The 50,862-nt window shown below is 36.3% G+C and overlaps 3 protein-coding genes and 2 long non-coding RNA genes across 5 annotated transcripts; all 5 read left to right on the forward strand.

The window, feature by feature from the left end:
• Nucleotides 1-11,067: 11,067 nt before the first annotated feature.
• LOC125597604 lies at nucleotides 11,068-11,737 on the forward strand. The gene is made up of 2 exons (XR_007331838.1): nucleotides 11,068-11,383; nucleotides 11,451-11,737. It is a non-coding gene; the product is annotated as an uncharacterized LOC125597604 (long non-coding RNA).
• Nucleotides 11,738-25,124: 13,387 nt separating this feature from the next.
• BNAC03G41230D lies at nucleotides 25,125-28,406 on the forward strand. Its single transcript, XM_013829458.3, has 4 exons — nucleotides 25,125-25,367; nucleotides 25,490-25,673; nucleotides 26,300-26,867; nucleotides 27,976-28,406. The coding sequence occupies exons 1-4, from the start codon at nucleotides 25,180-25,182 to the stop codon at nucleotides 28,284-28,286; spliced, it is 1,251 nt and encodes a 416-aa protein (XP_013684912.1). The 5' UTR covers nucleotides 25,125-25,179; the 3' UTR covers nucleotides 28,287-28,406.
• A 2,729-nt stretch (nucleotides 28,407-31,135) lies between these two features.
• Nucleotides 31,136-34,179, forward strand: LOC106389255. Its single transcript, XR_007331839.1, has 4 exons — nucleotides 31,136-32,724; nucleotides 32,919-33,002; nucleotides 33,175-33,454; nucleotides 33,719-34,179. It is a non-coding gene; the product is annotated as an uncharacterized LOC106389255 (long non-coding RNA).
• Nucleotides 34,180-45,076: 10,897 nt separating this feature from the next.
• Nucleotides 45,077-45,546, forward strand: LOC125597603 (delta(24)-sterol reductase-like). The gene is made up of 2 exons (XM_048772204.1): nucleotides 45,077-45,140; nucleotides 45,185-45,546. Exons 1-2 carry the CDS (start codon nucleotides 45,077-45,079, stop codon nucleotides 45,544-45,546), a joined length of 426 nt encoding a protein of 141 aa, XP_048628161.1.
• A 1,117-nt stretch (nucleotides 45,547-46,663) lies between these two features.
• LOC125597605 (uncharacterized protein At4g02000-like) lies at nucleotides 46,664-47,518 on the forward strand. Its single transcript, XM_048772205.1, has one exon. The coding sequence runs from the start codon at nucleotides 46,664-46,666 to the stop codon at nucleotides 47,516-47,518; it is 855 nt and encodes a 284-aa protein (XP_048628162.1).
• Nucleotides 47,519-50,862: the final 3,344 nt, after the last annotated feature.

Genomic DNA, 50,862 nt, shown 5'->3' on the forward strand with positions numbered 1-50,862 from the left:
AAATATATATTTTTTAATTATAGGTCTAATGATGATCAGACCCGGCGTGGACAGCGTCGTGGTCGTGGTGGTACGGTGAGCCAGTCTCGGGATTCCAGCCATTTTCAGGATTCCTCTTCGTCCCACAGCTCCTACCATACATCTCCCTCTGCTGCCCCGCTCCTGCTCCTCTCGCTCCCGCTGCTGCATCCGCTCCTGCTCCTTCGTGTCCTCCGGGAGTGGAGTGTTGCGGAGTTGGTTCAACAGCCCGGTCGTGACCATCTTCCCTATCTCACTCCGTATCAACAGGACGGGGTCAAACATGGTAATTAAACATTTTTTTTCTTTAATTTGGATTCATTATTAACCGTTGTTCTTTTTATTAGGTTAACCGATCCGGGAACGGGATCAGCGCATGGATCAACCGTATGATGTACTCAGCCCTCGACAGGGGACATCCGACTTTCACTCACTTCCCTACCGACAAGTAGCATCTGTGGTTTCGTCAGTTTGCGGTAAAGTATTCTAATTTTTTACTTATATTTTTAATCTTTAATATAAATTTTCTACTAATTGTGGTTTTTTTTCAGCAAGAGTTTAACTGGAATTCCGATGAGACGCTCTTTATCTATCACCACTTCGTCCATAAAGTTATGGACAACTATGGGAAGCAGATCCACGAGTGGAAGAAGAAGTGGGAAATCAATAAGGTTCGATTTAATTTTTTAAACAATTTTTTAATTTATTAAACTATTTTTTTATTTATTAAACTATTTTCTTTTTTTTATTAAAAGGTCTCAAAGTCGATGAACGACACGGTTTGGAAGGAGTTGTGTGCGCATTGGGATAAGGAAGAGACGAAAGAAACTTCTTCCACAACTCCACCACCGCAGGAGCGACCGTAAAGGGAAGGGCATCTACAAGCATAACTTGGGTGCTCAATCTATTGCCACTCTAGGAGATCGCATGGTAAGTTCAACCGCTTTTCTTCAATATTTGAGTTTCAGAATTTTAATTTATTGTGCATTTCTTCTAATTTCTAATGTTTCTTTAATTTATGTTTTTCTTCAAGGCGGAAGAAAATGATGGCGAGCCGGTTGATGATCTCGCCCTAATGAGGAGGGCGTATACCAACAAGAAGACCGGCCAGATTGATGACGGTCTTGTGAAGGACGTGGTCGACCTGGTCAAAACTCAGGTGGTAGACGAAGTGTCTCAGCTTCAAACCGAGGATGACGCTTCGACGGCTTTGACCAACTTGTCCCGGTTTCGAATCAACGAAATCGTTGAATCGGTAAGTTCTTTTTTTTAAAGTTCAATTTATTTATTTCTTGATTTTTATTTTATCATCAATTTATATTATTTAAATTTGGCTATTATATTTCAGTCGGTTCCAAAGAAGAAGGGACGTTTGGTCGGTTTGGGTCGTCGCTCCCGGTCGGCTGCTCCTTCTTCTGCACCACAGCCATATGTTGATCCAGAAGTTCTTACGGCTCAGCTGAAGGACAAGGATGATCGGATATCTGCGTTGGAGACCCAGATGGCAGCTCAACAGGCGGGCTATGAGACACAGAAGAGGCTGAACGAGCAGATGATGGAGATGATGAAGAGGATGTACCCGAACGAGGTGTTCCCGAACATTCAAGACCCGTAGTTTTTTTTTTTTTTACCAAAAACTCGGAATGTTTTATTTTTATTGTAGAACTTTGAATTATCTAATTGTTTTCAATTTTAATTTTAATTTTATATTTCGAATTTAAATTTCACAAATTTTAATTTAAAAAAAAATTAATTTTTTCGAAATTCCGAGGAAAAGCACCTCGGAAATTTCCGACGACCTTTTCCTCGGAATAAGTCGTCGGAATTTTAAAAAAAAATCCGAGGGAATGTTCCTCGGAATTTTCCGAGGGACTACGTTCCTTGGAAATTTCCGAGGGCCACGTTCCTCGGAAATTCCCGATGCAAATTCCGAGGAAGATTCGTCGGAACTTCTGAGGATTGGACCATCGGAAATTTCCTCGGAATATACCGAGGAAGTCCTCCCTCGGTATATTCCGAGGAACTTCCGACGATCTAGTGGTCCTCGGAGTTTCCTCGGAAATTCAGTTCCTCGGAATTCCGTCGGAAATTTCCGAGGGATTTCCGAGGAAAAATGAATTTCCGAGGATTTTTTTCGTCGGTATGTCGTCGGAATAGCCTTATTTCGACGACATACCGACAATTTTTTCCCTCAGTATGCCACTGTTTCTTGTAGTGTTGATATAATCCGGAATCAAACTTGGTGATAACCAAGTTGGAGGGAAAATATAGTCATTGTAATACACTCATTTGGAGTTTTTTATTTACTAATACATGAGATACATTATATATAAAAAGGAGGAACAAATGAAAATGTCATGAGCTGAAGTTTATATGCTCTTAATGAGTATCAAATGCTGAATAAAGATATCTACGTGAGCCCTTGAATAGCTTCGGCCAACCTCTGCGAACTTCAAAAGATCCCATGAATCTAGCAACTCTACATAGCACTTATTAAAAAAATTCTCCCTGCTTCTAAACTCAGTGTTTTTAAAATCACTAACCCAAATGTTTTGCATGTCCCAGATAATCTCGAATAACCCAGCCAGCTGTTACTGTATTTGTTTGTAGATTAAAAGCAGCATCTTAGTTGCACTTCACCAATCCATAACCTGGACGGGTCCATTTCTTGTTTCCATTTTTGTGTATATGCAATTTCCCAATTAATCAAAGTAGCCGGTTTCGCTTTTATAAGCGTACAGATTAAATTGTTTTTGGCCTTTCATATGTTCCAAAGAATCAAAAAGGTTTAAGAGTGCAACTGAGATGCATTTTTTACGGAATAAATTTTTCATGAAAGCTTAATTCGTGTACATTTTAAACGGTTAAATAAACAAATGAAAACATATTACATTTGTTTTCATATCATTTCATATTATTCCAGGAAAAGAAAACATTCATTAAAAACATTATTCCACGTCAAAAAAGTTCTAAAATAAATAGAAGGCTAACTTCATTTCATTAAATTGATAGATAAATATTCTTATCATTTCATCTATTCTTTTATTAGTTACCAGTTATCGTATTTTTTTGTAGGATGTTAAATTCATGCTTTATATTTGTCTCCAAATCTCAGTCTGAATAAGGTACAAACATAAATGATAAATTTGTTGTACGCCATATATAGTAATAGAATCTGGATTTTCAGATCACATGTTGTTTCAGAAAGCAGCCCACACCGATGAAAAGTGGGGTATAATTGCATTCATCTTGCCCCAAATAAGCAGACTTGCATGACTGATTTAGAGGGAAATACCAATGATACCTTATTTTAAGGAAAAACATCAAATATGAGGAAACAAAATTTACAATGATGCATCATTTTGAGGAAAAAAATGATGCACCATTGGAAATGATTTCCCCTCATATATTGATGTCCCCCCTCATTTTATGTCAAGTTTTTTATAAATTAGTTTTTAAATTTTATACAATTTTTTATATCTTTAAAAAATCAATATTTTTTATACTTTTTAAAAAATTATTAATACTTTCACAATATAGTGATAAGGGTATATAAACCCTTGTATTCTTTTAGAAACTAAACTTATGTACATACTGAAGGTTTAATTAAAATAAAATCATATTTGGATAAAATTTGTAAGTTATAAAAATTGATAACCATCATTTTAGAATTAATGATAAATAGTAATAACATATATATATTTGGAAAAAAAATATAGGGGAAACATGAAGGTAATTATTGGAGAAAAAATGTAAACTCATTTTGAGTTTACCTTATTTTGAGGTGAAAAATGAGGGGACATATTTTTATTTAATTTTCATATTAAGAATTTCGTTGATAATTTATATGTTAGTAAAATGTACAATTTCTTTGATAATAATAATATTTGAAAAATATTTTAGCATTAGGAAAACTTTTACAATTAATTATATTGAGTATATGTATTTCTAAATACTGACATATTTAGTATATGCATTTCTAAATAATGACATATTTATGATAGTATTGACTAATATTGCTCCCTGTTCGGAAACTCGCTAGGCGCTACGCGTGCGGCACACCCGGGTCTAGCGATTTATTATAAAGCGGGAAAAACTCGGGGAGTACGCGGGGAAGAATTTTTTGTACGTTTATACGTATAATACCTTATTTCTACGTATAATACAAAATAGTTATGTATAATACATGTTTATGTATAAAATATCTTTGGTATTAAAATTATAAATTTCTAAATACATACCAAATTAGATCACAAGTTTAATTATATGTACTACAATTCAAATCTAGTAATATAGAATATAAAAATAACTCTGACTTCTCGTAAAAGAAATGTTTGTAATGGCAAAATTCTAAGCAATCATTTTTTTTAAGAAAAAAAAAACATTTGTCATTTCCTTTTTAAACAGAAAAATATGTACAACTTGCTACTTAAATATATAACCCATCGAAAGCCCAACAGGCAAACACCCATTCACAAAACTGTTTAAAAGAGCACCAGATATTAAATGAAAGACTCAAGTAACTTCTAAACATCCCACATCGGTACATGGAGTAAGTAATAAACGTTCACAGACACTATAAATAAGCATTATCTCCCTCACAGTTAAAATCATTCAATCTTAAGTTAAGAGTGTGCGCACTTTGGTTGGGCCTAACTTCTTAAAATATTTAAGCTAATCGGTATTTAATCCGATTAATAGTGCCTAACGTGATTAAGCGGCCTATTGTTAATTTGCCAGATTTTTCATAGCGAATTGGCCTAAATCGAAATGCTTGACCTTCTAGTAGTGTTTTGATGGCCGTGTTTGCGGCTACTCGGCCGCGTTTTGAACAGAGATATTGCTATACAATTAACTTCATAAAATTATATTTACCAATCATTAATAGAATTGAATAAATTCATAAGATATTAATATAACATATATTATAGATATATAGATATAAGATATATTTTCATTCAAAAAATATATTATAGATATATGATATAAAATAACTCATGAAACCTAAATAAATATATTGTTTAAAATTTGTTTAAAGCATTCAAAAATGACATTTGGATGTATACCGACGGTTGACAAAAAAAAAAGATGTATACTGACGAAATGATGTGGCAGTAGAAACTATATGAAAAAGAAAATGTTTCAGTTTAGATACAATAGGAAGCTTCCAACGGTTTAAAACCGAATTACCGGAATGTTTAGTCGGGCGTATGTCACAAATTTATTCATATTCCATATAAACTAATAACTTGAAACTGCATATTGACCACTTAAAATTCTGCAGCAAGTCATTTCAAACTTTAGATTGAATACATACCGTTATATTTTGTGAAATTGAAGAAGTATTGATAATCAAATGATTCTTCGTCATAAGGTTCTTGTAATACTTCTAAAAAATGTGATATTTAATTAAAATAGATAAGTAAAACGGGGTATTTGTCAAATATAACTCAAAATTTGATTTTAAATGCAAAACTATACCCAAATTTTAATCAAATGCAAAACTAACCCAAAATCTTTGTGAAGTTATAACCAATCTCTTATGATCAAACAAAAAACTAGAATTCATTTTTACGAATATAACTCTGAAATTTTTTATGAGGTTTGTAAGTCTTGCAGTTTTGTAAGTCTTCTGCAAGACTTACAAAAGAAGACTTACATGAAGTCTTCTCGTATGGTATATCTTAAAAATAATTTATAATTATATAAAAATATATTGGGGGGAAATGAAATCATGTAATTATAAACATTTGTAAATGATATAAATTAAAATATAGTAATATTGAATTGTTTTTAACATAGATGAGTGAATGTGAATCATGATGTTGTTTGGTTTAGGGTTTGGTACATATATTGTAGTATTGTATGTACTCTTAAGGTTAGAATTTGGATGCTTAACATTTTGTTTTGAAAAAATAAATTTTGACCTATATGCGTTTAGTTTTGTGTTTTTATATTGAATTTAATTTAATGAACTGGTTGTTTCCATTTAGTTAGTTATTTGAGTTTGGAGTTTATATTTAGAGTCTGGACAACTTATAGGAAGTCTTCTTGTGTTTTTTTTTTTACCTTAGAAGACTTCTAAGTCTTATGAGTTAAAATATTAAATATTTTAGTTTCCCGCTTAAACATTAAAATTAATTTATTTTTGTCAAAAGCCATTAAACTAAAAATATAAAACTAAAAATCTAAAACTAAAAATCTAAAACTAAAAACCCTAGTTTCTTTTTGACCAAAAAAACCTTTGTCTCATAGAATTTTTTTGTTACTCTCTCTCTCTCTCTCTCTCTCTCTCTCTATCTCTCTCTCTCTCTCTCTCTCTCTCTCTCTCTCTATCTATCTCTCTCTCTCTCTCTCTTCTCTCTCTCTCTCTCTCTCTCTCTCTCTCTCTCTCTCTCTCTCTCTCTCTCTCTCTCCTCTCTCAAGACTGTTCTTCTTCTTCCCTCGTCGTCTTCTCTTCTCCTCCTCTCTCGCTGAGACACAAGACATAGATACAGAAGAGAGACGAAGAGAAGAGAGACGAAGAGAAGAGAGAGAGGAGACAAAGTTCGGACATGAGAAAGGAATAAGAAGAGACGACAAAGGCGATAGCTTGGGTCGGATAGTCTGAGATTGAGGCTTCTTCTGTAAGATTAGAGCATCATTATTGCAAGTCCTTGTGCTTAGGTCCTTAATATATATATATATGTATATGTATATATTATATATGCGTATATAATTGCGGGTTAAGGACTTTACGGAAACCCAAACCGAAAGTTCCTTAATATATGTGTATTAAGGACCCAAACACAAGGACTTGCAATAATGATGCCCTTAGACTCAACAGGTATGTCTCACTTTCAGATTTAGTTTTGTTTTTTCTTTTAATATACTGATTTGGAAGCTGTTGACGATTTGTCTACAGATCTAACTTGTGACCATACTATGCAAAAATCTTTGGTTTTCCCATACTCTGGAAAAAATATATGTTTGCAAAAATGACTCAAACATTATATTAGTTCAAACATATAACACTTTCAATAAAAGTCTTCTTGGAAGTCTTCCGGAATATTTCTGAAAAGACTTCTTGGAAGACTTAAATTTCAACAAGGAAAATAAAATATAAACAGAAAATTTAAACGGAAAACTCAAATTTTAAGTGAAAATTGAAATTTTAAATTTTATGAAAGTTAAAAAATATATTTTATAATCTAAGAAAACATATTAAACCATATGACTTGATATTCTTCAAGTAACTTAACACTTTTGAAAGTTAAAAAATATATCTTAAAGTTGTAAATACAAGTTTTACGACTCTATGTTAGTTTTCGTAAAACTTGTATTTTCAACTTTAATAAGCATGAATGTTGTTAACCTCGTCATTATCATCAATTAAGTTATGAGTTTCATTCATAACCCCCAATATTGACTAATATACATGAATTAACAAGAAAATGTTAAAAAGTTTTTATAATTTTAGAGAAGATGAAAGTTTATTAAACATTGACATAGAAAGCTTCCACAGAATAGTCCACCAAACGACTTCTAGGAAGTCTTCCATTTATGTCATTTTTGCAATTGAAAATTTATAAAGGAAGACTTCCAGAAAAGTCTACTCTACAACAGACTTTTTTATAAGTCATCCTTTGTAAATTGGGCTTACTTTTAGTTTTGAAAAAATCTCGAAAACACCAAAAAAGACTTTCCGGTAAGTCATCTAGGATAAACATGTTAGTTTTGCAATTGATCGGACTGTGTCAGAAATTTGACTTTCTCTAGACGGGTTACAAGGAAGTCTTCTGCCAGAAAAATAAAACTTAAATATTTAATTTTAACTAGACATCTTCCGTGTAAGTAATTTTAGGTTAATTTGCAATTAAAAAATAATATTTAAATATTTGGTATTGTTGTTGTAACGATCATCAGCTTGTGTCCCCCCAGTGATGATCATGATCGGAGCTCTGATCCTTCCTGACACTCCAAACTTCCTCATCGAACGTGGCTTCGCTGAATAGGCCAAGCAAATGCTTCGATCTATCCGAGGAACCGATGAAGTCGACATACATGGAAGAACATGATCTTGCTTCCACGTTTGGATCAAATATAGAATCTATAATTAAATTAGAGAGTAAAAAGTGAAAACTAAAAATCTCATAAAAAACTAAAAATGAAGAAGGGAAAATTTCATGTTTACCACTTTCAAGGTACCACTTTTCATCTTTACCACCACAAAAGGGATATTATCAAAGTATTTTCTTTATTAAGTGGCAAAATACTCTTATACCCTTGTTCTCTATATATATAATAAATCATTATTTTAAAAAATAATAAATAAATAATAAATAACTTTTTAAAAATAAATTTTTTGATGTTTTCGAATTATACTTTTTCAAATTCGAACTTTTTTATAAACTTTTTACAAATTTTTTTTAAAATTTTTTAAGTATTTATTTATATATTTATTAGAATTCAAAATTTCATATTCTGACAACCTTACCCACCCCTCAACTCTAAACTCTAAGGCTAGATTAGTTAACCCTAGGGATATAAGTGTCGTTTACCCTTCATTAAAAGTGAGGGTAAAAAGATTAGTGTAAACATGAAAAATGGTAATATAAATGTTGTATTTGTGGCAATTTCTCATTAAAAAAACTAATAAATGTTAATTACTGAGATTCACAAGATTTAAAAAATTTCTAAACCAGTTTTTGTGTTCATTCTACTCTTAATTCACAGTGAACTAAAATTTTCTTGAAAACAAAAAAAAATGAAAGGCGGAGAGGAAAATTAACACAACTGAATCAGCCAAGGAGTGAGTTTGAGAAAGAACGGGCTGCCATGAAAACAGGCACAAGCTCATATATAGTGTAGGACCGCGAAAATCCTAATTAAAAATTATGAAATGGAAATCATATAAAACGAAAATATAAAGACCAAAAATGTTAAAAAATCATAAGGAAATAGATGAAATTCACAAGTCGAGATTTGATCTATTTCCTTAGCTCAATAAATTGCGCTTAATGTGTGACGGTTTTATGTGATTTTGAATCCCAAAATACAAACGTGATAAGACTGTTTCGCCAACACCCGAAATAGAATCTACGAACTAACTACTACGATATACTCTCGAAACACTTGTTTTAAAGAAGAAAATCTAAGAGCATTTTTTTCTAGTGAGAGAAAGCTTGTTTATGTGTGTGAAGTGAGAAAGTTGTATATTTAGATTATGAAAAGATCATGTAGTATTTATAAGATAATTTAACTTGGTCACCAAGCAAGTTAAACTTGGCCACCAAGTTGGCTTGACTTGGTCACCAGGTGGCTTAGCTTGGCTGCCAAGTTTTTCTTTTAAGACTTGAGCGTTTTTTAAGATGGGTCCAAAACCAACAAATGAATCAATTTGCTTAGTTCATTTATCTTGCAAAGTGAGTCCAAAATCTGCATATCTCTTCATATAAAATCATAATTTTATTCGGCTATTGGGCTTATAAATTTTTTCTATTCACACATGTAATTCTTACTCAACCTATACACTACAAGAAAACAGGTCTGTTGCAAGGGAAAGAAGCATCGCAATTCCGTTGCAAATCGCCATTTGCGAGATTATTGCGAGGAAACGTATTCCGTTGCAAATAGCTCGTCGCAAATAAAAAACGCTCGCAGTATCCTTGCAAATTTGCGAGAGAATCATTTCCGTCGCAAATTTGCAACAGAATACTTTGCCTTGCAAATTTGCGAGAAACTAAATACCCTCGCAATATTGCAATAGATTTGCAAAAAAAAAACTTCCCTTGCAAAATTTTTAAAAATATTTAAAAAAAACTAAAAATACGAAATAGAAAATACAAATAAATATATATATTGAATCTGGTACACTACAGGAAAATGTGTCATTTCCAACGGTTAAACAAAAAAAACATTTGATATAATTAATAAAAACAAATATGTTTTTTTGTTTAAAAAAAATATGTAAATATATAAACATAAATACAAACAAAATACAAGAAAAGCCTAAATCTAAGCCGCCGCCGTCGTCCTCCTCCAGTCATCTTTCTCACCGTACTCTCAACGCTTCAGCCACCTCGATGCTTCACCTTCGACGCTTTGCCACCATCGATGCTTCTACTTCCAGCCGTCGCATATACCTTCCAAAATCCGCTTCTCTCAAATCCCACCACCGTCGAGTTCTGAAAAACGAACAAAATTCTCTGAAAATGAAAAAAAAAATCGTTTAGAAATACGAGAAAAAATTACAGAGAGTGAGAAGCTAGAGTGGTACGAATCTTCATCTCCGGTGAGTCTTGGACAGAGAGCAAAACGTGACGGCGAGGAAGATGGACTAAATCTTAAGAAGAAGGTCGGTTGCCTCCACTGCTACGAGCCGATGCTTTCCTCAAGCACAGAGGCGTTTTTTCTTAATGACGGAGACAGCAGCGGTTCTTCCTTCACGACAAGCGACAGAAGTGGTAACCATGAAGAAAGTGGTGAGCGGAAGATGATGAAGAACAGAGGAGAAACATGAGGAAGGAGATGATATCTTAAAACTGAAGAGAAAAGAACAGAAGATTAAAGAGAGGAGAGAAGCTGTAGAAGATGAAGAAACATAATTAAGAGATCATTCGTAGATCGAAGAGAGAAGGAAAAAATAAGAAAAATAGAAAGAAAATTCAATCTAACGGCTGGATGGTGATCTATTTGAAAGGTGTATGGCCATAGGATTTTTTCTTTATGTTTACCTTTGTCGCTATAATTTAGGTTAATGTGTTATATACTAGGTATGTCCGTCGCAACCCCTCGCAAATTTGCAATGGAATTGCAAGGATCCTTGCAAATCCATTGCAAATTTGCGAGGGGTTTGCGACGGACATACCTAGTATATAAACACATTAAACTAATGATATAGCGACAAAAGGTAAAATAAAAAGAAAAAATATGGCAATACACCTTTCACATAGATCACCATCCAGCCGTTAGATTGAATTTTTTTTCTATTTTCTATTTTTCCTTCTCTCTCAGATCTACGAATGATCTCTTAATTATGTTCTTCATCTTTACACTCTCTCTCTTCTTAATCTTCTGTTATTTCTCTTCATGTTTTAAAGATATCATCTCCTTCCTCTATGTTCTCCTCTGTTCTTCATAATCTTCGCTCTCACCACTTTCTTCATGGTTACCACTTCTGTCGCTGTCGTGAAGGAAGAACCGCTGCTGTCTCCGTCATTTAAGAAAAAACGCCTCTGTGCTTGAGGAAGCATCGGCTCGTAGCAGTGGAGGCAACCGACCTTCTTCTTAAGATTTAGTCCATCTTCCTCGCCGTCACGTTTTGCTCTCTGTCCAAGACTCACCGGAGATGAAGATTCGTACCACTCTAGCTTCTCACCTCTCTGTAATTTCTTCTCGTATTTCTAAACGATTTTTTTTTTCATTTTCAGAGAATTTTGTTCGTTTTTCAGAACTCGACGGTGGTGGGATTTGAGAGAAGCGGATTTGGAAGTATATGCGACGGCTGGAAGTAGAAGCATCGATGGTGGCTAAAGCGTCGAAGGTGAAGCATCGATGGTGGCTGAAGCGTTGAGAGTACGGTGGAGAAAGATGACTGGAGGAGGACGACGGCGGCGGCTTAGATTTAGGCTTTTCTTGTATTTTGTTTGTATTTATGTTTATATATTTACATATTTGTTTTAAACAAAAAAAACATATTTGTTTTTATTAATTATATCAAATTGTTTTTTTGTTTAAACCGTTGGAAATGACACATTTTCCTGTAGTGTACCAGATTCAATATATATATTTATTTGTATTTTCTATTTCGTATTTTTAGTTTTTTTTAAATATTTTTAAAAATTTTGCAAGGGAAGTTTTTTTTTTGCAAATCTATTGCAATATTGCGAGGGTATTTAGTTTCTCGCAAATTTGCAAGGCAAAGTATTCTGTTGCAAATTTGCGACGGAAATGATTCTCTCGCAAATTTGCAAGGATACTGCGAGCGTTTTTTATTTGCGACGAGCTATTTGCAACGGAATACGTTTCCTCGCAATAATCTCGCAAATGGCGATTTGCAACGGAATTGCGATGCTTCTTTCCCTTGCAACAGACCTGTTTTCTTGTAGTGTATAGGTTGAGTAAGAATTACATGTGTGAATAGAAAAAATTTATAAGCCCAATAGCCGAATAAAATTATGATTTTATATGAAGAGATATGCAGATTTTGGACTCACTTTGCAAGATAAATGAACTAAGCAAATTGATTCATTTGTTGGTTTTGGACCCATCTTAAAAAAACGCTCAAGTCTTAAAAGAAAAACTTGGCAGCCAAGCTAAGCCACCTTGGTGACCAAGTCAAGCCAACTTGGTGGCCAAGTTTAACTTGCTTGGTGACCAAGTTAAATTATCTTATAAATACTACATGATCTTTTCATAATCTAAATATACAACTTTCTCACTTCACACACATAAACAAGCTTTCTCTCACTAGAAAAAAATGCTCTTTAGATTTTCTTCTTTAAAACAAGTGTTTCGAGAGTATATCGTAGTAGTTAGTTCGTAGATTCTATTTCGGGTGTTGGCGAAACAGTCTTATCACGTTTGTATTTTGGGATTCAAAAATCACATAAAACCGTCACACATTAAGCGCAATTTATTGAGCTAAGGAAATAGATCAAATCTCGACTTTGTGAATTTCATCTATTTCCTTATGATTTTTTAAACATTTTTGGTCTTTATATTTTCGTTTTATATGATTTCCATTTCATAATTTTTAATTAGGATTTTCGCGGTCCTACACTATATATGAGCTTGTGCCTGTTTTCATGGCAGCCCGTTCTTTCTCAAACTCACTCCTTGGCTGATTCAGTTGTGTTAATTTTCCTCTCCGCCTTTCATTTTTTTTTGTTTTCAAGAAAATTTTAGTTCACTGTGAATTAAGAGTAGAATGAACACAAAAACTGGTTTAGAAATTTTTTAAATCTTGTGAATCTCAGTAATTAACATTTATTAGTTTTTTTAATGAGAAATTGCCACAAATACAACATTTATATTACCATTTTTCATGTTTACACTAATCTTTTTACCCTCACTTTTAATGAAGGGTAAACGACACTTATATCCCTAGGGTTAACTAATCTAGCCTTAGAGTTTAGAGTTGAGGGGTGGGTAAGGTTGTCAGAATATGAAATTTTGAATTCTAATAAATATATAAATAAATACTTAAAAAATTTTAAAAAAAAATTTGTAAAAAAGTTTATAAAAAAGTTCGAATTTGAAAAAGTATAATTCGAAAACATCAAAAAATTTATTTTTAAAAAGTTATTTATTATTTATTTATTATTTTTTAAAATAATGATTTATTATATATATAGAGAACAAGGGTATAAGAGTATTTTGCCACTTAATAAAGAAAATACTTTTGATAATATCCCTTTTGTGGTGGTAAAGATGAAAAGTGGTACCTTGAAAGTGGTAAACATGAAATTTTCCTTCTTCATTTTTAGTTTTTTATGAGATTTTTAGTTTTCACTTTTTACTCTCTAATTTAATTATAGATTCTATATTTGATCCAAACGTGGAAGCAAGATCATGTTCTTCCATGTATGTCGACTTCATCGGTTCCTCGGATAGATCGAAGCATTTGCTTGGCCTATTCAGCGAAGCCACGTTCGATGAGGAAGTTTGGAGTGTCAGGAAGGATCAGAGCTCCGATCATGATCATCACTGGGGGGACACAAGCTGATGATCGTTACAACAACAATACCAAATATTTAAATATTATTTTTTAATTGCAAAATTAACCTAAAATTACTTACACGGAAGATGTCTAGTTAAAATTAAATATTTAAGTTTTATTTTTCTGGCAGAAGACTTCCTTGTAACCCGTCTAGAGAAAGTCAAATTTCTGACACAGTCCGATCAATTGCAAAACTAACATGTTTATCCTAGATGACTTACCGGAAAGTCTTTTTTGGTGTTTTCGAGATTTTTTCAAAACTAAAAGTAAGCCCAATTTACAAAGGATGACTTATAAAAAAGTCTGTTGTAGAGTAGACTTTTCTGGAAGTCTTCCTTTATAAATTTTCAATTGCAAAAATGACATAAATGGAAGACTTCCTAGAAGTCGTTTGGTGGACTATTCTGTGGAAGCTTTCTATGTCAATGTTTAATAAACTTTCATCTTCTCTAAAATTATAAAAACTTTTTAACATTTTCTTGTTAATTCATGTATATTAGTCAATATTGGGGGTTATGAATGAAACTCATAACTTAATTGATGATAATGACGAGGTTAACAACATTCATGCTTATTAAAGTTGAAAATACAAGTTTTACGAAAACTAACATAGAGTCGTAAAACTTGTATTTACAACTTTAAGATATATTTTTTAACTTTCAAAAGTGTTAAGTTACTTGAAGAATATCAAGTCATATGGTTTAATATGTTTTCTTAGATTATAAAATATATTTTTTAACTTTCATAAAATTTAAAATTTCAATTTTCACTTAAAATTTGAGTTTTCCGTTTAAATTTTCTGTTTATATTTTATTTTCCTTGTTGAAATTTAAGTCTTCCAAGAAGTCTTTTCAGAAATATTCCGGAAGACTTCCAAGAAGACTTTTATTGAAAGTGTTATATGTTTGAACTAATATAATGTTTGAGTCATTTTTGCAAACATATATTTTTTCCAGAGTATGGGAAAACCAAAGATTTTTGCATAGTATGGTCACAAGTTAGATCTGTAGACAAATCGTCAACAGCTTCCAAATCAGTATATTAAAAGAAAAAACAAAACTAAATCTGAAAGTGAGACATACCTGTTGAGTCTAAGGGCATCATTATTGCAAGTCCTTGTGTTTGGGTCCTTAATACACATATATTAAGGAACTTTCGGTTTGGGTTTCCGTAAAGTCCTTAACCCGCAATTATATACGCATATATAATATATACATATACATATATATATATATTAAGGACCTAAGCACAAGGACTTGCAATAATGATGCTCTAATCTTACAGAAGAAGCCTCAATCTCAGACTATCCGACCCAAGCTATCGCCTTTGTCGTCTCTTCTTATTCCTTTCTCATGTCCGAACTTTGTCTCCTCTCTCTCTTCTCTTCGTCTCTCTTCTCTTCGTCTCTCTTCTGTATCTATGTCTTGTGTCTCAGCGAGAGAGAGAGGAGAAGAGAAGACGAGAGAGAGAGAGAGAGAGAGAGAGAGAGAGAGAGAGAGAGAGAGAGAGAGAGAGAGAGAGAGAGAGAGAGAGAGAGAGAGAGAGAGAGAGAGAGAGAGAGAGAGAGAGAGAGAGAGAGAGAGAGAGAGAGAGAGAGAGAGAGAGAGAGAGAGAGAGAGAGAGAGAGAGAGAGAGAGAGAGAGAGAGAGAGAGAGAGAGAGAGAGAGAGAGAGAGAGAGAGAGAGAGAGAGAGAGAGAGAGAGAGAGAGAGAGAGAGAGAGAGAGAGAGAGAGAGAGAGAGAGAGATAGAGAGAGAGAGAGAGAGAGAGAGAGAGAGAGAGAGAGAGAGAGAGAGAGAGAGAGAGAGAGAGAGAGAGAGAGAGAGAGAGAGAGAGAGAGAGTAACAAAAAAAATTCTATGAGACAAAGGTTTTTTTGGTCAAAAAGAAACTAGGGTTTTTAGTTTTAGATTTTTAGTTTTAGATTTTTAGTTTTATATTTTTAGTTTAATGGCTTTTGACAAAAATAAATTAATTTTAATGTTTAAGCGGGAAACTAAAATATTTAATATTTTTAACTCATAAGACTTAGAAGTCTTCTAAGGTAAAAAAAAAAACACAAGAAGACTTCCTATAAGTTGTCCAGACTCTAAATATAAACTCCAAACTCAAATAACTAACTAAATGGAAACAACCAGTTCATTAAATTAAATTCAATATAAAAACACAAAACTAAACGCATATAGGTCAAAATTTATTTTTTCAAAACAAAATGTTAAGCATCCAAATTCTAACCTTAAGAGTACATACAATACTACAATATATGTTACCAAACCCTAAACCAAACAACATCATGATTCACATTCACTCATCTATGTTAAAAACAATTCAATATTACTATATTTTAATTTATATCATTTACAAATGTTTATAATTACATGATTTCATTTCCCCCCAATATATTTTTATATAATTTATAAATTATTTTTAAGATATACCATACGAGAAGACTTCATGTAAGTCTTCTTTTGTAAGTCTTGCAGAAGACTTACAAAACTGCAAGACTTACAAAACCTCATAAAAAATTTCAGAGTTATATTCGTAAAAATGAATTCTAGTTTTTTGTTTGATCATAAGAGATTGGTTATAACTTCACAAAGATTTTGGGTTAGTTTTGCATTTGATTAAAATTTGGGTATAGTTTTGCATTTAAAATCAAATTTTGAGTTATATTTGACAAATACCCCGTTTTACTTATCTATTTTAATTAAATATCACATTTTTTAGAAGTATTACAAGAACCTTATGACGAAGAATCATTTGATTATCAATACTTCTTCAATTTCACAAAAATATAACGGTATGTATTCAATCTAAAGTTTGAAATGACTTGCTGCAGAATTTTAAGTGGTCAATATGCAGTTTCTTCAAGTTATTAGTTTATATGGAATATGAATAAATTTGTGACATACGCCCGACTAAACATTCCGGTAATTCGGTTTTAAAACCGTTGGAAGCTTCCTATTGTATCTAAACTGAAACATTTTCTTTTTTCATATAGTTTCTACTGCCACATCATTTCGTCAGTATACATCTTTTTTTTTTGTCAACCGTCGGTATACATCCAAATGTCATTTTTGAATGCTTTAAACAAATTTTAAACAATATATTTATTTAGGTTTCATGAGTTATTTTATATCATATATCTATAATATATTTTTTGAATGAAAATATATCTTATATCTATATATCTATAATATATGTTATATTAATATCTTATGAATTTATTCAATTCTATTAATGATTGGTAAATATAATTTTATGAAGTTAATTGTATAGCAATATCTCTGTTCAAAAACGCGGCCGAGTAGCCGCAAACACGGCCATCAAAACACTACTAGAAGGTCAAGCATTTCGATTTAGGCCAATTCGCTATGAAAAATCTGGCAAATTAACAATAGGCCGCTTAATCACGTTAGGCACTATTAATCGGATTAAATACCGATTAGCTTAAATATTTTAAGAAGTTAGGCCCAACCAAAGTGCGCACACTCTTAACTTAAGATTGAATGATTTTAACTGTGAGGGAGATAATGCTTATTTATAGTGTCTGTGAACGTTTATTACTTACTCCATGTACCGATGTGGGATGTTTAGAAGTTACTTGAGTCTTTCATTTAATATCTGGTGCTCTTTTAAACAGTTTTGTGAATGGGTGTTTGCCTGTTGGGCTTTCGATGGGTTATATATTTAAGTAGCAAGTTGTACATATTTTTCTGTTTAAAAAGGAAATGACAAATGTTTTTTTTTTCTTAAAAAAAATGATTGCTTAGAATTTTGCCATTACAAACATTTCTTTTACGAGAAGTCAGAGTTATTTTTATATTCTATATTACTAGATTTGAATTGTAGTACATATAATTAAACTTGTGATCTAATTTGGTATGTATTTAGAAATTTATAATTTTAATACCAAAGATATTTTATACATAAACATGTATTATACATAACTATTTTGTATTATACGTAGAAATAAGGTATTATACGTATAAACGTACAAAAAATTCTTCCCCGCGTACTCCCCGAGTTTTTCCCGCTTTTATAATAAATCGCTAGACCCGGGTGTGCCGCACGCGTAGCGCCTAGCGAGTTTCCGAACAGGGAGCAATATTAGTCAATACTATCATAAATATGTCATTATTTAGAAATGCATATACTAAATATGTCAGTATTTAGAAATACATATACTCAATATAATTAATTGTAAAAGTTTTCCTAATGCTAAAATATTTTTCAAATATTATTATTATCAAAGAAATTGTACATTTTACTAACATATAAATTATCAACGAAATTCTTAATATGAAAATTAAATAAAAATATGTCCCCTCATTTTTCACCTCAAAATAAGGTAAACTCAAAATGAGTTTACATTTTTTCTCCAATAATTACCTTCATGTTTCCCCTATATTTTTTTTCCAAATATATATATGTTATTACTATTTATCATTAATTCTAAAATGATGGTTATCAATTTTTATAACTTACAAATTTTATCCAAATATGATTTTATTTTAATTAAACCTTCAGTATGTACATAAGTTTAGTTTCTAAAAGAAATACAAGGGTTTATATACCCTTATCACTATATTGTGAAAGTATTAATAATTTTTTAAAAAGTATAAAAAAATATTGATTTTTTAAAGATATAAAAAATTGTATAAAATTTAAAAACTAATTTATAAAAAAACTTGACATAAAATGAGGGGGGACATCAATATATGAGGGGAAATCATTTCCAATGGTGCATCATTTTTTTCCTCAAAATGATGCATCATTGTAAATTTTGTTTCCTCATATTTGATGTTTTTCCTTAAAATAAGGTATCATTGGTATTTCCCTCTAAATCAGTCATGCAAGTCTGCTTATTTGGGGCAAGATGAATGCAATTATACCCCACTTTTCATCGGTGTGGGCTGCTTTCTGAAACAACATGTGATCTGAAAATCCAGATTCTATTACTATATATGGCGTACAACAAATTTATCATTTATGTTTGTACCTTATTCAGACTGAGATTTGGAGACAAATATAAAGCATGAATTTAACATCCTACAAAAAAATACGATAACTGGTAACTAATAAAAGAATAGATGAAATGATAAGAATATTTATCTATCAAATTTAATGAAATGAAGTTAGCCTTCTATTTATTTTAGAACTTTTTGACGTGGAATAATGTTTTTAATGAATGTTTTCTTTTCCTGGAATAATATGAAATGATATGAAAACAAATGTAATATGTTTTCATTTGTTTATTTAACCGTTTAAAATGTACACGAATTAAGCTTTCATGAAAAATTTATTCCGTAAAAATGCATCTCAGTTGCACTCTTAAACCTTTTTGATTCTTTGGAACATATGAAAGGCCAAAAACAATTTAATCTGTACGCTTATAAAAGCGAAACCGGCTACTTTGATTAATTGGGAAATTGCATATACACAAAAATGGAAACAAGAAATGGACCCGTCCAGGTTATGGATTGGTGAAGTGCAACTAAGATGCTGCTTTTAATCTACAAACAAATACAGTAACAGCTGGCTGGGTTATTCGAGATTATCTGGGACATGCAAAACATTTGGGTTAGTGATTTTAAAACACTGAGTTTAGAAGCAGGGAGAATTTTTTTAATAAGTGCTATGTAGAGTTGCTAGATTCATGGGATCTTTTGAAGTTCGCAGAGGTTGGCCGAAGCTATTCAAGGGCTCACCGTAGATATCTTTATTCAGCATTTGATACTCATTAAGAGCATATAAACTTCAGCTCATGACATTTTCATTTGTTCCTCCTTTTTATATATAATGTATCTCATGTATTAGTAAATAAAAAACTCCAAATGAGTGTATTACAATGACTATATTTTCCCTCCAACTTGGTTATCACCAAGTTTGATTCCGGATTATATCAACACTACAAGAAAACAGTGGCATACTGAGGGAAAAAATTGTCGGTATGTCGTCGAAATAAGGCTATTCCGACGACATACCGACGAAAAAAATCCTCGGAAATTCATTTTTCCTCGGAAATCCCTCGGAAATTTCCGACGGAATTCCGAGGAACTGAATTTCCGAGGAAACTCCGAGGACCACTAGATCGTCGGAAAGTTCCTCGGAATATACCGAGGGAGGACTTCCTCGGTATATTCCGAGGAAATTTCCGATGGTCCAATCCTCAGAAGTTCCGACGAAATCTTCCTCGGAATTTGCATCGGGAATTTCCGAGGAACGTGGCCCTCGGAAATTTCCAAGGAACGTAGTCCCTCGGAAAATTCCGAGGAACATTCCCTCGGATTTTTTTTTAAAATTCCGACGACTTATTCCGAGGAAAAGGTCGTCGGAAATTTCCGAGGGTGCTTTTCCTCGGAATTTCGAAAAAATTAATTTTTTTTTAAAATTAAAATTTGTGAAATTTAAATTCGAAAATATAAAATTAAAATTAAAATTGAAAACATATTAGATAATTCAAAGTTCTACAAATAAAAATAAAACATTCCGAGTTTTTGGTAAAAAAAAAAAAAAACTACGGGTCTTGAATGTTCGGGAACACCTCGTTCGGGTACATCCTCTTCATCATCTCCATCATCTGCTCGTTCAGCCTCTTCTGTGTCTCATAGCCCGCCTGTTGAGCTGCCATCTGGGTCTCCAACGCAGATATCCGATCATCCTTGTCCTTCAGCTGAGCCGTAAGAACTTCTGGATCAACATATGGCTGTGGTGCAGAAGAAGGAGCAGCCGACCGGGAGCGACGACCCAAACCGACCAAACGTCCCTTCTTCTTTGGAACCGACTGAAATATAAATAGCCAAATTTAAATAATATAAATTGATGATAAAATAAAAATCAAGAAATAAATAAATTGAACTTTAAAAAAAAGAACTTACCGATTCAACGATTTCGTTGATTCGAAACCGGGACAAGTTGGTCAAAGCCGTCGAAGCGTCATCCTCGGTTTGAAGCTGAGACACTTCGTCTACCACCTGAGTTTTGACCAGGTCGACCACGTCCTTCACAAGACCGTCATCAATCTGGCCGGTCTTCTTGTTGGTATACGCCCTCCTCATTAGGGCGAGATCATCAACCGGCTCGCCATCATTTTCTTCCGCCTTGAAGAAAAAACATAAATTAAAGAAACATTAGAAATTAGAAGAAATGCACAATAAATTAAAATTCTGAAACTCAAATAATTGAAGAAAAAGCGGTTGAACTTACCATGCGATCTCCTAGAGTGGCAATAGATTGAGCACCCAAGTTATGCTTGTAGATGCCCTTCCCTTTACGGTCGCTCCTGCGGTTGGTGGAGTTGGTGGAAGAAGTTTCTTTCGTCTCTTCCTTATCCCAATGCGCACACAACTCCTTCCAAACCGTGTCGTTCATCGACTTTGAGACCTTTTAATAAAAAAAAGAAAATAGTTTAATAAATAAAAAAATAGTTTAATAAATTAAAAAATTGTTTAAAAAATTAAATCGAACCTTATTGATTTCCCACTTCTTCTTCCACTCGTGGATCTGCTTCCCATAGTTGTCCATAACTTTATGGACGAAGTGGTGATAGATAAAGAGCGTCTCATCGGAATTCCAGTTAAACTCTTGCTGAAAAAAAAACACAATTAGTAGAAAATTTATATTAAAGATTAAAAATATAAGTAAAAAATTAGAATACTTACCGCAAACTGACGAAACCACAGATGCTACTTGTCGGTAGGGAAGTGAGTGAAAGTCGGATGTCCCCTGTCGAGGGCTGAGTACATCATACGGTTGATCCATGCGCTGATCCCGTTCCCGGATCGGTTAAACCTAATAAAAAGAACAAACGGTTAATAATGAATCCAAATTTAAAGAAAAAAAAATGTTTAATTACCATGTTTGACCCCGTCCATGTGGATACGGAGTGAGATAGGGAAGATGGTCACGACCGGGCTGTTGAACCAACTCCGCAACACTCATCACTCCCGGAGGACACGAAGGAGCAGGAGCGGATGCAGCAGCGGGAGCGAGAGGAGCAGGAGCGGGTGCAGCAGAGGGAGATGTATGGTAGGAGCTGTGGGACGAAGAGGAATCCTGAAAATGGCTGGAATCCCGAGACTGGCTCACCGTACCACCACGACCACGACGCTGTCCACGCCGGGTCTGATCATCATGAGACCTATAAATTAAAAAATATATATTTAATAAATATAGAAATATAGAAATTAATTTTTTTTTTTAAAAAAAAATCCCAAATAATATTTTTTAATCACAAAAAAAGATTTATAGATATTAAAAATGTTTAATAAATATATAAAAATAGTTCTAATAAACAAAAAATAGTTTTAATAAATAAAAATAGTTTAATAATTACAAAAAATAGTTTTAATAATATTAAAAATGTTTAATAAATATAGAAATTTATATAATATATATATATATATATATATATATATATTTTAAAAAATCCCAAATAATAGTTTTTAATCACAAAAAAGTTTTATAGATATTAAAAATGTTTAATATATATATAAAAATAGTTCTAATAAACAAAAAATAGTTTTAATAAATAAAAATAGTTTAATAATTACAAAAAATAGTTTTAATAATATAAATATATATTTTAAATCCCAAATAATAGTTTTTAATCACAAAAAAGTTTTATAGATATTAAAAATGTTTTGTATAATCCAAAAAATCGAATTTATGTACAAAAAACATTTTGTAAAATCCAAAAAATCGAATTTATACACAAAAATCGATTTTATATACAAAAAAATAAAAAAATTATAAAACAATTCTAAATCAATTCAACAAAACAAATTATTCAATCAAATCACAATTCTAAACCTATTATACAACCAAATCAGAATCCTAACCAATCACCCTAACAAAAATCTATCAAAACTACACAAAAACCTAACAAATATAACCAAAGAGAGTGGGATAGGATCCTTATATGATTTGTGTAAGAGAAGGGGGAGATCGCCGGAGATATCGCCGGAGATATCGTCGGATTTCAGTGGGAAATTGCCGGAGGAGTCGCGCAGAGGAAGAAGAGAGAAATGGGGAAGAAGAAGCGGCTCGTGGTTATAAAACCTAGGGTCCGACGGATACTATCCGTCGGAATTCCGTCGGCATTCTAATTTCAATTTTCGCGTAATATTTGCCCGGTTAAATGAAAATATTCCGAGGAAATTCCGACGGATAGTAAAATATCCGTCGGAATTCTGTCGGAATATTCCGAGGAAATACCGAGGAGCTAGTGTTTGGGGTTTCAAAACATCAATTTTTTTTGCCGTATTTCATTTCTTATACAATTGTAATGCATACCATTGAGGATTCTTTGTATAGATGAGCATAAACCATGAAATAACAAATTTCAAAACGAATTGAAAGTATTCCCTTTACCGTTCATTAAAGTGTATAAGTGTTTCTCTTATGTTGTGGGGATTTCGTTCATACAATCGGAAAAGTGTTTATTATAGGGTAAGGAACAAATTTTTGACTTCATAATCAGTCTAAGACACTTAATAAGGGTTATATAAGTGTTATTCAAACCGCAAAACATTGTTTTCGGTTTAAAACTCCTATTTCCTCGGAATTTCCTTGGAATATTCCGAGGGAATTCCGAGGAAACCCTTATCTTCCTCGGAATTCCGTCGGAATATTCCGAGGAAATACCAAGGAACTAGTGTTTGGGGTTTCAAAACATCAATTTTTTTGCCGTATTTCATTTCTTATACAATTGTAATGCATACCATTGAGGATTCTTTGTATAGATGAGCATAAACCATGAAATAACAAATTTCAAAACGAATTGAAAGTATTCCCTTTACCGTTCATTAAAGTGTATAAGTGTTTCTCTTATGTTGTGGGGATTTCGTTCATACAATCGGAAAAGTGTTTATTATAGGGTAAGAAACAAATTTTTGACTACATAATAAGTCTACACTTAATAAGGGTTATATAAGTGTTATTCAAACCGAAAAACGTTGTTTTCGATTTAAAAACCTTGTTTCCTCGGAAAAGCCTCGGAATATTCCGAGGAAATTCTGAGGAAAAACAAATTTCTCGGTATTTCTTTTAAAAAAAAAAAAATCAATGGTAGTCTGTTTCCGAGTCGTCATCACCAGATGAATCTGAATCTGGATCTTGGTGAAACTCTCCAATCACTGGTTCATCCTCTACGTGAACGACGGTTTCCTCTCCGAAGTCGGTTAAATCGACTACAAGGCCAACTCCAACTAAATCTTCTGTTGCACTTAAGTTGCCGGATGTGCTTGGTTGTAGTGGGTCTTCCAGCTCAGAACTTCCCTGAACTCGGCCTCTCGGGTTGAGTCTTGTAACAGTAACCCATGGATCATCTCTGTTTCTTACCCGGGGGTACTTGATATAACAAACCTGTAACATTTAGAAAATTATTAGTAAAATTATAAATTAATACACATGATGATGAATCATTCTGAATAATTAACATTTAATTACCTGATCGGCCTGAGAAGCAAGAATGAAAGGATCATAATATTGCAGCTTTCGCCTCGAATTTACTGATGTAACACCAAATGCATCTGTTCTCACACCTCGATCTGGAGTATTCTTCCGTAAGAAATCTCGTGTTCGGATCCAAATGAGGTTGATCGATCCAAGAACGAAAATAATTTGAAGAAGACATGTTTTTTATGAATCAAATTCGTGTGTAAAGAGAGTAAGAGAGAGGATGAAGATATGGAGTGAATGAAGAGGAAGAGGGCTGCTTGTATTTATAGTTGAAATCCTGCCGACAGACCGAGGAAATTCCGACGGAATTCCGACGGAAACGGCTAGTTCGTCGGAATTTCCTCGGAATTTTTAAAATCCCCCAACGGCTCTCTAACGGCTATAATATATCCTCGGAATTCATCGGTTATTTCCGAGGAATACGTTTTTCCTCGGTATTCCCTAAGAATATTCCGAGGGATTTGTATTTCCTCGGAATTCCATCGGTATATTCCGAGGAAATTCCGAGGAAACACAAATTTTGTGTTTCCTCGGAAATTCCTCGGGATATTCCGAGGATTTCATTTTCCGTCGGAATGTCCGTTAGAATACCGCTGTTTTCTTGTAGTGCAATTTCAATATTCTAGCTCTGTTGGAAAACTTTTTTGTAGCTCAAGTTTGGCCGGCTTAATGTGCATATCAACCAACACTTACGTGTACTTCAACAATAATTTTTCAACGCACTGTCTGAAAAAAAAAAAGAATTTAACAATTTCCAGATTATCATTTACCTATGTGGGAAAATAGGAAACGACAACGCATAGGACCCGACAAAATTTTACCGAAACTACATCAAATGCTTACACGACGACTAGAACACACACAGATCATAGGCGGTGCATCTCATACTTCGAAAAGAAGAAATATCCAAACCAACTTCTATATATACAAACATAACCGGTCGTACTATTGTTAACTTTCTTTTTGAGAGAGACAACAACAAAAGTGAAAGAAGGGAATGTCGTCGTCAAGGGAGCTACAATACTTGGAGTACACTTACAGAAACAACCGTCCCACGACGGGTCTTCTCAACTCCATCTTCATGACCACCGTCAACACCGCCGCTCGTTCTCTCGTTTCCGTCGCATCCACCGCCTCCACTTCGGAGTTGGCTTCTAGGCGGTGGTCGGCTTCGGACCAACTCAGGTTCATGTCTATGATAATAGTGTGGCTCTCCCTTTGGGTCCTTAGGGTTTTCTTGGACTATCTTCCTTTTACTCCCATCTCTTATCTTATTCTGCTTATTATTATTCTTATCATGCCTTCAGTTTCGCTTCGGGTCTTCTCACCGCGGTGGCGGAGAACGCGTTGGTACCGGTTTCAGCTCCCTCCTCGTCGTCGACGTCATCAACGGCGTTGGTGAAGTATTCAGGGTCGGGGAATTTAAGTATGATGATGGCTGACGGCGTTGATGCACCTTCCGTCAGCTCTCTCGGTAGAGCACTTTGTCACGTAAGTGTTAGTTTGTAACCTTTTTATTATTTGTTGTTAATTAACATTAACGTTTTATTTATTTTTAAGTTTGCTTGGTGAATTTGGTTTTTACGTTTAACGTCTTTATTTGGATTTGATTAACAAGATTCGCTTGGTTGCTTGGGTCCAATTAAGCCATGACGGTCATAATATGCACATGTAGTCTTGTGTGTTATTGTTTGCATAACGCCATAACCCATCTTTGATTGAAATATAATATTTTATCTATCTGTATCGATCATATAATATGATTTTGGAGCTTTCTATTTTTGGACACTCCACGAGGGGCCTCACGTGGACATTTTATCTATAATTTCCACGTGGATAACATGCATAGTGCCACGGCATACATGAAAACATAGAGGGAAGTGGATGAATCATACGCTCGATAATTGGTACTTCCTAATTAATGGATCAGGACTAATTAACTAATTATCATAACTATTCATAGACTGATAAATTTGCAAAAAAAGTATGTATTGTTCGTTAAGTTAGATGAATATATAGTTATGCAAAACTTGCATATATGGAATAATTACATTGACTTTGTTCTCTATTAATGGTTTTATTTTGCCATTTATACGTCATAATATGTCTACGAGTAGGTACTAGCGCTGATGAACGAGATTCCAGTAACCTCAAGAAAATACCATTTCACCATGGGAATGGCGGAGAAGATCATGGAAGAGAACGCCCTGAGCTGCAACGCGGAGCTACTCGACGTCAATAGAACGGCCCTCGCGTCCTCCTTCGCACGCACAACTGCGCGTTTGCAGGACTCCTTGAAACGCTCTCGAACCGCAGATGAGACCTTCGGTGGTCTGCCTCTGCGTCTGGTTAGCGCACTTCCTTTAGGAGGCTATGTTGCCTCCTCTGTAAGAGGGCTGACAACAGCAATCAACACGGCCAGGTCCTTGGCCGATATGGCCGGTAACTTGTTATCGCAGAGTAAGAGGAGGGAGTCTGCGTTGGTGAGAGCGGGTGGTTCTCAGGAGAATGAGGTTGAGTTGGCTGTTGAGAAGCTGGCGGAGGAGCTGCTGTGGATGACAGAGAAACTTAGGCGTTATGGTGCGATTGAAGAAGGTATAAAACGGTGGAGCTATGCTTCCGGTTTAGCTTCCTTGTCTCTCACGGCTGCTCCTAGGGTTCAAGGCCTTATGGTCAAGATTTCTGGTAAGTAATGGCATTAACTATCGAACAAAACTTAGGTTCACCCCATAGGGTGAACTTTTAAATTCACCTCTCATTCTAGAACCAATCAAATTGCCACGTAGATAATTAATTAAAAAATATTAAATTTATTTTAAAATAATTAAAAAAAATAATGCTAATTTTAACAACGCTGACACCGCCATCTAAACCGTAAACCCGAAATCTTAATTTTTTAACCCTAAACCGTAATTCTAAAACCCAAACTCTATACCCTAAACCCAAATCCTAAACCATAAAACCAAACTGTATATTCTAAACCCAAATCCTAGACCCTAAACCCAAACAGTAAACCTTAAATCCAAACCTTATACCCTAAACCAAATCCTAGACCCTAAACCCAAACCGTATACCCTAAACCTAAATCTTAGACTTAAAACCCAAACCGTAAACCCTAAACCCAAACTCAAACCCTAAACCTAGATGCTATAAGGTTTGGGTTTAGGGTCTAAGATTTGGGTTTATGGTTTGGGTTTAGGGTTTATGGTTTGGGTTTAGGGTTTATGGTTTAGGGTTTATTGTTTGGGTTTAGGGTATACAATTTGAGTTTAGGGTATATAATTTGGGTTTAGGGTATAGGATTTGGGTATAGAGTTTAGGGTTTAGGGTTTGGGTTTAGGATTTAAGGTTTAGGGTTTAGAATTTAAAATTTAGGGTTTACGGTTTAAGTAACGGCGTCATCGGCATTAAAATTGGCATTATTCTGTTTTTTTAGTTATTTTTAAATAAGTTTAATATTTTTTAATTAATTATCTACATGGCAATTTGATTGGTCATAAAAAGAAAGGTGAATTTAAAGGTTCACCCTATGGGGTGAACCTAAGTCTTGTTCTTAACTATCTATTTGGACTTGGTTATTATTTAGTGCTCAAAAATATTTCACCACATTTTTATAATATGATGCCACTAAGTAAAAGCTTTTTATTTAGTGCTCAAAACTACTTCACCACATTTTTATTCACATTAATTCAACATTTTACATCGTCCAAAAGGTTTATAAAATTTAGGTTCCAAGACGTAGGTCCTTGCTACATGCATGGTCCGATGTTTACTAGTAACTAATGTTTTGCAGCGCTCTTAATTGGAGAGTTAGCACGAGACACAACACAAGTTCCAGGACAAGTGAAGTTCAGGCTCCTTGCAAACTGGCTACCTTTGTTTAGCCACGCTAGGAACGGGCTAGCGTTTCCTGTGCTGACAGGTTACGAGAGGGTTGAGGTGGAACGAGCCATAGACAAAGCTATCTCGACATTGCCTGCATTGGATCAAGAAATATTGCTCACAAATTGGCTCCAAGATTTCTCAGTCTCGGCCTCCGAGTGGCCCGATCTCACCCCAGCATACGACCGTTGGTGTCACTCCATTCGACAAATGGCCGTGTAGACGATGAATCCTTTAGTCATTATGGTCATGTTACAAAGAGAACAACAAAACATGGATGCGTCTCGTATTAGCTTTTGTGTCCAAACATTTATCTTAGTTAATAAGACTAGTTTTCGTCTAGTCAAAGATTCAGACCTAAGCCCCTTTGATGTGTATTGTCTCGAGTTTCGATCTAGTTGTTCCAATATCCAAAACCGCATATACACGGAAACAGTTGATGCTTTGAGCGCGGGTGCGCTAACAAAGCTGTGGATACAAAGCAAAACTCCCAAGAAACAGTACTCCCATCTCCCTACACACTCTCTGCATGACCGCAGTAACACTCTCTGCACCACCTCTACTGCGGTCAATCACTTCGCTGTAAGCCAAGACATTGAGAAGCTCTAGTGCGTTCTCTCTTATGCAAGAGATTACGTGATACACTAAAAAATGTTTTTGTAATATGTTTAGATTCAATTCCATAAGACCAGTTTACACTTTATTCGATTGGTTCTTCTATAAGCTAAAACAATAGTGGGGTTTGATTTTATGGTTTCGTAAGAAACAAGTACCAAGACTAATTAAAGAATGCAAATTTAATAAGAAGCTGGCCTAGGGTTACTTCATCTGGTGTCAATACTGAGTCAAACAATTATTCCAGCACGATTAAGCACAATCTAAAACTCAGACTCAAATAGAACAATCAATTGTCATAGAACTGCCCACTATGCGAATTGATCTTGATACCTAAGCTCTCGCTTGAAACAAGATGTGATGGCAAGCATTAGACATCAAGTCCGATAGGTTCACTAAATACCCTAATATCTACTTTCGTTGATTAGGGTTGCTCAGCTCGTTCATACATTTTCAAGTCATCTTCTACGCGGTTAGCGAGTTGATTAGACCTAGATTCAAACATTAAATGATCAGATTAATGCAAGCAGTATGAGTTGATATGAATGAAGATAACATAATGAATTGCTTATCTATGTTTAGCTCATGCGATCAACACCCTAGAACCTTAGACAAGTTATATGACTACTCAGACATCATACTAGATACCAAAGACATGATTTCTAAATAATACTGCAAATAAATTGAAATCGAAACAAGAGGGTTTAAAATAATCTTTTCTAGATGAGAGATGAAGCTGTTTCCCTTACAAGTGCAAATCGCCAAAACAAGTCTAGGTCTCTTGCAAAACTAGCGTAAAAAATAAAACAAATGATAGAGACGCTTTTATATGAAGGTGCCATTAGGTTAGAGAAGAAGTGAGGCGGCTAGGGAAAATTCCCAAAATAACTTGGATGTTTCTTTAATGTCGAGAACAATCGCTCGGACTGTTCCTTGAGAGGAACAATCGTCAAACTGTTCAGTCTTGTTATTCCGCGGAAAATCTTCCAAACATGACATTTTTTCTTCATGCACCCAGCTTGGACTCTGCAATCTACTCCAGACTTGAAAGAACTAAAAAAGAACTAAACAGACTCGATAAAAGACTGATTTTATTTTGAAAACATATATACAATGATGTCAAAAACACCATATATCATTATGTCTTTTGTCACGTTAACAGAGGAGCCATGTTCTGTATGCAGCAGCTTCATGAACTTGAGATCCGCTAACGGTTGACACAAACCGCTCAATGCGCTCATATATGTTCTCTACTGCTCCAACCACATGGACCTCAACTTTCTTACAAAAGATCACTTATTTCCAAGGTTGTCTCCAACATAGACAAGGGACCATCTGAGGTTACTCTGATGAATCTCATGCGCTTCAAGGCCTAGCATTTTGGGCATGCTTGGCCCGCATATATCAGTGTCCATGAGGCCTACTTGATGGTCCATTCCAGAAAGGGCAAAGGAGAGCTGAGCAGAGAAAGTGCTCTTACCAACCCCACCTTTGCTAGACAACAAGTGAGTCTGAGACTCAAAACACATATGGACGCTTAAACCAACATTAGAATCAGACAAATCACTTGTCTAATCGTCAGAAGAACAATATGACACCACAAATCTAATAAAGCTCACGGATTCTTAAGGAGAATGTTCTCAGTTAGCTAAAAGCAGTATTTTACTTGCTCTACAACAGATCCAAATCATATAATACAAAAGTACATAGACCTCCAAATAGCAAATTACAACTATATGGGCTTGAATATTCATTTCCTATGGGCCTTTTAACTCATTCAAATAATGCAATATAATAGTGTAATTTTGTTGTTAAAAAAAATAGTGTAATTTTATAAAGGATCATATATACAACGAACATTTATTTATTGTCGCAAATTATTAGCTTATTTATTAAATATGAGGTGTTAAAATTGGACGGATTTCGACCTGAACTCATACAGATTATACACTTTGAGCCGGTCTTAGCATATCGATACTCAACCTCCAGATTTTAAATGGTTGATATCATAATATGTATAGATGATTTTATCTTTAATTTGATTAAATATATGTATTAATTATTTAGTATATAGTTCATAATTATATCAGCCTCATGAATTTCAGAGCCAGCTTTGACTCTAAATTCTAATTGTTAACTCTTTGTTTATCTAATTCAAAATTGTAATTCTAACAATTATTTCCTTTTTTTTTGTTAAAGGTTTTTTTTGATTAAATCAACCGATGACGATCATAAATCTATGTTTCTTCACTTTTTTTCTTAGCAAGTTACCTATAAATTAATCATGATATTTTTTTCATCTTTAATCAATTTAACCATTGGATTTAATATGTTAATGTTAATGCCTAGTTGTTTATTTCGTGTTTTTCATTATGTCGCAAGTGTTGCCAAATTATTCTAGATGCTTGAATGCTAAATTAGTTATAGAAATTCTCGCAGGAGTTGAAGGGCATGTCACTCCATATCATTTCTTTTGTAATTATTAGAGTGTTTGGTCTTTTGTGTACATTGCTTGTACATGCGATGATCATGGCTATGCACATTTTTATATGTGATATATAAGTTGTAGAATGCGAGATATTTTATATGCTTTTAATAGGTTATATCAAAATATTGGATCAGTCAGTTTGATTTCGAGGTCTCATTGAGACATGGTGCTATATTGTCTCCATAGGTGAATCAACTGTTTTTGTGTATAGGTTTGACCACTTGGCGGTTGTTCAATACTACTTTTAAAATGTAAAATTTATGTTTGTGTCAGAGAAAAATTGTTTGTATTTTTTTAGTATTAAAAACAAGTTTGTTTTGTGAAAAAGCCAAGATAATGGCAACCATGTAAATGGATTTATTAAGGAGATCATCGTTGATTCACTTGATCACGTCAAACAGATCCTGAAGCAACTACTTGCTGCGGAAGCGAACATTCTTTCTCTATCTACTTCTCCTCTAGCACAGATCTTGAAGCAACTGGTCTCTTTGTAAATAATAATAAACGTAAAAACTTAAAAAAAATTTACCTTCCAAATTTTCTGTAAATTCTTTTTCTGCGTAGCTCATTGATAAGACCTATGGACTCAGCCATGGTCATTGCTGAAATACCATGTCCAATATCAATCCTTGCAATTAAATCATTTCTTCCAACCTGTTGATATCTTATATATATAAAGTTGAATTGTGCTCAAAGCACAGCCCTCCACGACACAAAACAGGGTGGGGCTTTTGCCAACACGTGTCAGCTCGGTAGTGCGTCTGTGTATCCCACGCTCTCTCTTCCTTTGTATTGAAAGTCAAGAGCCTTGAATTTCTCCTCCACTCACTCAATAGCTTTGGCTATTATTTGCATTTATAAGATCCGAAACACAAATCTGGAATCACTGTTCGACTTCTCCTCCTCTCCCACTTTTTATATCATCATCTAAATCAGCTCTAACCTAAAGCCACTGTGGCATCTAGAAATTCCAAATCAAACATCCTCATCTCTGCACGAGTCACAACTATAGCCGCCTCACTATGGTTTCAACTGAAGAGAGTCTTTTGGAATGACCTCTATGGATCTTGGTAAAAATTAATTCCTCCGATGATGTTTACGGTCAGGATTTTTTATGATTCATGCGTCTGATGCTTTTTTAGTGTGGGTTTTGAGTCAAAACTTTTGACCCAACCTAAATAGGCTTATTATCATGTTTTTGTGATATGTTATCTGTTTGTATCATAATTATTTGAAAATTGAATTTACTGCACTATGATTGCTTGAGGAAAGGTAGAGCTCTCAACCCATTACTATTCCGTTTTCAATTTTTTATTTTCTAGGAACAAAATCATTTCTAATTTTCATTTGACTAAACCATTGAGGATCAGCAGAAGAAGGACGGGTCGAGAACGAAGTTGAAAATGAACGTGAAGCTTAATCATCAAGTTAACTAAGAAGAATGATGTTAATAAGCTTCAGATCAAGGTCTATGAGAAGACATGTCAAATCGTTCCATGCTCTCTTCAAGACCTTTGGTTGTGGGTCTGTGGCTTCGTATCATGTGTTCATCTGTAGGTATGTTCATCCTCTTAATTTTAATGCCTATGGTGACTATTTTATGATCCAGTCGTAAATTTAGAAACTTTGTATTTGCCCAAAAAAGTAAATATTTTTTGTAATATTTATCTTATCCGGTGATATGTCTTATGTTATCTTCACTCATGATCAATGATTTTAATGGCCTCCCTGATATTTGTGATCATCTTTAGAAAGTTCACGAAACATGTTCTTCCACAATCCAATCGACAAACCAAAGCCTCTGCCAAGACCTCATAATATCAAAATATCTACAGGTATTGCTTGGATTTTTTTTTAAGTTTCAGTTCATGTTTCTTAATAAAGATCTTCATGATTTGTTTTTGTATACGTTTATGATACTCCATAAACGGGAAGTCACTGAATATTCTGTTACTTTCATTTACTGGATATGACTGTGTTTATAACGTCTTGTTTTTTTTTTAAAAGGAAGCAGTCCATGATGATCCAGGGATCAATTAGCGTCCACTGGTTGAACACTTTCTAACGCCCCTCAGATAGGGAGGTATTTATGAGCTGAGTTCATTTGATGTGACAAAGAGCAATCAGTATTTCAAGCTGACTACTGCACCCGTATCAGTTAGGTTCACTTAGCACACTACCTTGATAGAGATCACAGAAACCATTAACCCTATACCGGCAGAGGTCTTCCTGTTCCGGAGCTTTGATCAAGTGTTGTTACTGGCTAACACAAACATCCTCTTACCAGGTCTTTTTCTCAACTTTGCCTCCATAGTATATGGATTACGATTGTTTTGTTTGAGATTGGAAATGTTATAACTCCTTACTCTTTGATATATAAGATATTGGTGGGGAAGTTATGGGCATCAAAACCACCCACAACGGTAAAACACATTATGTCAAATATACGACTTGAACAATATGTTTGAATCATTACTAAATTTAAAGAATTTTTTTACACAGTGGCTGTTATCGTAGTTATATGAACTTGCACCTCTATTTTACTGTCCAGGTCAGTTCAACAACTAACAACTTGCATGTTCATCCTCCTTACATGGTGACATATATTCAATGATCCCAGCGCTGATATGCCGGGGAGCTGCATCTGTAATACCAAATCCCTCGCATGGTGTGTACATCGGTGTTTCTATGACCAGCAGAAGGCTTGATAGTCATGGGATGGTTGAAGAAAACAGAAGCGAGACAGATCTACCAGGTGCTCGAGCTATTGTTCCCGAAATGACTGCAGAGTGCGGAGAAGCCAACAGTTCTGGAACATGGGCTCTTTGTAAAGAAGGCATGCATTGAGTAAAGTCTTAAGTAAGGGAGTCTATGACCCTCCTGTCGACTCCTACAAACTACGCTGGAGCTTTTTTAAATTTCGCATATTAATGAAATATGGCTTAAGAATCATTCCCACCGTCATGTTATATCTCATCAAGTAAGCTCTGTTTTTACATGTATATATATATATATATATATATATATAAATAAAAACTACCTTGCGAACTCGGTGGAGGCACTGACTTGAAGGTTCAATTTAGTCGCATATTTTAAGCACCACTTTACAACAATTAAGTCATTGACTCACTTAAAAAAAGGGTTCATATCATGTATCACACACTTAACGCAATCCTCACCGTCGCAGATTATCATTGCATGTTACTCTATTTGTAGAGCATATATCGGCTGTAGTACAAGTTTTTTTTTTGAACTTTACTGTAGTACGAGTTTCTTTAACGAAAAACCTTTTGTAGCATGTGCACCACTTGCAATAAGCTAAAGAACATTCACGCGATTAAGAAAGCAAGTTATCATTTCTGAAATTCGTCGAAGAAAATGAAGTTTTGTCTTTCTTTCAATCCAAATAAGAGAAAATCTCAACTTTCACTGCTCACTCAGTCAAATTAACAATTGTGGTGCAACCTCTTCAAGCATAAAAAAACTTAAACAACGCTAACAGTTGGGAGCTTTTCAAAAAACTCAGAACATGTTTAAAATGATCGAACACTTTCACTACAAGAAAACAACGGTATTCTGACGGACATTCCGACGGAAAATGAAATCGTCGGAATATACCGAGGAATTTCCGAGGAAATTCCGAGGTAACACAAAATTGGGGTTCCTCGGAATTTCCTCGGAATATACGGACGGAATTCCGAGGAAACCTCAGTCCGTCGGAATATTCCGAGGAAATTCCGAGGAACAATGTGTTCCTTGGAAAAAACCGATGAATTCCGAGGAAATATTATAGCCGTTGGAGAGCCGTTGGGGGATTTTACAAAATTCCGAGGAAATTCCGACGAACTAGCCTTTTCCGTCGGAATTCCGTCGGCATTTCCTCGGTATGTCGGCAGGATTTAATCTATATAAACAAGCACTCCTCTTCCTCTTCATTCACTCCATATCTTCATCCTCCCTCTTACTCTATTTACACACGAATTTGATTCATAAAAAATATGTCTTCTTCAAATTATTTCCGTTCTTGGATCGATCGACCTCATTTGGATCCGAACACGAGATTGCTTACGGAAGAATAACAACGAGGTATAACCGAATTCATGGGGTTAGTTCACCGACAACCGGAAGCAAAAACAGGTAAGTTAAGATGTCCTTGCTCTAATTGTAAAAATAGAAAGGTTATTAAAGAGTGAGATGTTTGGACTCATCTATATTTGATCGGGTTTTGCCTTATAATTCTGTTCGCACACCCATCGATTGATGCGTTTATAAAAAAACATACAAGATTTTCCGAGGATATTCCGAGGAAGGCTTCAGATTTTGTTCCATCGATCGATTGTTCAATCCAATCGATCGATCACATTCTTACGGCTTTCGTCCATCTGGTGATCGATCGATTCGTTTTTCTAAACAAACGCATCGATCGATGCGTTTATAAAAAAACATACAAGATTTTCCGAGGATATTCCGAGGAAGGCTTCAGATTTTGTTCCATCGATCGATTATTCAATCCAATCGATCGATCACATTCTTACGGCTTTCGTCCATCTGCTGATCGATCGATGCGTTTTTCTAAACAAACGCATCGATCGATGCGTTTATAAAAAAACATACAAGATTTTCCGAGGATATTCCGAGGAAGGCTTCAGATTTTGTTCCATCGATCGATTATTCAATCCAATCGATCGATCACATTCTTACGGCTTTCGTCCATCTGCTGATCGATCGATGCTTTTTTCTAAACAAACGCATCGATCGATGCGTTTATAAAAAAACATACAAGATTGAAACCCCAAACACTAGTTCCTCGGAATTTCCTCGGAATATTCCGACGGAATTACGAGGAAGACAAGGGTTTCCTCGGAATAGTCTGAGGAAATTCCGAGGAAATAGGGGTTGTAAACCGAAAAAAACGTTTTGCGGTTTGAATAACACCTACATAACCCTTATTAAGTGTCTTACGTTACTTATGAAGTCTAAAATTTGTTCCTTACCCCTTAATTAACACTTTTCCGATTGTATGAACGAAATCCCACAACATAAGAGAAACACTTATACGTTTTAATGAATGGTATAGGGAATACTTTCAATTAGTTTTGAAATTTGTTATTTCATGGTTTATGCTAATCTATACAAAGAATCCTCAATGGTATACATTACAATTGTATAACAAATGAAAAACCCCAAAAAAATTGATGTTTTGAAACCCCAAACACTTGTTCCTCGGTATTTCCTCGGAATATTCCGAGGAAATTCCGACGGATACTTTACTATCCGTCGGAATTTCCTCGGCATATATTTTCATTTTACCGGGCAAATATTTCGCGAAAATTGAAATTAAAATTCCGACGGAATTCCGACGGAAAATGTCCGTCGGACCCTAGGTTTTATAACCACGAGCCACTTCTTCTTCCCCATTTCTCTCTTCTTCCTCTGCGCGATTCCTCTCTTTTTTTCCGGCGATTTCCCCCTGAAATCCGACGATATCTCCGGCGATCTCCCCCTTTTCTTACACAAATCATGTAAGGACCCTATCCCACTCTCTTAGATTCTATTTGTTAGGTTTTTGTGGAGTTTTGATAGATTTTTGTTAAGGTGATTGGTTAGGATTGTGATTTTTGGTTGTATAATAGGTTTAGAATTGTGATTTAGTTGAATAATTTGTTTTGTTGAATTGATTTATAATTTTTGTATAATTGTTTTATTTTTTTGTATTTAGAAAATCGATTTTAGTATATAAAATCGATTTTTGTATTTTACAAAACGATTTTTCTATATAAATTCGATTTTTTGGATTTTACAAAAATTTTTTTGTATATAAATTCGATTTTTTGGATTTTACAAAACATTTTTTAATATCTATACAACTTTTTTTTTGATTAAAAACTATTATTTGGGATTTAAAAATATTTTTAATATATATATATATAATTTACAGGTCTCATGATGATCAGATCCGGCCTCGACAGCGTCGTGGTCGTGGTGGTACGGGGAGCCAGTCTCGGGATTCCACCCATTTTCAGGATTCCCCTTCGCCCCACAGCTCCTACCATACATCTCCCTCTGCTGCACCCGCTCCTGCTCCTCTCGCTCCCGCTGCTGCACCCGCTCCTCCTCCTCCGGGTCCTCCAGAAGTGATGAGTGTTGCGGATTTGGTTCAACAGCCCGGTCGTGACCATCTTCCGTATCTCACTCCGTATCCACATGGACATGGTCAAACATGGTAATTAAACATTTTTTTTTCTTTAAATTTTGATTCATTATTAACCGTTTGTTCTTTTTATTAGGTTCAACCGATCCGGGAACGGGATCAGCGCATGGATCAACCGTATGATGTACTCGGCCCTCGACAAGGGACATCCGACTTTCACTCACTTCCCTACCGAAAAGCAGGTTCTGTGGTTTCGTCAGTTTGCGGTAAGTATTCTAATTTTTTACTTATATTTTTAATCTTTACTATTAATTTTTTACTAATTGTGTTTTTTTTTCAGCAAGAGTTCAACTGGAATTCCGATGAGACGCTCTTTATCTATCACCACTTCGTCCATAAAGTTATGGACAACTATGGGAAGCAGATCCACGAGTGGAAGAAAAAGTGGGAAATCAATAAGGTTCGATTTAATTTATTAAACAATTTTTTAATTTATTAAACTATTTTTAAATTTAATAAACTATTTTTTTTTTATATTAAAAGGTACCAAAGTCGATGAACGACACGGTCTGGAAGGAGTTGTGTGCGCATTGGGATAAGGAAGAGACGAAAGAAACTTCTTCCACCAACTCCACCAACCGCAGGAGCGACCGTAAAGGGAAGGGCATCTACAAGCATAACTTGGGTGCTCAATCTATTGCCACTCTGGGAGATCGCATGGTAAGTTCAAATGTTTTTTCTTCAATTATTTGAGTTTCAGAATTTTAATTTATTGTGCATTTCTTCTAATTTCTAATGTTTCTTTAATTTATGTTTTTTTTCAAGGCGGAAGAAAATGATGGCGAGCCGGTTGATGATCTCGCCCTAATGAGGAGGGCGTATACCAACAAGAAGACCGGCCAGATTGATGACGGTCTTGTGAGGGACGTGGTCGACCTGGTCCAAACTCAGGTGGTAGACGAAGTGTCTCAGCTTCAAACCGAGGATGACGCTTCGACGGCTTCGACCAACTTGTCTCGGTGTCGAATCAACGAAATCGTTGAATCCGTAAGTTCTTTTTTTTTTAAGTTCAATTCATTTATTTTTGGTTTAAATTTGTAAATTTGGCTATTTTCTATTCAGTCGGTTCCAAAGAAAAAGGGACGTTTGGTCGGTTTGGGTCGTCGCACCCGGTCGGTTCCTCCTTCTTCTGCACCACCGCCCTTTGTTGATCCAGAAGTACTTACGGCTCAGTTGAAGGACAAAGATGATCGTATATCTTTGTTGGAGACCCAGATGGCGGCTCAACAGGCGGGCTATGAGGCACAGAGGAGGCTGAACCAGCAAATGATGGAGATGATGCAGAGGATGTACCCGAACGAGGTGTTCCCGGACGTGCCAGACCCGTAGATTATTTGTTTTTTTCCCAAAAACTCGGAATGTTTTATTTTTATTTGTGAAACTTTGAATATTAATTAATATGATTTTAATTTTAATTTTAATTTCATATTTTCGAATTTAAATTTCAGAAATTTTATTTTTTAAAAAAAATTAATATTTTTTACATTCCGAGGAAATTAATTATATTTTTTACGCGATCGATCGATCTGTTTACAAAAAAAACGTTCGAAATATACCGAGGGACATGTTCCTCAGAATATACCGAGGAACTGTTCCCTCGGAATATTCCGAGGAACGTGTTCCTCGGAATATTCCGAGGAAGATGTCCCTCGGTATAATCCGAGGGAACAGTTCCGTCGGTATATTCCTATCGATCGATGTATATATGTCTAAAACGCATCGATCGATGAACGTCCAAGGAAATATCCCGACGAAGTTCTCCCTCGGTATATTCCGAGGACATTTCCGACAAAATAATGGTCCTCGGAATTTCCTCGGAAATTTGTTTCCTCGGAATTCCGTCGGAAAATTCCGAGGGATTTCCGACGAAAGAAGAAATTCCGAGGAATTATTTCCGACGACTTGTTTCGTCGGTATGTCGTCGGAATAACGGTATTCCGACGAAATTCCGACGATTTTTTCCCTCAGAATCTTTGCTGTTTTCTTGTAGTGTTTTAAACGTTGCGGATTAATAAAATAGCTTACATCCCATTACATCAATATACAGGCCCATCGCAATAATAATCTCATTTGCCTCCTAAGCACCAATCACAATCACCAAAAGTTTCTCCAACAACAAATTTTACAGCTAACACGTAATAGGCAAATGACCTCCTAAATTGTTTATGACTTATTATTTTCAAACCAAATTTCATTTCGTGGTATGGACAATAATCATCTACAATCACCGGAAAGAATTTAACACACATCATAATCAAACAAACATGATAATCCTATAAATAAAGTACAATAAATATCGTACCAACTTTACATAAAAAACACATGAAATCCAAATCAATAGGAAAAATAATCAACAACAGTATAAATATTTTTAGTTATTCTTAGTTTAAATTTTCTTCTGTGTCAAATTCAAATAGAAATCAAATAGAAAAAATGTAAATCATTACATTTTCCATAATTTTTAAATTTAATAATTTTGTGTTTTCCGACAAAAAATAATTTTAGCGGTCATTTTTGTAACTTATGTTAGTGTTTTTTTTTAACTCAAACCAACAAATTTAATAAAATTTACAATTTGATCTTAGAATAAAAATAAATTATCTTTATTATTTTCAATATAGAGTAAATTTCCAAATGTTTTATAAAATTAAAATATATTTAATTATAAAATAGTTTTAGTGTAAACTCACCCGTCCGTAGGGCGGACCAACCCCTAGTAATCTATAAAAGAAAACATATCAACTACGTTAATTGCCAACATATATTAGTATATGACATATATAAAGCATTAGTTAAAATTAATGTGTACCCATGATCACGGTAGGCACTCTACAAATGTTCAAGAAAAAAAAAACAACGTATTTTACGGCTATTAGGTCTTGTAGTCTCTGTGTTTCTCTTAGTTTTGAGAGCTATCATGTTTCTGTTTCTTCAAAATATATTCGGCATATCGGCCCCATATGACTTACCTGTCATCTTCAAGCACCACTTGTAAGGAGAAAGAGAAAGAAGACATGGGTTGATTGCTTTGTCAATTTCAGATGGCTCATTGTCATTTTCATCCACTACAAGAAAACAGGGGGATTCTGATGGCCGAAATCGTCAGAAATTCGTCGGAATAGACCGATTCCGACGAATTTCTGACGAACCTATCCATCGGTATCGTTTTGTCGGAAAAAAAAATTCGTCGGAATTTCGTCAGAACTTCCGACGACTTTCTGACAAATAGACGTTCCTCGGACAATTCCGACGGAGTGGATTCCTCGGTATATTCCGACGAATTCTGGGCGTCGGAATGTACCGACGGACATTGGTTCGTCGGAATATACCGACGGATATTGGTTCGTCGGTATATTCCGACGGATATTGGTTCGTCGGTATATTCCGACGGATGTTGGTTCGTCGGTATATTCCGAGGAACCGTTGTCCGTCGGTATATTCCGACGCCCAGAGTTCATCGGAATATACCAATTTTAAAAACGAATTAATTTTACATTTTTATATATTTTTATATTAAAAATTAATTAATAAATTAAAAAAAATCAGAAATTTAAAACTAATAATATTATAGAATTTAAAATCATACAAACCGAAATAGAAAAAAAACATTCAGAAAGTTTAAAATTCATACAAACCGAAATAGAAAAAAAAAACATTCAGAAAGTTTTAAAAAGCCGAAAAAACTAAGAAAAACTCGAAGACATCAAACGATCTAGCTTCTGCATTATCTCGGTGTTGAACTTCTTCTGGGATGCCAACTCAGCAAGGATAATGGCATTCTCCGAACGGATAGTGGCATTCTCAGAAAGGATAGTGGTGTTCTGCTCCTCCAATGCTCCAATCCGTTCATTTTGTCATGTAGCTCCTCGAGAATCATGGGATCGGCATACGGAGCTTACGAAGAAGATGCCGGATACGAAGAAGCACGGCGGGCCAACCCAACTGAACGGCCTCCTTTCCTTTTAGGAACCGCCTACAAAAATATTTAAAGTTAGTAAATAGGGACAAGTTAGTAATCGACATTATAAAAAAAAATATTAATAAAAAAATTACCTTTTCAACCATCTCATTTATTTGCAATAGAGACAAGTTGGTTGACTCTCCCGTAGAATCGCCGTCATCAGAGAGAGGCTGAGATTGAGATACTATTTCAGCTTCCACCAAATCAACGACACCTTTGATCACGGGGTCCTGAATTTGACCCGTCGTCTTGTTAGTGTGAGCCACCTTAATGAGTTGGAGACGATCAACGGGATTACCGTCATTTGCTTCAATCTAAAAAAACCGTCATTATTAGCCAAGGAATATATAAAATATTTATTTAAAAAATATAAAGATAAATAATAAAAAAAAACTTACAAGTTCATCATCCTTAGTAGACATAGAGCAAGCGCCGAGGTTGTGCACATACATACCTTTCCCACCACGATCGCTCTTCCGGTTCTTGGAGTTCCTAGAAGACGTCTCTGCAGTTTCTTCCTTCTCCCAATGAGCTATCAACTGCTCCCACACCGTCCCTTTGATGAACCGTGGCCTCTTGTTCTTCTGCCAAACTGTCTTCCATGCGTTTATCTGCTTCGTATAAGAGTCCATGGCCTTTTCGTTAAATTTCTTACAGACTGTTTCCGTGATATCGGAGTGCCAGTTGAACTCTTGCTACAAAACAAACATAATTTAATAAGTAAATATATTTAAAAAAATGTAAAAACTTTAAAAAAATGAAGAGTTACTATACCGCAAACTGACGAAACCACAATTCTCGTTCGTCGGAAGAGTTACTATACCTACAATTGCTTCATGAACATTACGTGGCAATAATGCTGAAAAAGCAAACGGAAGGAGGCGCTGCATAATTACATGACAATCATGACTCTTCAAACCAGTAAACTTTCCTTCGCTTCTATCAACGCAGTTCCCCAAATTTGATGCATATCCGTCAGGAAATTTCACTTTATCTGTAATCCAATCAAAGAACTTTTCTTTTCTAGCACCATCCAGCCGATAAATGGGAAAAGGGGCCGTACCGTTCTCATCAACGTGAAGTTCAGAACGATCACAGATATTGACTAAATCCAACCTTGACTTCAAATTATCCTTCGTTTTACCTTGGATGTTAAGGACTGTGTTCATCAGATTGTCGAAGAAGTTCTTCTCAATATGCATGACATCTAAATTATGCCGCAATAGATGACTCTCCCAATATGGCAGATCCCATAAAATACTCTTTTTGTGCCAGTTATGTAGCTCTCCAACCGCACTGACTCGAATGTTTTCATGTCCACCTACATCTGGCGTCCTTTCTGCATCAAAATACCTAAACTGCTTCAACAAATCTTTCCCACTAACTTCCTCAGGTGGACCATCAAACACCTGCTTGTTCTTCATAAACGAAGTCTTACTCCTGCGGTATGGATGATCAGGTGGTAGAAATCGTCTGTGACAGTCAAACCAACACGTTTTCCTTCCGTTTTTTAGTTGGAAAGCATATGTGTCATCTTTACAATATGGATATGATAGCCTCCCATGTGTTGTCCATCCAGATAACATACCATATGCTGGAAAGTCACTTATTGTCTACATAAGTACTGCCCGCATCTGAAAGTTTTCTTTGCACGAGACATCGTATGTCTCAAAACCATGTGTCCATAGTTGTTGCAACTCATATATCAGTGGTTGAAAAACGCATCTAGTGATCTTTTAGGATGATCTGGCCCGGGGACGAGAATTGAGAGAAACAAAAACTCTCGTCGCATGCACAAGCTCGGCCGTAAGTTGTACGGTGTCACAATAACTGGCCATAGAGAATACTGTCTTCCATGCTTTCCAAATGGGCTGAAACCATCAGTAGATAATTTTAACCTTGCCTTACTAGCAAAACAGTTGTGGAGATTGCTTAAGTACCCACGTTCACTCCTTGCTCGGGTCCTGAAAGGAAGATATTATAGATACTCTAGCCCGATGATGATAGAACGAGCGAACAACCCATCCTATGGATGGCGTAGCATAGTTGCGTCGCATCAGATTCTTCAAAAAGGTCTAAGGAAAAAGATTGGCAATGGACATGACACAAGAGTTTGGGAGGAACCTTGGCTACAAATCGACCCTGCCCGACCACCACTTCATAAGATAAACCCAAGAGATGAAGAACTCCGGGTACATCATTTTTTATGTTGACTGGAAATGTTTCCAAGCCTTTGCATCTGAAGGATGTCTAATCTCACCATTTGTGGAATGCTCTGCATGCCATCTCATTGCTTTTGCTGTGCGCTCACACTGATACAACCTCTTCAATCTTTCCGTCAAAGGCAAATACCACATTCTTTTGAATGGGATCGGAACTCTTCCCCTCGTCTCCTGATAACGAGGTTTCCCACAAAATTTGCATACATTCCGTGTCTCATCCGCTCTCCAGTAGATCATGCAGTTGTTAATACATACATCTATCACTTCGTACGGTAGTTGAAGACCGGCAATAAGTTTCTGAACCTCGTAGTATGAACCCGGTGCAAGGTTATCCTCATGTAGAATACCTTTGACAAAATCAGTAATCGCATCCATACATTCTTCAGCCAAATTATAGTCTGTCTTAATACCCATTAATCTAGTTGCAGATGATAAGACTGAATGACCATCTCTACAATTTTGATACAAAGGTTATTTTCCAGCATCCAATATGTCAAAAAATCTCCTAGATTCGGGATTTGGTTCTTCCCCTCTATAATGATCATGTACCATCTGCTCAGTACCTACACCATAATCTATATCCGTTCTAGATTCTTCTAACCTAATATCAGGCTGAAGTTCACTAACAGGCTGAGGTTCGCTAGTACTACCATATTCATAACCAGTTTCTCCATGAAGGTACCAAACTTTATAATTACGTGAAAACCCTTTCATATACAAATGAGTCCAAACATCAAATTCTTTTATAACCTTATTATTATTGCAAGTAGAGCAGGGATATCTTAACATACCACTTTTTGCATCCGGTTGCTGTTGAACAAGACTCATGAATTCTCCAATCCCTTGAACATATTCTTCCGTAAGCAAATTGGTGTTCGGATCCAAATGAGGTTTATCCATCCACGAACGATAATAAACTTCTGAAGACATGATTTTCACGGAATTGTTATGACTAAAGAGAATGAAGAGAGAATGAAGTGTGAATGAGTTGAATGAGGAGGAGCTGTATTTATAGGAAATTGCTTACGGCCCTCCGACGACTTTCCGACGAAATTCCGACGGATGTAAAGAAGTCCATCGGAATTTCGTCGGTATTTTCCAATCTCAAACGGCTATACAACGGTCATATATATTTGTCGGCAACGGTCACATGGTTCGTCGGAAATTCGTCGGAAAATTCCGACGGAATACCGACGAATGTACTGTTAATCGGAATGTCGTCGGAAGTTCGTCGGTATATTCCGACGACCCATGTTTCGTCGGAATTTCGTCGGAAATGGCCGACGGAATTCCAACGACTTCAAATTTTTTGTTTTCGTCGGAAATTGGTCAGTAATCCGTCACAAACGTCCGATGACATTGAGGTCCGTCGGAATCTCCGTCGGAATTCGGCGTGTTTTCTTGTAGTGATCGTCCTTTAATTCTGAGCCACACTACTTTCTCACCTACCTCGGTGGCATGTGGCCTGAGTCCAAATCCTATGAGAAATGCCGCAAGTAACACGACCAGAACGCCATGAAAGTCAGCAAACGGCTTAAAGAGAGGGACACATCCAAGGACCGTCTTGCTTGCACTGCACGTAAGCCATGGATCACAGTATTAATGAGGAACGTTGACTACAAGAGAGCCCGGGGGTTGACTTGGGAGAGTTCCGCAACATCATTGAGATCAACAGGGCGAAGTTGATTGCTAGAGTGGAGACTCTCGTCAAAATGGGACAGATCTCACGTGCCTCTGTCCACATGAACCTCTCTCTCGCTGTTGTTGGACTCATTAATGGATATGGTATTGAAGGAAGCTCTCACCTCTATGGTTTGTTTTCAGACACCGCCGAGGCTTATGAGATAGTTTTAGCGGGTGTGGAACTTGTCTGTGCCACAAAAGATAATGAGTACTCTGATCTCTTCTATGCAATCCCATGGTCTCAAGGAACGCTTGGACCCCTTGCTGCCGCTGAGATCAAGGTTATACCTGTCAGGGAGTAGATGAGACTCACTTACATACCAATCAAGCTCCCTTGACTCAAGATTTATCTGAAGATTACATAGACTCTTTTGCGCCCAAATATGGAGACAAGTTCAAGATTCCTGACTTTTTTGAAGACATGGTTTACAATCCTAGAGAAGGTGTGATGATGGTTGGGACATACGCATCTAAAGAAGAGGCTAAGAAGAAAGGGAACAAGATCAACAATGTGGGAGTGGTGGTTCAAGACTTGGTTCTACCAACACGGGCAAGCCACGTTTAAAAAGAGACAGTTTGTTAAGTACATCCCTACACGTGAATACTAACTATCATAGGCATACAAGGTGTTTGTACTGGGTAGGGAAGCTTATTCTTCCTTTTGGTGATCAGTTCTGGTTTATGTTCCTCTTTGGTTGGTTGATATAAGGCTGCCAGTTTCTCGTCTCTAAGAGAAGAGAATGTCCCGGTATCTTCAGTATAGTGCTTAACCGGCAGAGGCGGTCCAAATCTCTCTTTTGTAAAATCAAAACAAAGTAAGATAGCATGGGCTCGGCTATTTCTTCCGGTCCTCGAGCTTCGAATACTATTTTTTTCTTTAGCAAAAAAATAATTATTTCCCTCAAAGACACTCCACGATGATAAAGCATTATGTTCCAGTCCAGAGTGATATCAAGAACTCTCCATGAATCAGAACTAATGTAGTAGATTTCGTACAAGAAAACATTGTAGGCATCCAAGAAGAACCTCAAGATTTTGTGTTTATGGTTATTGCTTTCGTATCAGAGAGCATAAACGTCTAACCTGTTAGTAATTTATGGGTTGGATCCACATGGTTTGTCCTAAATATGGGTTCCAGACCACGAGGCTAGTTTTGTTCCTCTTTGTCCTTGGTAACGCGTAACAATAAACCAACGCAATGAAAAGGGTTTTGGAGACAGCACTGGCGATTTTGCATCCTTGAAGATCGGCACGGAGGAGAAGGAGAGGGAGACTATCGAACACTCCTCTCGGCATCACGGTGTCCTGTATCGCATACAGTTGTGGTCACGCCCGGTTTTTTTCTACAGAGGAATTTTCCACCCCAGTGGTGCGTAACTTACGTGTTGAGCAAGAGTGATCTCAGAGACGATCCAAGCCATGTATCGTGGGACTGGATCACAAGCAACGAGAAGGCATGACGGGTTGCCTAAACGTCGACCCCATGAGGAAGAAGAGGAGATCATTAGGGTTCCAGCCTTTGACAACTCAAATCTGATTGAAAAATTCAAACGAACCTTAATTGGCAGAATGTTCCACTCGGATGGAAGAAGTGTAGAAGCGCTGCTTAAACATATGCCCAAGCGTAGGATTTGGGATGTGGAAGGCCGGGTTCGGGGAACAAACCTAGGGAATAATAAGTTCCTTTTCGATTTTGACAAGGAAGAAGATCTCGAGAAAGTCTTACAGAAACGACCATGTCATTTCAATAGATGGAGCTTTGCACTCGAAAAATGGACACCAACAATCAAGGAAGAGTTCCCAAATGCGATCCCCTTTTGGGCAAATGTGATCGGGGTTCCGATACACTACAGGAAACAAGAAACCTTGGAAAGTGTGGGGAAAGCATTAGGAACGTTCGTTAAGGCGGATGTGGAAGGAAGCAAGGTACGAGTACTGGTTGATGGTGATAGGCCTTTGAAGTTTGAATGCAAGGTTGGTTTCGACAACGGAGACGTCGTTAAGGTGACAATCCAATATGAAGACCTTTATCGTTATTGTTTCTCTTGCAAGAGATTACCGCACGAAGAAGGCACCTGCCCGGACCTAAATGATGAACAAAGAGAGGGGAACCGCTTATCAAGAATTGCACAGCATGACTTAGAGGAACACGCTACTAGGGAAGCCTTTTCCCAACCTCAACGTCCGAGAGCCGGAACAGAAAAGGAGATTCACGATACAAGAAGTAGGGGACAAGAGCTCCGACGTGCTGAAGCCAACCCCACGGAAATTTGAAGAGGTAATAATCATGAAAGTACTGATAAAAACTCTCCGGATTTGCGAAGGAGACTCCTGGAGAAACGAGACACCATGTCAAAGAATGTCTGGAATAGACTGGATCATGTCAAAGATACACAACATGAGCCTCTTCAAAATCGAGTGAGATACCACCCGTATAACCGTCAAACCGGTGCATACTCTAGAGACACACAAAGAGAAACTGCGTCCTCCTCCGAATGGAGACCTAAAGATGTAGGGAGAAACACATACGGGAGGGAGGCGGATAAGAGGTATGAGAGACAATCAGACAAGCACTGGGAACGCTCTAGGACTACGACCTCGAGAAACAGAAGATCTCCGGACTCCCAGCGAATGGTTTCCGATTACCGAAGGAATGACGCCAAGGCTTACTACCGAGGCAGAAATTCCCGATCCCCACCATCGAATAGAATGGAATGGAGACCGGTTGATAGAGCTCGAGAAACAGGGACAAGCCGAGGCCTTCTAAAGAGAAGTAATGCTCCAGAGGAAACAAAGAGCTCAAGTGGAACAGCCCCTGAAAGGGAAGGAGCTAGAAGAAACCTTATTGAAGGCCCCCAGGCAGATATGGAAGTCGAGAAATCTCCTCGACAAGATGCTGAAAACAGAGGCACAAAAGGAGGAGCAGAGAATGAAACATCCATGATCCCCACTGAGAAGGAAGGTTCGATACTGGATAAAGGCCAAGGATCTAATGAGCAATCTGGGAAAACACAGGAAGAGACGCCACAACAACGTAAAGACAGAGAAGACAGGGAGCTCGAACAATCCATAAATGAGTATGCGGAATTGGCAGATCAAGCTATGACTCAGGAGATGATCGACAATGACGACTTACTTGAAGAGCACGATGAACAGCTAGAGTTTATTCCAGAGACAGAGCATCCCATCCGAGAGGAAGAGATGGTGGATGAACAAATTGAAGCTCTCTCCCAGATGTCTCCGGAACCTCAAATCAACACGCAGAAGGCCGGACCAAAAATGATATCAAAAAAAGAGTCGAGAGTGGAGGAAGCAAGGGAGATAACACAAAATATCAAAAAGTCGCTACCAAATCAAAGTATCTCGGCTCAGACTGCACCAGAAGGATCTCGGAGAGGAGTTCGCGGCCAGGAGTTTAAAGGAGCAGCAGCGTCAAAAAAGCTAGCTAACCGAGGATGACTCTCTCCAAAATCAAAGCAGCTAAAGCCTCCTCGCGACCAGCTGATACAGTCTCGAAATGTCCCTCGGCATGAGGTGTACCCCTCCTCAAGAAAAAGCAGGAGAACTTTGTCTAATACAGGTTCGATGGTGTCCCAGAAACCATCCAGTCCCCAGATATGAATGCAATAGCATTGAATTGTCAGAGGGCTGGCGCGTACCTGACAAAGCAACATCTTCGGGAGTTGCATCGTTATTTTCATCCTCGTTTTCTTTTCTTTCTGAAACAAAAAAAAAATTTACTTTTATGCAAGACTTTAAAGTTGAGTTTGGTTATGATCACTTGTTCACCGTGGAACCAGCTAGGTTAAGCGGTGAACTTGCTTTATTTTATATGGATGATGCTGAAGTGGAGATTAATTTCTCGAATACAAGATTGATAGATATTTCAGCAAAGATGGAAGGACACAAAGTGTTTATTACCTTTGTGTATGGCGATCCGGTAGTCGAGTACCGCGAACGAGTATGGGAGAAACTAATGAGATTTAGCCTACAAAGATCGGGGGCTTGGCTGATGGTTGGAGATTTTAATGAAATCACCAGTAACCAAGAGAAAAAAAGGGGGCAGAAAACGTCCAGACTCCTCATTTCTACCTTTCAAGAATATGATCTCAGCCTGTGGAATGATAGAGTTTCCCTACTCTGGAAATTTTTTCTCTTGGGCAGGAAGAAGGAGATCCGGGAGAGTTCAATGTCGCTTAGATCGAGCACTTGGGAATGAGGATTGGCACCAAGTGTTTTCCCACACAGATGTGGAGTATCTTCTAAGGTGGGGTTCTGATCACCGGCCGGTTCTTGTAAAGATCAAATCTAAAGAAGCTGGTGGGCGTAGAGGTTTTAAGTTTGATAAAAGATGGCTTGGAAAAGAGGGCCTCTACGAAACAGTCAAGCATGGGTGGGGACAATATGATCCTACGGACCCATCATGTCTGCACAAAAAAATTGGTAGCTGCAGGCGCGCTATCTCACGCTGGAAAAAAAAGAAACCCCACCAATAACCAAAAACTGATCGAGAAGCTGAAGCAAGAAATCGACAAAGCCCAGAACGATGATAGCATATCAACGGAGGAGGAGCTTGAGCTAAAGTGGAAGCTGTGTGAAGCATATAGGGAGGAGGAACTATTCTGGAAACAGAAAAGTAGAACAATGTGGCTTAGAGAAGGCGACAGAAATACTAAGTTCTTCCACGCAAAAACAAAACAGCGGAGAGCACGTAACCGTATTACAAAATTATTGGACTCCATGGGGAATTGGGTGGAGTCGGAGGAAGGTATAGAAGCCCTTGCATCTGAGTACTTCGCGAACCTGTTCACTGCATCGGTACCGCAGGACCGCGAAGAAGCCTTCCGGTTTACTACCGCAAAGGTATCGCAGGAGATGAATGAAATGCTGATAAGAGAACCTACAGATGTGGAGATACGGAAAGCTATGTTTGCGATCCATCCAGAAAAAGCCCCGGGCCCGGACGGAATGACCAGTCTTTTCTACCAACGCTTCTGGAAACTCATTGGCCCAGACATAGTCCGTATGGTGAAGGCATTCTTCAACTCAGGGGAATTAGATGAGAGGATTAATCAGACAAATATGCTTGATACCAAAGACGGAGAGACCAAAAGCTATGACAGAATTCCGGCCTATCAGCCTATGCAACGTTAGTTATAAAGTCATCTCCAAGGTCATGTCTGCCAGATTAAAACTGGTGCTTCCGAGGATAATATCGGAAACCCAATCGGCCTTTGTGGCTCGTAGACTTATCTCAGACAACATCTTGATTGCACAAGAGATGTTCCACGCCCTCAGAACAAACCCTAGCTGCCAAAACAAGTATGTGGCGATTAAGACAGACATGAGCAAAGCATACGATCGGGTCGAATGGAGGTTTTTGGAGACTTCATGGGAAAAAAGGGGTTTTGACGTGAGATGGATCCACTGATCATGAGATGTGTTTCAACGGTCTCCTACAAGTCTCATAATGGGAAGCTAAAGACACGAATTTTCCACCCGAGGACTGCGACAAGGCGATCGTTGTCGCCTTTTTTATTGTCTCTGAACGGAAGTTCTTATATCTCAGATCCATCACGCAGAAGAGAAAAGAAGCAAGGTTAAAGATCGCGAGACAA

Source organism: Brassica napus, unplaced genomic scaffold (genome assembly GCF_020379485.1).
Source record: "Brassica napus cultivar Da-Ae unplaced genomic scaffold, Da-Ae ScsIHWf_14;HRSCAF=31, whole genome shotgun sequence".
Taxonomy (NCBI): Eukaryota; Viridiplantae; Streptophyta; class Magnoliopsida; order Brassicales; family Brassicaceae; genus Brassica; species Brassica napus.

Coding starts and splice junctions, on each gene's coding strand:
- BNAC03G41230D (XM_013829458.3), top strand. CDS start 25,180: ATGTCGTCGTCAAGGGAGCTACAATACTTGGAGTACACTTACAGAAAC. Junction 25,368..25,489: donor TCGGCTTCGGACCAACTCAG/GTTCATGTCTAT, acceptor TCATGCCTTCAG/TTTCGCTTCGGGTCTTCTCA. Junction 25,674..26,299: donor TCGGTAGAGCACTTTGTCAC/GTAAGTGTTAGT, acceptor GTCTACGAGTAG/GTACTAGCGCTGATGAACGA.
- LOC125597603 (XM_048772204.1), top strand. CDS start 45,077: ATGAAAGTCAGCAAACGGCTTAAAGAGAGGGACACATCCAAGGACCGT. Junction 45,141..45,184: donor CCGTCTTGCTTGCACTGCAC/GTAAGCCATGGA, acceptor GTTGACTACAAG/AGAGCCCGGGGGTTGACTTG.
- LOC125597605 (XM_048772205.1), top strand. CDS start 46,664: ATGTATCGTGGGACTGGATCACAAGCAACGAGAAGGCATGACGGGTTG.